The sequence below is a fragment of the Monodelphis domestica genome, chromosome Y (genome assembly GCF_027887165.1).
Source record: "Monodelphis domestica isolate mMonDom1 chromosome Y, mMonDom1.pri, whole genome shotgun sequence".
NCBI lineage: Eukaryota > Metazoa > Chordata > Mammalia > Didelphimorphia > Didelphidae > Monodelphis > Monodelphis domestica.
Window position 1 is genome coordinate 415,544 of NC_077236.1, and position 64,533 is coordinate 480,076.

Below are 64,533 nucleotides of genomic sequence, written 5' to 3' on the forward strand. Positions count from 1 at the left end.
CAGAGCGTTCCTAGAGAGGCAGAGGATAGGATTTTGGAGGGTGCCGGGAGTGTCTCTTTGCAGGATAACTGGAAACCACTTCTTCCATGGCGCCCGGACCACAGAAGGAGGAGAGAAGAAGCCCGATTCTTTCCGCACCCTCTGGGGAAAAACAAAAACAAAGAAAAACCAGCGGGAAAGGAAGAGGAGATCCAAGAGAGTCTCGTTGAACAGTCCGTGTGCAAGAAAAACTCAAACCCACTCCAGGAGGAGTGATGTAAGCATCATTCAAATACAAGTTCCCCTTTCGTGGAATAAGGACCTGCCGTAGTTATCAGGGATCTGTCAGAAGTGTCCGAGATGATTGGCAGGCCTTTGGGTGCGGGCAAAAATCTCAAGGAGGACACTGGGACCCATAGTGGCCAAGTTGGCAGGGACTCCACGTGGGGCTTGGGAGATAGATACAGCGCACGTGTTCGAGTGGAGCTTAAGAATGCAACTGCCTGAGGTTTGCAATCGGAGCATTCCTCCAAGATGCTGGCGTTGGCTCGTTAGGCGGCAAATTCTCCACGTCCCAGGGTCAACACTGTTCTCCCAAGGTGCCAGGGCGATTGGAGCCAGCTATGGCTTTCCGATGAGAATCCAAGAGAGCCGGCTATCTCCAGCAAACCCTCCCAATCCTGGTTGCCGGACCACGGAAGGTCAACGTGCTTCGAGATCGGTATGGCCCCTCCTGTGATTGTTTTCCAACGTCGGTAGGAAAAAAGTTCTGTTGCCACGTGGTTGATCCTGGCGCTGGAAATCTCCCAGCGTAGCTCTGGGGTTTCCGGGTTTCGTGGCGTACTTCCAGGGGAGGAAGAAGGGAGTTTCCAGACCTGGGATTTCAGGATATGGCCTCTCCTGGAGCATTCAGATTGCAATGTGGAGCCTGACGTGGTGGGGGCTTGGTTCCCATTGGTGTCAATGGGCGTTCGTGCTGGGGACCCCATCGTGGCATAGAAGGTTCTTTTGAAAGGCACCGAAGGTACCACCAGGCTGAACGTAAGAGGCGGGGCGTTCCTAGGAATGCCAAGGTTAGGATTTGCGGGTGTGCCAGGAGGGTGTCTTTGCAGCATGGTGGGAAACAACGTGTTTCCCATCGTCCCCCTGAAGAACGAGGGGCGAAGCCAGAACCATTTGAGGATGGTCCCAATGTGGGGCGATTTCAGCGAGGACTCGACCTAAGGCTTGGAGATTCGCAGCTGCGCGTGCTTGGCGGCGGAATCCGGCAGCGTGGTTTGGAACCTGGGTGTTCCTGGAGAGGACCAAATGGTGGGACCTCATGTTCCTTTCCAAAGACACGAAAGGGATCCATGGCGAAAGAAGAGGGAGCGTCGGTAGCAATGCCAACGATGAGGCTGGGGAGGCGCCCGAAGGGTTTCTTGGCAGGAGACTTGGAAACATCGGGTCGCCGAAGAAGCAGAGAAGGAGGGCGATGCTTTGCGCAACATTTGGGCAACCTTTAACGGAAGAGGTGGGCCAAGAGAATGGCACTGGGCATTGCAGCGATAAGCCAAAAAGTCAGAACGGTGGCAGGGATGAATTTTCTCGGCGATTCCAAGAGAAGTTCCAGGGCCACGTTGACAAGCACAGCTCCGCTCCTGATAAACGATCTCGAAAGGGTCCGCTATGACTGGCAGCTGCAAGAGGACGAGGGGGGACCGATGGGCCCATTTCGGGAGAACCGAACTCATGGCTTGGAGATGCACGGCAGGCATCTTCCAGCGTACCTTGGGAATGCAACTGCCATGGGTTTCACAGGCAAGCTTTCCTCCCGCACACGGGGGAATGGCTTCCTTGCAGCAGCTTCTCCACCATCCAGGCTCCGCAAGGTTCAGCCTTGCTTCCGACGTCCAACAGAGACGGGGGCCCACGTGTGGCTTCAGGAGGAGAATCTGAAACATTGGGTTTCCCGAGTGGTGGGCCAGGAAAGGGCCCCCAGCTTTGAGAAGGGTCTCGCACAGCATGGGATTGTTTCCAAATGTCTCCGTTCAAAGTGGTGCCGGCAAGGGGCTGCTCCTTGAGATGGCCATGCCCCAGGGTGGCTCTGGGGTTTCCTGGCCTACTGCCCCGGGAGGAAGGAGGGAGTTTCCAGACTCGGGATTTCGTGACCCGGCCTCTCTTGGATCGCTCTGACTGCGAGGATATTGGTGGTGCTTAGTTCCCAATTTGAGCACATTGGTGTCAATGGGCGTCCGAAGGGGAGGGGACCGAATCGTGCGATCGAATGTTCTTTCGAAAGACACCAAAGGTGTCCGGGGTGAATGCCGAGGGAGCTAGGAACTAGCAATGCCAAGGACAGGATTTCGGAGGGTGCCAGAAGCGTGTCTGTGCAGGATGGGTTGGAAACAACTTGTTCCACGCGTCGAAGAACGAGGGACGAAGGCAGAACCATTTGAAGAACGCTACGAGGAACGGGAAGGTTCCAAGAGAGTTGCATTGGGCACGCCGGATGAACTATTTCGCCAATTGAAGTAGTTGTTCCAGGGCTGCTGGAAGCAACAAGAGCGACCCTAGGGACGAACGCTCTCCAAAGTGGCCGCTCTGATCGCCAGGCCAAATGGTTAGCAGTGGTCCACATGGTAGGCGGTTTCGGTGCGGACTCGGCTTCAGGCTCGAGGATTCCCAGGTGCCTGTGCTTGGTGGCGGAATTCGGCACCATGGGTTCAATGGGTGTTCCTGGAGAGGACCAAATGGTGGCCTAGCGCGTTCTTTTCAAAGGACGCGATGCCAAGGCTGGGATGGGGGAGTGTGCCCGAAGGGTTTCTTTGCCGGACGGGCTGGAAACAACTTGCTCCACATGGTATCGCTGAAGAAGGGGCAAGGGGTGTTCCGTCCCCCACCTTGGCATAGCGTTGGCGGAAGGGCAGTGCCAAAGGGAATGGCACTCAGCATTCCACGTGAAAGGAGAAAGGTAGAAACGAGGTGACGGATGCATCTCCTCCCCGATTGGAAGAGAAGTTCCAGAGCCATGTTCAATTCAACAGCTACACTCCTGATACGGATCTCCAATGCGTCCCATAGGATTGCCGGGCCAGGGATGGTCGAAAGCTGCAAGAGTTCAAGTGTGGACATAAATGGGCCCATTTTGCGACAACCGAACTCATGGCTGCGAGAAACGGCACACGGGTGGCAGCGTACCTTGGGAATGCATCTGCCATGGGATTCCAGTCCAAGCCTGCCTCCAGAATACTGGTGATGGCTTCTTTTCAGCCAATTCTCCAAGTGCCAGCTTCAGCAGGGTTCACCCTTCCTTCCAGGATGCAGCAGGGATTGGGGGGCCAATCTCTCGGCTCTCGGGGGTGGGGGGGAGGATCCCCAACACTGAATGCCCTGAGCGCAGGAGCAGGAAAGATCAAGCAGCTTTGAGAACAGCATTGCACAGGCCGTGATTGTTTACAAGTGTCTCTCTTCAGAGTTGTGTGGGGAGGTGGATGATCCTTGAGGTGCAAATCCGCCCAGTGTCGCTCTGGGCTTGTTGTGGCATATTTGCAGGGGAGGAAGACAGGGAGTTCTGCCGCGCTGCAGGTATTGCCTCTCCTGGATCCCTCTCATTGCAAAATGTGGAGCAAGATGCTGCGTGTGCTCGGTGGAGGAATTCAGCACCACGGTTTTCAGGTATCTACGGGGTGAAAGAAGACAGAGCGTTCCTAGAGAGGCAGAGGATAGGATTTTGGAGGGTGCCGGGAGTGTCTCTTTGCAGGATAACTGGAAACCACTTCTTCCATGGCGCCCGGACCACAGAAGGAGGAGAGAAGAAGCCCGATTCTTTCCGCACCCTCTGGGGAAAAAAAAACAAAAACAAAGAAAAACCAGCGGGAAAGGAAGAGGAGATCCAAGAGAGTCTCGTTGAACAGTCCGTGTGCAAGAAAAACTCAAACCCACTCCAGGAGGAGTGATGTAAGCATCATTCAAATACAAGTTCCCCTTTCGTGGAATAAGGACCTGCCGTAGTTATCAGGGATCTGTCAGAAGTGTCCGAGATGATTGGCAGGCCTTTGGGTGCGGGCAAAAATCTCAAGGAGGACACTGGGACCCATAGTGGCCAAGTTGGCAGGGACTCCACGTGGGGCTTGGGAGATAGATACAGCGCACGTGTTCGAGTGGAGCTTAAGAATGCAACTGCCTGTTCTCAGATAAAGAAATCAAAACTATTAACAAGCACATGAAGAAGTGTTCTACATCTCTCATAATCAGAGAGATGCAAATCAAAACAACTCTGAGGTATCACCTCACACCTAGCAGATTGGCTAACATTACAGCAAAGGAAAGTAATGAATGCTGGAGGGGATGTGGCAAAATAGGGACATTAATTCATTGCTGGTGGAGCTGTGAAATGATCCAACCATTCTGGAGAGCAATTTGGAACTATGCCCAAAGGGTGCTAAAAGAATATCTACCCTTTGACCCAGCCATAGCACTGCTGGGTCTGTACCCCAAAGAGATAATGGACACAAAGACTTGTACAAAAATATTCATAGCTGCGCTCTTTGTGGTGGCCCAAAACTGGAAAACGAGGGGATGCCCATCAATTGGGGAATGGCTGAACAAACTGTGGTATATGTTGGTGATGGAATACTATTGTGCTAAAAGGAATAATAAAGTGGAGAAGTTCCATGGAGACTGGAACAACCTCCAGGAAGTGATGCAGAGCGAGAGGAGCAGAACCAGGAGAACATTGTACAAAGAGACTAATATACTGTGGTATAATCGAACATAATGGACTTCTCCATTAGTGGCGGTGTAATGTCCCTGAACAACTTGCAGGGATCCAGGAGAAAAAACACTATTCATAAGGAAAGGATAAACTATGGGAGTGGAAACGCCGAGAAAAAGCAACTGCCTGAATACAGAGGTTGAGGGGACATGACAGAGGATGGACTCTAAATGAACACTCTAATGCAAATACTATCAACAAAGCAATGGGTTCAAATCAAGAAAACATCTAATGCCCAGTGGACTTACGCATTGGCTATGGGGGGTGGGGGGGGGAGGAAAAGAAAATTATGGAAATGATCAAATAAAATATATTTAAAAAAAAAAAAGAATGCAACTGCCTGAGGTTTGCAATCGGAGCATTCCTCCAAGATGCTGGCGTTGGCTCGTTAGGCGGCAAATTCTCCACGTCCCAGGGTCAACACTGTTCTCCCAAGGTGCCAGGGCGATTGGAGCCAGCTATGGCTTTCCGATGAGAATCCAAGAGAGCCGGCTATCTCCAGCAAACACTCCCAATCCTGGTTGCCGGACCACGGAAGGTCAACGTGCTTCGAGATCGGTATGGCCCCTCCTGTGATTGTTTTCCAACGTCGGTATGAAAAAAGTTCTGTTGCCACGTGGTTGATCCTGGCGCTGGAAATCTCCCAGCGTAGCTCTGGGGTTTCCGGGTTTCGTGGCGTACTTCCAGGGGAGGAAGAAGGGAGTTTCCAGACCTGGGATTTCAGGATATGGCCTCTCCTGGAGCATTCAGATTGCAATGTGGAGCCTGACGTGGTGGGGGCTTGGTTCCCATTGGTGTCAATGGGCGTTCGTGCTGGGGACCCCATCGTGGCATAGAAGGTTCTTTTGAAAGGCACCGAAGGTACCACCAGGCTGAACGTAAGAGGCGGGGCGTTCCTAGGAATGCCAAGGTTAGGATTAGCGGGTGTGCCAGGAGGGTGTCTTTGCAGCATGGTGGGAAACAACGTGTTTCCCATCGTCCCCCTGAAGAACGAGGGGCGAAGCCAGAACCATTTGAGGATGGTCCCAATGTGGGGCGATTTCAGCGAGGACTCGACCTAAGGCTTGGAGATTCGCAGCTGCGCGTGCTTGGCGGCGGAATCCGGCAGCGTGGTTTGGAACCTGGGTGTTCCTGGAGAGGACCAAATGGTGGGACCTCATGTTCCTTTCCAAAGACACGAAAGGGATCCATGGCGAAAGAAGAGGGAGCGTCGGTAGCAATGCCAACGATGAGGCTGGGGAGGCGCCCGAAGGGTTTCTTGGCAGGAGACTTGGAAACATCGGGTCGCCGAAGAAGCAGAGAAGGAGGGCGATGCTTTGCGCAACATTTGGGCAACCTTTAACGGAAGAGGTGGGCCAAGAGAATGGCACTGGGCATTGCAGCGATAAGCCAAAAAGTCAGAACGATGGCAGGGATGAATCTTCTCGGCGATTCCAAGAGAAGTTCCAGGGCCACGTTGACAAGCACAGCTCCGCTCCTGATAAACGATCTCGAAAGGGTCCGCTATGACTGGCAGCTGCAAGAGGACGAGGGGGGACCGATGGGCCCATTTCGGGAGAACCGAACTCATGGCTTGGAGATGCACGGCAGGCATCTTCCAGCGTACCTTTGGAATGCAACTGCCATGGGTTTCACAGGCAAGCTTTCCTCCCGCACACGGGGGAATGGCTTCCTTGCAGCAGCTTCTCCACCATCCAGGCTCCGCAAGGTTCAGCCTTGCTTCCGACGTCCAACAGAGACGGGGGCCCACGTGTGGCTTCAGGAGGAGAATCCGAAACATTGGGTTTCCCGAGTGGTGGGCCAGGAAAGGGCCCCCAGCTTTGAGAAGGGTCTCGCACAGCATGGGATTGTTTCCAAATGTCTCCGTTCAAAGTGGTGCCGGCAAGGGGCTGCTCCTTGAGATGGCCATGCCCCAGGGTGGCTCTGGGGTTTCCTGGCCTACTGCCCCGGGAGGAAGGAGGGAGTTTCCAGACTCGGGATTTCGTGACCCGGCCTCTCTTGGATCGCTCTGACTGCGAGGATATTGGTGGTGCTTAGTTCCCAATTTGAGCACATTGGTGTCAATGGGCGTCCGAAGGGGAGGGGACCGAATCGTTCGATCGAATGTTCTTTCGAAAGACACCAAAGGTGTCCGGGGTGAATGCCGAGGGAGCTAGGAACTAGCAATGCCAAGGACAGGATTTCGGAGGGTGCCAGAAGCGTGTCTGTGCAGGATGGGTTGGAAACAACTTGTTCCACGCGTCGAAGAACGAGGGACGAAGGCAGAACCATTTGAAGAACGCTACGAGGAACGGGAAGGTTCCAAGAGAGTTGCATTGGGCACGCCGGATGAACTATTTCGCCAATTGAAGTAGTTGTTCCAGGGCTGCTGGAAGCAACAAGAGCGACCCTAGGGACGAACGCTCTCCAAAGTGGCCGCTCTGATCGCCAGGCCAAATGGTTAGCAGTGGTCCACATGGTAGGCGGTTTCGGTGCGGACTCGGCTTCAGGCTCGAGGATTCCCAGGTGCCTGTGCTTGGTGGCGGAATTCGGCACCATGGGTTCAATGGGTGTTCCTGGAGAGGACCAAATGGTGGCCTAGCGCGTTCTTTTCAAAGGACGCGATGCCAAGGCTGGGATGGGGGAGTGTGCCCGAAGGGTTTCTTTGCCGGACGGGCTGGAAACAACTTGCTCCACATGGTATCGCTGAAGAAGGGGCAAGGGGTGTTCCGTCCCCCACCTTGGCATAGCGTTGGCGGAAGGGCAGTGCCAAAGGGAATGGCACTCAGCATTCCACGTGAAAGGAGAAAGGTAGAAACGAGGTGACGGATGCATCTCCTCCCCGATTGGAAGAGAAGTTCCAGAGCCATGTTCAATTCAACAGCTACACTCCTGATACGGATCTCCAATGCGTCCCATAGGATTGCCGGGCCAGGGATGGTCGAAAGCTGCAAGAGTTCAAGTGTGGACATAAATGGGCCCATTTTGCGACAACCGAACTCATGGCTGCGAGAAACGGCACACGGGTGGCAGCGTACCTTGGGAATGCATCTGCCATGGGATTCCAGTCCAAGCCTGCCTCCAGAATACTGGTGATGGCTTCTTTTCAGCCAATTCTCCAAGTGCCAGCTTCATCAGGGTTCACCCTTCCTTCCAGGATGCAGCAGGGATTGGGGGGCCAATCTCTCGGCTCTCGGGGGTGGGGGGAGGATCCCCAACACTGAATGCCCTGAGCGCAGGAGCAGGAAAGATCAAGCAGCTTTGAGAACAGCATTGCACAGGCCGTGATTGTTTACAAGTGTCTCTCTTCAGAGTTGTGTGGGGAGGTGGATGATCCTTGAGGTGGAAATCCGCCCAGTGTCGCTCTGGGCTTGTTGTGGCATATTTGCAGGGGAGGAAGACAGGGAGTTCTGCCGCGCTGCAGGTATTGCCTCTCCTGTATCCCTCTCATTGCAAAATGTGGAGCAAGATGCTGCGTGTGCTCGGTGGAGGAATTCAGCACCACGGTTTTCAGGTATCTACGGGGTGAAAGAAGACAGAGCGTTCCTAGAGAGGCAGAGGATAGGATTTTGGAGGGTGCCGGGAGTGTCTCTTTGCAGGATAACTGGAAACCACTTCTTCCATGGCGCCCGGACCACAGAAGGAGGAGAGAAGAAGCCCGATTCTTTCCGCACCCTCTGGGGAAAAACAAAAACAAAGAAAAACCAGCGGGAAAGGAAGAGGAGATCCAAGAGAGTCTCGTTGAACAGTCCGTGTGCAAGAAAAACTCAAACCCACTCCAGGAGGAGTGATGTAAGCATCATTCAAATACAAGTTCCCCTTTCGTGGAATAAGGACCTGCCGTAGTTATCAGGGATCTGTCAGAAGTGTCCGAGATGATTGGCAGGCCTTTGGGTGCGGGCAAAAATCTCAAGGAGGACACTGGGACCCATAGTGGCCAAGTTGGCAGGGACTCCACGTGGGGCTTGGGAGATAGATACAGCGCACGTGTTCGAGTGGAGCTTAAGAATGCAACTGCCTGTTCTCAGATAAAGAAATCAAAACTATTAACAAGCACATGAAGAAGTGTTCTACATCTCTTATAATCAGAGAGATGCAAATCAAAACAACTCTGAGGTATCACCTCACACCTAGCAGATTGGCTAACATTACAGCAAAGGAAAGTAATGAATGCTGGAGGGGATGTGGCAAAATAGGGACATTAATTCATTGCTGGTGGAGCTGTGAAATGATCCAACCATTCTGGAGAGCAATTTGGAACTATGCCCAAAGGGTGCTAAAAGAATATCTACCCTTTGACCCAGCCATAGCACTGCTGGGTCTGTACCCCAAAGAGATAATGGACACAAAGACTTGTACAAAAATATTCATAGCTGCGCTCTTTGTGGTGGCCCAAAACTGGAAAACGAGGGGATGCCCATCAATTGGGGAATGGCTGAACAAACTGTGGTATATGTTGGTGATGGAATACTATTGTGCTAAAAGGAATAATAAAGTGGAGAAGTTCCATGGAGACTGGAACAACCTCCAGGAAGTGATGCAAGCATCATTCAAATACAAGTTCCCCTTTCGTGGAATAAGGACCTGCCGTAGTTATCAGGGATCTGTCAGAAGTGTCCGAGATGATTGGCAGGCCTTTGGGTGCGGGCAAAAATCTCAAGGAGGACACTGGGACCCATAGTGGCCAAGTTGGCAGGGACTCCACGTGGGGCTTGGGAGATAGATACAGCGCACGTGTTCGAGTGGAGCTTAAGAATGCAACTGCCTGAGGTTTGCAATCGGAGCATTCCTCCAAGATGCTGGCGTTGGCTCGTTAGGCGGCAAATTCTCCACGTCCCAGGGTCAACACTGTTCTCCCAAGGTGCCAGGGCGATTGGAGCCAGCTATGGCTTTCCGATGAGAATCCAAGAGAGCCGGCTATCTCCAGCAAACACTCCCAATCCTGGTTGCCGGACCACGGAAGGTCAACGTGCTTCGAGATCGGTATGGCCCCTCCTGTGATTGTTTTCCAACGTCGGTATGAAAAAAGTTCTGTTGCCACGTGGTTGATCCTGGCGCTGGAAATCTCCCAGCGTAGCTCTGGGGTTTCCGGGTTTCGTGGCGTACTTCCAGGGGAGGAAGAAGGGAGTTTCCAGACCTGGGATTTCAGGATATGGCCTCTCCTGGAGCATTCAGATTGCAATGTGGAGCCTGACGTGGTGGGGGCTTGGTTCCCATTGGTGTCAATGGGCGTTCGTGCTGGGGACCCCATCGTGGCATAGAAGGTTCTTTTGAAAGGCACCGAAGGTACCACCAGGCTGAACGTAAGAGGCGGGGCGTTCCTAGGAATGCCAAGGTTAGGATTTGCGGGTGTGCCAGGAGGGTGTCTTTGCAGCATGGTGGGAAACAACGTGTTTCCCATCGTCCCCCTGAAGAACGAGGGGCGAAGCCAGAACCATTTGAGGATGGTCCCAATGTGGGGCGATTTCAGCGAGGACTCGACCTAAGGCTTGGAGATTCGCAGCTGCGCGTGCTTGGCGGCGGAATCCGGCAGCGTGGTTTGGAACCTGGGTGTTCCTGGAGAGGACCAAATGGTGGGACCTCATGTTCCTTTCCAAAGACACGAAAGGGATCCATGGCGAAAGAAGAGGGAGCGTCGGTAGCAATGCCAACGATGAGGCTGGGGAGGCGCCCGAAGGGTTTCTTGGCAGGAGACTTGGAAACATCGGGTCGCCGAAGAAGCAGAGAAGGAGGGCGATGCTTTGCGCAACATTTGGGCAACCTTTAACGGAAGAGGTGGGCCAAGAGAATGGCACTGGGCATTGCAGCGATAAGCCAAAAAGTCAGAACGATGGCAGGGATGAATTTTCTCGGCGATTCCAAGAGAAGTTCCAGGGCCACGTTGACAAGCACAGCTCCGCTCCTGATAAACGATCTCGAAAGGGTCCGCTATGACTGGCAGCTGCAAGAGGACGAGGGGGGACCGATGGGCCCATTTCGGGAGAACCGAACTCATGGCTTGGAGATGCACGGCAGGCATCTTCCAGCGTACCTTGGGAATGCAACTGCCATGGGTTTCACAGGCAAGCTTTCCTCCCGCACACGGGGGAATGGCTTCCTTGCAGCAGCTTCTCCACCATCCAGGCTCCGCAAGGTTCAGCCTTGCTTCCGACGTCCAACAGAGACGGGGGCCCACGTGTGGCTTCAGGAGGAGAATCTGAAACATTGGGTTTCCCGAGTGGTGGGCCAGGAAAGGGCCCCCAGCTTTGAGAAGGGTCTCACACAGCATGGGATTGTTTCCAAATGTCTCCGTTCAAAGTGGTGCCGGCAAGGGGCTGCTCCTTGAGATGGCCATGCCCCAGGGTGGCTCTGGGGTTTCCTGGCCTACTGCCCCGGGAGGAAGGAGGGAGTTTCCAGACTCGGGATTTCGTGACCCGGCCTCTCTTGGATCGCTCTGACTGCGAGGATATTGGTGGTGCTTAGTTCCCAATTTGAGCACATTGGTGTCAATGGGCGTCCGAAGGGGAGGGGACCGAATCGTGCGATCGAATGTTCTTTCGAAAGACACCAAAGGTGTCCGGGGTGAATGCCGAGGGAGCTAGGAACTAGCAATGCCAAGGACAGGATTTCGGAGGGTGCCAGAAGCGTGTCTGTGCAGGATGGGTTGGAAACAACTTGTTCCACGCGTCGAAGAACGAGGGACGAAGGCAGAACCATTTGAAGAACGCTACGAGGAACGGGAAGGTTCCAAGAGAGTTGCATTGGGCACGCCGGATGAACTATTTCGCCAATTGAAGTAGTTGTTCCAGGGCTGCTGGAAGCAACAAGAGCGACCCTAGGGACGAACGCTCTCCAAAGTGGCCGCTCTGATCGCCAGGCCAAATGGTTAGCAGTGGTCCACATGGTAGGCGGTTTCGGTGCGGACTCGGCTTCAGGCTCGAGGATTCCCAGGTGCCTGTGCTTGGTGGCGGAATTCGGCACCATGGGTTCAATGGGTGTTCCTGGAGAGGACCAAATGGTGGCCTAGCGCGTTCTTTTCAAAGGACGCGATGCCAAGGCTGGGATGGGGGAGTGTGCCCGAAGGGTTTCTTTGCCGGACGGGCTGGAAACAACTTGCTCCACATGGTATCGCTGAAGAAGGGGCAAGGGGTGTTCCGTCCCCCACCTTGGCATAGCGTTGGCGGAAGGGCAGTGCCAAAGGGAATGGCACTCAGCATTCCACGTGAAAGGAGAAAGGTAGAAACGAGGTGACGGATGCATCTCCTCCCCGATTGGAAGAGAAGTTCCAGAGCCATGTTCAATTCAACAGCTACACTCCTGATACGGATCTCCAATGCGTCCCATAGGATTGCCGGGCCAGGGATGGTCGAAAGCTGCAAGAGTTCAAGTGTGGACATAAATGGGCCCATTTTGCGACAACCGAACTCATGGCTGCGAGAAACGGCACACGGGTGGCAGCGTACCTTGGGAATGCATCTGCCATGGGATTCCAGTCCAAGCCTGCCTCCAGAATACTGGTGATGGCTTCTTTTCAGCCAATTCTCCAAGTGCCAGCTTCAGCAGGGTTCACCCTTCCTTCCAGGATGCAGCAGGGATTGGGGGGCCAATCTCTCGGCTCTCGGGGGTGGGGGGGAGGATCCCCAACACTGAATGCCCTGAGCGCAGGAGCAGGAAAGATCAAGCAGCTTTGAGAACAGCATTGCACAGGCCGTGATTGTTTACAAGTGTCTCTCTTCAGAGTTGTGTGGGGAGGTGGATGATCCTTGAGGTGGAAATCCGCCCAGTGTCGCTCTGGGCTTGTTGTGGCATATTTGCAGGGGAGGAAGACAGGGAGTTCTGCCGCGCTGTAGGTATTGCCTGTCCTGGATCCCTCTCATTGCAAAATGTGGAGCAAGATGCTGCGTGTGCTCGGTGGAGGAATTCAGCACCACGGTTTTCAGGTATCTACGGGGTGAAAGAAGACAGAGCGTTCCTAGAGAGGCAGAGGATAGGATTTTGGAGGGTGCCGGGAGTGTCTCTTTGCAGGATAACTGGAAACCACTTCTTCCATGGCGCCCGGACCACAGAAGGAGGAGAGAAGAAGCCCGATTCTTTCCGCACCCTCTGGGGAAAAATAAAAACAAAGAAAAACCAGCGGGAAAGGAAGAGGAGATCCAAGAGAGTCTCGTTGAACAGTCCGTGTGCAAGAAAAACTCAAACCCACTCCAGGAGGAGTGATGTAAGCATCATTCAAATACAAGTTCCCCTTTCGTGGAATAAGGACCTGCCGTAGTTATCAGGGATCTGTCAGAAGTGTCCGAGATGATTGGCAGGCCTTTGGGTGCGGGCAAAAATCTCAAGGAGGACACTGGGACCCATAGTGGCCAAGTTGGCAGGGACTCCACGTGGGGCTTGGGAGATAGATACAGCGCACGTGTTCGAGTGGAGCTTAAGAATGCAACTGCCTGAGGTTTGCAATCGGAGCATTCCTCCAAGATGCTGGCGTTGGCTCGTTAGGCGGCAAATTCTCCACGTCCCAGGGTCAACACTGTTCTCCCAAGGTGCCAGGGCGATTGGAGCCAGCTATGGCTTTCCGATGAGAATCCAAGAGAGCCGGCTATCTCCAGCAAACACTCCCAATCCTGGTTGCCGGACCACGGAAGGTCAACGTGCTTCGAGATCGGTATGGCCCCTCCTGTGATTGTTTTCCAACGTCGGTATGAAAAAAGTTCTGTTGCCACGTGGTTGATCCTGGCGCTGGAAATCTCCCAGCGTAGCTCTGGGGTTTCCGGGTTTCGTGGCGTACTTCCAGGGGAGGAAGAAGGGAGTTTCCAGACCTGGGATTTCAGGATATGGCCTCTCCTGGAGCATTCAGATTGCAATGTGGAGCCTGACGTGGTGGGGGCTTGGTTCCCATTGGTGTCAATGGGCGTTCGTGCTGGGGACCCCATCGTGGCATAGAAGGTTCTTTTGAAAGGCACCGAAGGTACCACCAGGCTGAACGTAAGAGGCGGGGCGTTCCTAGGAATGCCAAGGTTAGGATTTGCGGGTGTGCCAGGAGGGTGTCTTTGCAGCATGGTGGGAAACAACGTGTTTCCCATCGTCCCCCTGAAGAACGAGGGGCGAAGCCAGAACCATTTGAGGATGGTCCCAATGTGGGGCGATTTCAGCGAGGACTCGACCTAAGGCTTGGAGATTCGCAGCTGCGCGTGCTTGGCGGCGGAATCCGGCAGCGTGGTTTGGAACCTGGGTGTTCCTGGAGAGGACCAAATGGTGGGACCTCATGTTCCTTTCCAAAGACACGAAAGGGATCCATGGCGAAAGAAGAGGGAGCGTCGGTAGCAATGCCAACGATGAGGCTGGGGAGGCGCCCGAAGGGTTTCTTGGCAGGAGACTTGGAAACATCGGGTCGCCGAAGAAGCAGAGAAGGAGGGCGATGCTTTGCGCAACATTTGGGCAACCTTTAACGGAAGAGGTGGGCCAAGAGAATGGCACTGGGCATTGCAGCGATAAGCCAAAAAGTCAGAACGATGGCAGGGATGAATTTTCTCGGCGATTCCAAGAGAAGTTCCAGGGCCACGTTGACAAGCACAGCTCCGCTCCTGATAAACGATCTCGAAAGGGTCCGCTATGACTGGCAGCTGCAAGAGGACGAGGGGGGACCGATGGGCCCATTTCGGGAGAACCGAACTCATGGCTTGGAGATGCACGGCAGGCATCTTCCAGCGTACCTTGGGAATGCAACTGCCATGGGTTTCACAGGCAAGCTTTCCTCCCGCACACGGGGGAATGGCTTCCTTGCAGCAGCTTCTCCACCATCCAGGCTCCGCAAGGTTCAGCCTTGCTTCCGACGTCCAACAGAGACGGGGGCCCACGTGTGGCTTCAGGAGGAGAATCCGAAACATTGGGTTTCCCGAGTGGTGGGCCAGGAAAGGGCCCCCAGCTTTGAGAAGGGTCTCGCACAGCATGGGATTGTTTCCAAATGTCTCCGTTCAAAGTGGTGCCGGCAAGGGGCTGCTCCTTGAGATGGCCATGCCCCAGGGTGGCTCTGGGGTTTCCTGGCCTACTGCCCCGGGAGGAAGGAGGGAGTTTCCAGACTCGGGATTTCGTGACCCGGCCTCTCTTGGATCGCTCTGACTGCGAGGATATTGGTGGTGCTTAGTTCCCAATTTGAGCACATTGGTGTCAATGGGCGTCCGAAGGGGAGGGGACCGAATCGTGCGACCGAATGTTCTTTCGAAAGACACCAAAGGTGTCCGGGGTGAATGCCGAGGGAGCTAGGAACTAGCAATGCCAAGGACAGGATTTCGGAGGGTGCCAGAAGCGTGTCTGTGCAGGATGGGTTGGAAACAACTTGTTCCACGCGTCGAAGAACGAGGGACGAAGGCAGAACCATTTGAAGAACGCTACGAGGAACGGGAAGGTTCCAAGAGAGTTGCATTGGGCACGCCGGATGAACTATTTCGCCAATTGAAGTAGTTGTTCCAGGGCTGCTGGAAGCAACAAGAGCGACCCTAGGGACGAACGCTCTCCAAAGTGGCCGCTCTGATCGCCAGGCCAAATGGTTAGCAGTGGTCCACATGGTAGGCGGTTTCGGTGCGGACTCGGCTTCAGGCTCGAGGATTCCCAGGTGCCTGTGCTTGGTGGCGGAATTCGGCACCATGGGTTCAATGGGTGTTCCTGGAGAGGACCAAATGGTGGCCTAGCGCGTTCTTTTCAAAGGACGCGATGCCAAGGCTGGGATGGGGGAGTGTGCCCGAAGGGTTTCTTTGCCGGACGGGCTGGAAACAACTTGCTCCACATGGTATCGCTGAAGAAGGGGCAAGGGGTGTTCCGTCCCCCACCTTGGCATAGCGTTGGCGGAAGGGCAGTGCCAAAGGGAATGGCACTCAGCATTCCACGTGAAAGGAGAAAGGTAGAAACGAGGTGACGGATGCATCTCCTCCCCGATTGGAAGAGAAGTTCCAGAGCCATGTTCAATTCAACAGCTACACTCCTGATACGGATCTCCAATGCGTCCCATAGGATTGCCGGGCCAGGGATGGTCGAAAGCTGCAAGAGTTCAAGTGTGGACATAAATGGGCCCATTTTGCGACAACCGAACTCATGGCTGCGAGAAACGGCACACGGGTGGCAGCGTACCTTGGGAATGCATCTGCCATGGGATTCCAGTCCAAGCCTGCCTCCAGAATACTGGTGATGGCTTCTTTTCAGCCAATTCTCCAAGTGCCAGCTTCAGCAGGGTTCACCCTTCCTTCCAGGATGCAGCAGGGATTGGGGGGCCAATCTCTCGGCTCTCGGGGGTGGGGGGGAGGATCCCCAACACTGAATGCCCTGAGCGCAGGAGCAGGAAAGATCAAGCAGCTTTGAGAACAGCATTGCACAGGCCGTGATTGTTTACAAGTGTCTCTCTTCAGAGTTGTGTGGGGAGGTGGATGATCCTTGAGGTGGAAATCCACCCAGTGTCGCTCTGGGCTTGTTGTGGCATATTTGCAGGGGAGGAAGACAGGGAGTTCTGCCGCGCTGCAGGTATTGCCTCTCCTGGATCCCTCTCATTGCAAAATGTGGAGCAAGATGCTGCGTGTGCTCGGTGGAGGAATTCAGCACCACGGTTTTCAGGTATCTACGGGGTGAAAGAAGACAGAGCGTTCCTAGAGAGGCAGAGGATAGGATTTTGGAGGGTGCCGGGAGTGTCTCTTTGCAGGATAACTGGAAACCACTTCTTCCATGGCGCCCGGACCACAGAAGGAGGAGAGAAGAAGCCCGATTCTTTCCGCACCCTCTGGGGAAAAACAAAAACAAAGAAAAACCAGCGGGAAAGGAAGAGGAGATCCAAGAGAGTCTCGTTGAACAGTCCGTGTGCAAGAAAAACTCAAACCCACTCCAGGAGGAGTGATGTAAGCATCATTCAAATACAAGTTCCCCTTTCGTGGAATAAGGACCTGCCGTAGTTATCAGGGATCTGTCAGAAGTGTCCGAGATGATTGGCAGGCCTTTGGGTGCGGGCAAAAATCTCAAGGAGGACACTGGGACCCATAGTGGCCAAGTTGGCAGGGACTCCACGTGGGGCTTGGGAGATAGATACAGCGCACGTGTTCGAGTGGAGCTTAAGAATGCAACTGCCTGAGGTTTGCAATCGGAGCATTCCTCCAAGATGCTGGCGTTGGCTCGTTAGGCGGCAAATTCTCCACGTCCCAGGGTCAACACTGTTCTCCCAAGGTGCCAGGGCGATTGGAGCCAGCTATGGCTTTCCGATGAGAATCCAAGAGAGCCGGCTATCTCCAGCAAACACTCCCAATCCTGGTTGCCGGACCACGGAAGGTCAACGTGCTTCGAGATCGGTATGGCCCCTCCTGTGATTGTTTTCCAACGTCGGTAGGAAAAAAGTTCTGTTGCCACGTGGTTGATCCTGGCGCTGGAAATCTCCCAGCGTAGCTCTGGGGTTTCCGGGTTTCGTGGCGTACTTCCAGGGGAGGAAGAAGGGAGTTTCCAGACCTGGGATTTCAGGATATGGCCTCTCCTGGAGCATTCAGATTGCAATGTGGAGCCTGACGTGGTGGGGGCTTGGTTCCCATTGGTGTCAATGGGCGTTCGTGCTGGGGACCCCATCGTGGCATAGAAGGTTCTTTTGAAAGGCACCGAAGGTACCACCAGGCTGAACTTAAGAGGCGGGGCGTTCCTAGGAATGCCAAGGTTAGGATTTGCGGGTGTGCCAGGAGGGTGTCTTTGCAGCATGGTGGGAAACAACGTGTTTCCCATCGTCCCCCTGAAGAACGAGGGGCGAAGCCAGAACCATTTGAGGATGGTCCCAATGTGGGGCGATTTCAGCGAGGACTCGACCTAAGGCTTGGAGATTCGCAGCTGCGCGTGCTTGGCGGCGGAATCCGGCAGCGTGGTTTGGGACCTGGGTGTTCCTGGAGAGGACCAAATGGTGGGACCTCATGTTCCTTTCCAAAGACACGAAAGGGATCCATGGCGAAAGAAGAGGGAGCGTCGGTAGCAATGCCAACGATGAGGCTGGGGAGGCGCCCGAAGGGTTTCTTGGCAGGAGACTTGGAAACATCGGGTCGCCGAAGAAGCAGAGAAGGAGGGCGATGCTTTGCGCAACATTTGGGCAACCTTTAACGGAAGAGGTGGGCCAAGAGAATGGCACTGGGCATTGCAGCGATAAGCCAAAAAGTCAGAACGATGGCAGGGATGAATTTTCTCGGCGATTCCAAGAGAAGTTCCAGGGCCACGTTGACAAGCACAGCTCCGCTCCTGATAAACGATCTCGAAAGGGTCCGCTATGACTGGCAGCTGCAAGAGGACGAGGGGGGACCGATGGGCCCATTTCGGGAGAACCGAACTCATGGCTTGGAGATGCACGGCAGGCATCTTCCAGCGTACCTTGGGAATGCAACTGCCATGGGTTTCACAGGCAAGCTTTCCTCCCGCACACGGGGGAATGGCTTCCTTGCAGCAGCTTCTCCACCATCCAGGCTCCGCAAGGTTCAGCCTTGCTTCCGACGTCCAACAGAGACGGGGGCCCACGTGTGGCTTCAGGAGGAGAATCTGAAACATTGGGTTTCCCGAGTGGTGGGCCAGGAAAGGGCCCCCAGCTTTGAGAAGGGTCTCGCACAGCATGGGATTGTTTCCAAATGTCTCCGTTCAAAGTGGTGCCGGCAAGGGGCTGCTCCTTGAGATGGCCATGCCCCAGGGTGGCTCTGGGGTTTCCTGGCCTACTGCCCCGGGAGGAAGGAGGGAGTTTCCAGACTCGGGATTTCGTGACCCGGCCTCTCTTGGATCGCTCTGACTGCGAGGATATTGGTGGTGCTTAGTTCCCAATTTGAGCACATTGGTGTCAATGGGCGTCCGAAGGGGAGGGGACCGAATCGTGCGATCGAATGTTCTTTCGAAAGACACCAAAGGTGTCCGGGGTGAATGCCGAGGGAGCTAGGAACTAGCAATGCCAAGGACAGGATTTCGGAGGGTGCCAGAAGTGTGTCTGTGCAGGATGGGTTGGAAACAACTTGTTCCACGCGTCGAAGAACGAGGGACGAAGGCAGAACCATTTGAAGAACGCTACGAGGAACGGGAAGGTTCCAAGAGAGTTGCATTGGGCACGCCGGATGAACTATTTCGCCAATTGAAGTAGTTGTTCCAGGGCTGCTGGAAGCAACAAGAGCGACCCTAGGGACGAACGCTCTCCAAAGTGGCCGCTCTGATCGCCAGGCCAAATGGTTAGCAGTGGTCCACATGGTAGGCGGTTTCGGTGCGGACTCGGCTTCAGGCTCGAGGATTCCCAGGTGCCTGTGCTTGGTGGCGGAATTCGGCACCATGGGTTCAATGGGTGTTCCTGGAGAGGACCAAAAGGTGGCATAGCACGTTCTTTTCAAAGGACGCGATGCCAAGGCTGGGATGGGGGAGTGTGCCCGAAGGGTTTCTTTGCCGGACGGGCTGGAAACAACTTGCTCCACATGGTATCGCTGAAGAAGGGGCAAGGGGTGTTCCGTCCCCCACCTTGGCATAGCGTTGGCGGAAGGGCAGTGCCAAAGGGAATGGCACTCAGCATTCCACGTGAAAGGAGAAAGGTAGAAACGAGGTGACGGATGCATCTCCTCCCCGATTGGAAGAGAAGTTCCAGAGCCATGTTCAATTCAACAGCTACACTCCTGATACGGATCTCCAATGCGTCCCATAGGATTGCCGGGCCAGGGATGGTCGAAAGCTGCAAGAGTTCAAGTGTGGACATAAATGGGCCCATTTTGCGACAACCGAACTCATGGCTGCGAGAAACGGCACACGGGTGGCAGCGTACCTTGGGAATGCATCTGCCATGGGATTCAAGTCCAAGCCTGCCTCCAGAATACTGGTGATGGCTTCTTTTCAGCCAATTCTCCAAGTGCCAGCTTCAGCAGGGTTCACCCTTCCTTCCAGGATGCAGCAGGGATTGGGGGGCCAATCTCTCGGCTCTCGGGGGTGGGGGGGAGGATCCCCAACACTGAATGCCCTGAGCGCAGGAGCAGGAAAGATCAAGCAGCTTTGAGAACAGCATTGCACAGGCCGTGATTGTTTACAAGTGTCTCTCTTCAGAGTTGTGTGGGGAGGTGGATGATCCTTGAGGTGCAAATCCGCCCAGTGTCGCTCTGGGCTTGTTGTGGCATATTTGCAGGGGAGGAAGACAGGGAGTTCTGCCGCGCTGCAGGTATTGCCTCTCCTGGATCCCTCTCATTGCAAAATGTGGAACAAGATGCTGCGTGTGCTCGGTGGAGGAATTCAGCACCACGGTTTTCAGGTATCTACGGGGTGAAAGAAGACAGAGCGTTCCTAGAGAGGCAGAGGATAGGATTTTGGAGGGTGCCGGGAGTGTCTCTTTGCAGGATAACTGGAAACCACTTCTTCCATGGCGCCCGGACCACAGAAGGAGGAGAGAAGAAGCCCGATTCTTTCCGCACCCTCTGGGGAAAAACAAAAACAAAGAAAAACCAGCGGGAAAGGAAGAGGAGATCCAAGAGAGTCTCGTTGAACAGTCCGTGTGCAAGAAAAACTCAAACCCACTCCAGGAGGAGTGATGTAAGCATCATTCAAATACAAGTTCCCCTTTCGTGGAATAAGGACCTGCCGTAGTTATCAGGGATCTGTCAGAAGTGTCCGAGATGATTGGCAGGCCTTTGGGTGCGGGCAAAAATCTCAAGAAGGACACTGGGACCCATAGTGGCCAAGTTGGCAGGGACTCCACGTGGGGCTTGGGAGATAGATACAGCGCACGTGTTCGAGTGGAGCTTAAGAATGCAACTGCCTGAGGTTTGCAATCGGAGCATTCCTCCAAGATGCTGGCGTTGGCTCGTTAGGCGGCAAATTCTCCACGTCCCAGGGTCAACACTGTTCTCCCAAGGTGCCAGGGCGATTGGAGCCAGCTATGGCTTTCCGATGAGAATCCAAGAGAGCCGGCTATCTCCAGCAAACACTCCCAATCCTGGTTGCCGGACCACGGAAGGTCAACGTGCTTCGAGATCGGTATGGCCCCTCCTGTGATTGTTTTCCAACGTCGGTATGAAAAAAGTTCTGTTGCCACGTGGTTGATCCTGGCGCTGGAAATCTCCCAGCGTAGCTCTGGGGTTTCCGGGTTTCGTGGCGTACTTCCAGGGGAGGAAGAAGGGAGTTTCCAGACCTGGGATTTCAGGATATGGCCTCTCCTGGAGCATTCAGATTGCAATGTGGAGCCTGACGTGGTGGGGGCTTGGTTCCCATTGGTGTCAATGGGCGTTCGTGCTGGGGACCCCATCGTGGCATAGAAGGTTCTTTTGAAAGGCACCGAAGGTACCACCAGGCTGAACGTAAGAGGCGGGGCGTTCCTAGGAATGCCAAGGTTAGGATTTGCGGGTGTGCCAGGAGGGTGTCTTTGCAGCATGGTGGGAAACAACGTGTTTCCCATCGTCCCCCTGAAGAACGAGGGGCGAAGCCAGAACCATTTGAGGATGGTCCCAATGTGGGGCGATTTCAGCGAGGACTCGACCTAAGGCTTGGAGATTCGCAGCTGCGCGTGCTTGGCGGCGGAATCCGGCAGCGTGGTTTGGGACCTGGGTGTTCCTGGAGAGGACCAAATGGTGGGACCTCATGTTCCTTTCCAAAGACACGAAAGGGATCCATGGCGAAAGAAGAGGGAGCGTCGGTAGCAATGCCAACGATGAGGCTGGGGAGGCGCCCGAAGGGTTTCTTGGCAGGAGACTTGGAAACATCGGGTCGCCGAAGAAGCAGAGAAGGAGGGCGATGCTTTGCGCAACATTTGGGCAACCTTTAACGGAAGAGGTGGGCCAAGAGAATGGCACTGGGCATTGCAGCTATAAGCAAAAATGTCAGAATGATGGCAGGGATGAATTTTCTCAGCGATTCCACAAGTGACAGTCATAACTTTGAACATGAATGTGATGAACTCCCCCGTAAAACGTAGACGAATCGAGGAATGGATTAGAATCCAAAACACATGAGGCGGGTACGCACCCACAAGTCAGAATTAAAGAATGGAGTAAGACCTTCTGGGGCTCAACTGACAGAAAGAAGGCAGGAGTGGCAATCATGATATCTGATAAAGCCAAAGCAAAAATAGATCTAATCAAAAGGGATAGGGAAGGTTATTATATTTTGTTAAAAGGGACTTTAGATAATGAGGAAATATCACTAATCAACATGTATGCACCAAATAATATAGCACCCAAATTTCTAATGGAGAATCTAGGAGAATTGAAGGAAGAAATAGACAGTAAAACCATATTAGTGAGAGACTTGAACCAACCATTATCAAATTTAGATAAATCAAATCAAAAAATAAATAAGAAAGAGGTAAAAGAAGTGAATGAAATCTTAGAAAAATTAGAATTAATAGACATATGGAGAAAAATAAATAGGGATAAAAAGGAATACACCTTCTTCTCGGCACCACACGGCACATTGACCATACATTAGGTCACAGAAACATGGCACACAAATGCAGAAAAGCAGAAATAATGAATGCAGCCATTTCAGACCAAAAGGCAATAAAAATAACGATCAGCAATGGAACATGGAAAACTAAATAAAAAACTAATTGGAAACTAAACAATAAACTCCAAAATCGTTTAGTTAGAGAAGAAATCATAGAAACAATTAAAATTTCATCTAGGAAAATGACAATGGCGAGACATCCTTTCAAACCATTTGGGATGCTGCCAAACCCGTAATCAGAGGTAAATTCATATCCCTGAGTGCATATATTAACAAACTAGGGAGAGCAGAGATCAATCAATTGGAAATGCAAATAAAAAAACTAAAAAGTGACCAAATTAAAACCCCCCAGCAGAAAACCAAACTAGAAATCCTAAAAATTAAGGGAAAAATTAATAAACTCGAAAGTGATAGAACTATTGATTTAATAAATAAGACAAGAAGCTGGTACTTTGAAAAAAAAAACAAACCAAATAGACAAAGTACTGGTCAATCTAATTTAAAAAAAGGAAAGAAGAAAAGCAAATTAACAGCATCAAAGATGAAAAGGGGAACATCACGACTGATGGAAAGGAAATTAAGGCAATTATTAAAAATTAATTTGCCCAATTATATGGCAATAAATACACCAATTTAAGTGATATGGATGAATAAATTTAAAAAAACTGCCTAGACTAACAGAAGAAGAAATAGAATTCTTAAATGAGCCCATATCAGAAAATGAAATCCAACAGGCCATCAAAGAAATTCCTAAGAAAAAATCCCAAGGGCCTGATGGATTCACCAGTGAATTCTATCAAATATTCAGAGAACAGTTAATCCCAATACTATACAAACTATTTGACATAATAAGCAAAGAGGGGGTTCTACCAAACTCCTTTTGTGACACAAACATGGTACTGATTCCAAAACCAGGCAGGTCAAAAACAGAGAAAGAAAACTATAGACCAATCTCCCTAATGAATATAGATGCAAAAATCTTAAATAGGATACTAGAAAAAGACTCCAGCAAGTGATCAGAAGGGTCATCCACCATGATCAAGTAGGATTTATACCAGGGATGCAGGGCTGGTTCAAAATTAGGAAAACCATCCACATAATTGACCACATCAACAAGCAAACCAACAAGAACCACATGATTATCTCAATAGACACAGAAAAAGCCTTTGATAAAATACAACACCCATTCCTATTAAAAACACTAGAAAGCATAGGAATAGAATGGTCGTTCCTAAAAATAATGAACAGTATCTATTTAAAGCCACCAGCTAATATCATCTGCAATGGGGATAAACTAGATGCATTCCCAATAAGATCAGGAGTGAACCAAGGATGCCCATTATCACCTCTATTATTTGACATTGTACTAGAAACACTAGCAGTAGCAATTGGAGAAGAAAAACAAATTGAAGGCATCAAAATAGGCAAGGAGGAGACCAAGTTATCTCTCTTTGCAGATGACATGATGGTGTACTTAAAGAATCTAAGAGATTCAACCAAAAAGCTAATTGAAATAATCAACAACTTTAGCAAAGTTGCAGGATACAAAATAAACCCACATAAGTCATCAAGCTTTTCTATATATCTCCAACACAGCTCAGCAGCAAAAACTAGAAAGAGAAATCCCATTCAAAATCACCTTAGACAAAATAAATACCTAGGAATCTATCTCCCGAGACAAACACAGGAACTATATGAACACAGCTACAAAACACTCTCCACACAACTAAAGCTAAACTTGAGCAATTGGGAAAACATTAACTGCTCATGGATATGACGAGCCAATATAATAAAAATGACCATCCTACCCAAACTTATTTATCTATTTAATGCCATACCCATGGAACTCCCCAAAAATTTCTTTACTGATTTAGAAAAAACCATAACAAAGTTCATTTGGAATAAGAAAAGATCAAGGATATCCAGGGAAATATGAGGGGGGCCTTGCAGTCCCAGACCTCAAACTATATTACAAAGCAGCAGTCATCAAAACAATTTGGTACTGGCTAAGAGACAGAAAGGAGGATCAGTGGAATAGACTGGGGGCAAGTGACTTCAGCAAGACAGTATATGATAAACCCAAATATCCCAGGTTCTGGGACAAAAATCCACTATTCAATAAAAACTGCTGGGAAAATTGGAAGACAGTGAGGGAGAGATTAGAAATTGATCAACACCTCACACCCTACACCAAGATAAATTCAAAATGGGTGAATGACTTAAGCATAAAGAAGGAAACCATAAGTAAATTGGGTAAACACAGAATAGTATACATGTCAGACCTTTGGGAGGGGAAAGACTTTAAAACCAAGCAAGACATAGAAAGAATCACAAAATGTAAAATAAATAATTTCGACTACATCAAATTAAAAAGCTTTTGTACAAATAAAACCAATGTAACTAAAATCAGAAGGAAAACAACAAATTGGGAAAAAATCTTCATAAAAACCACTGACAAAGTTTTAATTACTCAAATTTATAAAGAGCTAAATCAATTGTACAAAAAATCAAGCCATTCTCCAATTGATAAATGGGCAAGGGACTTGGATAGGCAGTTTTCAGTTAAAGAAATCAAAACTATTAATAAGCACATGAAGAAGTGTTCTACATCTCTTATGATCAAAGAGATGCAATTATGGTATCACCTCACACCTAGCAGATTGGCTAACATGACAGCTATGGAAAGTAATGAATGCTGGAGGGGAGGTGGCCAAGTAGGGACATTAATTCATTGCTTGTGGAGTTGTGAACTGATTCAACCATTCTGGAGGGCAATTTGGAACTATGCACAAAGGGCGATAAAAGAATGTCTACCCATTGATCCAGCCATAGCACTGCTGGGTCTGTACCCCAAAGAGATAATGGACAAAGTCTTGTTCAGAAATATTCATAGCTGTGCTCTTTGTGGTGTCCAAAAATTGGAAAACGAGGGGATGCCCATCAATTGGGGAATGGCTGAACAAATTGTGGTATATGTTGGTGATGGAATATTATTGTGCAATAAGGAATAATAAAGTGGAGGAATTCCATGGAGACTGGAACGACCTCCAGGAAGTGATGCAGAGCGAGAGGAGCAGAACCAGGAGAACATTGTACACAGAGACAAACACACTGTGGTATAATCAAACATAATGGACTTCTCCATTAGTGGCGGTGTAATGTTCCTGAACAATCTGCAGTGATCTAGGACAAAAAGCACTATCCATAAGCAAAGGACAAACCGTGGGAGTAGAAACACCGAGGAAAAGCAACTGCCTGACTACAGCAGTTGAGGGGACATGACAGAGACGAGACTCTAAACCAACACTCTAATGCAAACATTAACATGGCAATGGGTTCGAATCAAGAACACACGTGATACCCAGTGGAATCACGCGTCGGCTATGGGGTTTGGGGGAGGAAAAGAAAATGATCTTTGTCTTTAATGAATAATGCATGGAAACGATCAAATAAAATACTATAAAATTAAAAAAAAACTTCAGACAAAGTCTAATCCCTCATATTTATAAAGATCTAAACCAATTGTACAAAAATCAAGCCATTCTCCAATTGATTAATGGACAAGGGACATGAATAGGCAATTTTCAGTTAAAGAAATCAAAGCTATTACAAAGCACATGAAAAAGTGTTCTATATCTCTTACAATAAGAGAGATGCAAATCAAAACAACTCTGAGGTATCACCTCACACCTATGAGATTGACTAACATGACAGCAAAACATGACAAAAAAATGACAGTATTGAATGCTGGAGGGGATGTGGCAAAGTAGGGACATTAATTCCTTGCTCTTGGAGTTGTGAATTGATCCAACCATTCTGGAGGGTAATTTGGAGCTCTGCCGAAAGGGCACTAAAAGATTTTCTGCCCTTGATGCAGCCAGAGCACTGCTCGGTTTGTATGCCATAGAAATAATAAGAAAAACACATGTACAAGAATATTCATAGCTGCGCTCTTTGTGGTGGCAAAAAAAATATGAAAATTAGGAGATGCCCTTTAATTGGGGAATGGCCGAACAAATTGTGGTATATGTTGGTGATGGAATACGATTGTGCTCACAGGAATAATAAATTGGAGGAATTCCAATTCATTGGAATTTATTGGGAAATTTATTGGGGACTGGAACTCCAGGAAGTGATGCAGAGTGAAAAGAGCAGAACCAGGAGAACATTGTACACAGAGACTGTGTTACAATCGAACATAATGGACTTCTCCATTAGTGTCAATGCAATGTCCCTGAACAATCTGCAGGGATCTATGAGAAAAACACTATCCATAAGCTGAGAACAAACTGTGGGAGTAAAAATGCTGAGGAAAGGCAACTGCTTGACTTCAGGGGCCAAGTGGATATAATTGGGGATGTGGACTCTGAATGAACATCCCAGTATAACATGAAAATGGGTTCGGATCAAGGACACATGTAATAGCCAGTGGAATTGCGCTTTGGCCAAGGGGAAGGGGTGGGGTTGGTGGGAGGATGAAGGAGGAAAAGAAAATTGTTTTTTAATCCAATGAATAATGTTTGAAATTGACCAAATAAAATAATGTTTATTGAAAAAAATATTTACTAGATACTGATGTCAAATTAACCTGAAGAAATGGTATTAAAAGAAGCTCTAAAGGTTTTTTATTCTAGAGTTTAGGAGAAAGTTGAATGTGAAAGTAAAAATTTTCTCCATTAAAAAAAAAAAACCTTACAAATTACATGACTTTTATGAAAGTCGTAATGAAATGTTCTGCATAGGACAAAAGATATTCCTCAACATACATGGACAAGTCTACTGAATGTCATGGGCATTAGTAACAGATGAAAACCCGTATGTCTATGGCTATCTGAGTTAAAATATCCAATTTGGTATTCTCTAAGTCCAACATGGCAAACAGCTCTTTCCTATACAAAAGTTCTAATTCTAGAGCTTGAAGTGTGAACTCTTGTGCTTCTGCTTGGCACATCTGCTATTTAAAAGTGTGAAATTAATGCAGGCATTTGCAAGAGGTTGTGCAAAGTATTATATTTACAAAAATGGCACAAAAGTAAAAAATGTCTATGCACATGCATATGTCATTCACATCTTCAAAAGAAAAGATATTTTAACACTATAGAACTGAAGGGAAAAAACTTTCAATGGGCAGCTGCTAATAAGCACTAAACTCACAAAACGTTACATCTGTATGGCCAAATATTGCCCAAGTAAAATTCTACTGTTAAAGGTGAAACGGGTTTATGGTCATTCAAATTTAACAGCAGAGATAGAAATCTTTTAGCATGTGTGTGCATGCAAGTGTGTGTATGTGTTGTATGTCTTATTCATTTAAAATACATGCTCTAACAACTTGGGGTCTTAAAACTCTGTTTTACAAAACCAAACAGAAAAATACAGGAAAAAATCAACACAATAGATTATATTTAATAACACAAACATATAAAGCTGCAATTAAGATGAATAAAGAAAGTCAAAACAACGAAACTGTAAAACTTGCTCCTTATTTGCTGGAACCAGTTCTTTACTGAGGGACAGGCAATATATACATTTATTTTCTAGTAGATTACTTTACATTGCTCTGACATGTCAGTGCATTGTTCAACTAGTCCAAACTTCTACAGTTTATTATTAAAAGTTTATTCCCTTAACAATAGAAGCACAAACTTCCACTATTTTCAAAGCTGTCAGTCTCAATAACTTAGTGTATGGAAGGGGGAAATGCCTGTTTGAAAGAAATAACAAGAATGAAGTGATTCATGAAGTTCAGCTTTTAATCAGCCAGCCAGCTTGCTAGCAACAAGGGATGGTTTCCGCTGTGGAAGATCCTGCGGTGTAGGAATGTGGTCACCAGTGACCTCTGTTTTATCAGGAGCTGCTGCAGTAGAAAGCTGCTTGTTCTTTAGCTTTGCTTTAGCCATGTTGTAATCCCCAGAGTCAAAATATTTTTGTCCCTTTTGCAGTTGCTTCCTCAAGAAATCTGACCCCCCAGATTTTTGTCCCAGATGAGGATACCTTGCTTTTAACTTTGCTTCTTCTGCTTTCTCTGGGCTGGTTACTTTATCTTCAATTTCCTTTTGATCCTCAGCAGAGGTCGCCTGGGGGATCTCCGCCGACATTGCGCCCTTTCAGTCAAATGGGAGGACCCTGAAGGAAAGGAGATACAAACGAGCAGGGTAGAGGAAGCCCTTACAGCAGCCAACAATGTTCCCCAGAAGCCACCAACCGAGCCGGGTTCAGTCCCCTCTGCCTCCTGCTCCCACCCTCCAGCCCGCTCTCTCTGAGCACCAACCGCTGTCCACAAATTATACTTTAAAAGATATAGGATAGCATATATCTAGATATGATAAAAATTGTTACATTTTAATAAGAATTTTATATACACATAAGGCATCAGACAGTTTATTTTTACTCAATAGTTAAATGTTATATGGTTTGAAATAGGAATAAGCATTGTACTTATGGTTACAAATTTAATTAATGGCTAGAATTGTTCCCTTGTACAAACCTTTTGATACCTGTTGCTCTAACTTTCCTTCTCACAACTCAGTCCTTAGCATAATTGAAGATATTAGTGTAGCAGATAGATTAAGATTTGTGATTCTTGGAAGGGAAAGTGGTAAATAGAATAGATAGATTATGTTAGGTACATAGATTACATTTAAGGTAAGTCACCTGGGATCAGGTTGACACCACACTAAGAAGACAAAATCTTTGAATGGCAGAGACTGGAGGAAATGCAAAGGTTTCCATTCACGATGGGGGATGATTTTGAAGGTTTAGAATCTTGAGGAAAGAGGTGATTCCAAGAAAAGGCAGTTGATCTCTTTCTCTGAGTTGAGACAGCAAAGGCCAAGGTCTGATCAGAGAATGTATCTTGAGCTATACAAAATCTCATTGAACTTAATCACCATTTCCCCCCAAGATACCAAGAAGTGTGGCAGAAACCTGAGAAAAATAAGAAACAGCCTAACAAGATCTCACACAGCTCCTGTGACACCCTGGATCTGGACATTGGCATTGCTATGACAAAGACCAGAGGTCACAAACTCGACTCTCAACTGTGGAGAGAGAAAAAGGAAGATTTAGACAGATAGGAACTTTCTTTATCCTCTTTCCTCTAGACCCTAACTTTCAGACATCTTCCTGTTTACCCCTGACCAGAATTGTTAGAATAAAGCTTTGTCATTTATCCTAAATTGATTTTCCTTGTGAGTAAAGAGAATAGTTACAGTGGAAGAGGGAAAGAACTGATTTCTCCCTCATTTATAATATCAGTTATTAGAGGGTAGTAAAGGCAGGGGATATACTTGAAGAAGACTGAAGGGGGAAAGCCATCTCACCCTCCTCCTACCTTTTGAGCATCAATTCTTACTCTATAACACCAAAACCAACCTTCTAATACAGAACCCTTCACATTTCAATTAGAATGATACTTTAGAAAAAATCCTTCTTCATATAGTGAAAAAGGCATTCAAACCCCAGATGCACCCCAAGTGGATTTCAATTTCAAAGATCATTAGGTTTGGATCAGAACTTCTCACTAGAATATTAGTAAATACCAATGTTGCCCTCTTGACAAATTCTCAAAATTCTCAAAAACATATAATATGAAATACTATGAAATGCAGTTGTGCCTTTCCTGGTTCTGCATTCAGGAAGTTAAATCATTTTAGTTCTTCCTAGTGAATACATACTTGTCCTTAATCCTTGTTTTTCCTTTGAAGGTGCTCAGCACAATGTTGATGCTCTGACTTGTTCACTGTAGTCTCCTGTTTGTTGCAAAATTGTCATGGGATTAGGCTTTCAAATTTGCCCCAGACAAAAGGATGAAATCATCATTGGATTTATTCTGTTTCCTTAGTAATGTTGCTGACAATTTCCTCTTGCAAGTCCCAAAAAAGCATCAAAGTATTCTTGAGAAATGATTGATTTTTTAAATTTAAATTAGTTTATTTACTCAATTTAGAACATTATTCCTTGATTACAATAATCACATTATTTCCCTTCCACCCCTCCATCCACCCTTACCAAAGCCTATGCACAATTTCACTGGGTATTGCTTGTGTCCCTGATCAGAACCTATTTCCATGTTGTTGATGTTTGTACTAGGGTGTCCTTTTGTTTGTATAATATTGGGATTAGTTGTTCTTTGAATGTTTGATAAAATTCATTTGTGAATCCAAAAGACCCTGTGGATTTTTTTCTTAGGGAGTTCTTTGATGACTTGTTCAATTTCTTTTTCTGATATGGGGTTGTTTACGTAAACTATTTCTTGCTCTAGTAGTCATGGCAATTTATGTTTTTGTAATATTCATCTATATCACCTAGATTGCCATATTTGTTGCCATATAATTGGGGATAATAGTTTTTAATGATTGCCTTAATTTCCTCTTCATTGGAGGTGAGATCTCCCTTTTCATCTTGAATACTGTCAATTCAGTTTTCTTATTTCCTCTTTTTAATTAGACTGAGCAGTGCTTTGTCTATTTTATTTGTTTTTACAAAGTACAAGCTTCTAGCATTATTTGTTAAATCAATAGTTTTTTAATTTTGAACTTTATTAATTTCTCCTTTGATTTTTAGGTTCTCTAATTTAGTTTTCATGTGAGGATTTTTAATTTGTTCACTTTCTAGTCTTTTAATTTGAATGCTCAGTTCATTGACCTCTCCCCTCCCTATTTTGTTAATAAGGATATAAATTCCGCCTCCCCACCCCCAAGTACTGCTTTGGCTGCATCCCATAGGTTTTGAAAGGATGTCTCATCATTGTAATTTTCTTCAGTTCTTTAACTAGCCAGTTTTGGAAAAATCTTATCGTTTAATTTCCAATTAATTTTTATTTACCTTTCATGTACCCTAACTAATTGTTATTTTAATTGCATTGTGATCTGAGAAGTTTGTATTTATTATTCCTGTTCTTTTGCACTTGTTTGCAATATTTTTATGCCCTAATACATGGTCAATTTTTTTGAATGTACCATGTGCTGCTGAAAAGGTGTATATATATTTTTGTCCCTATTTATTTTTCTCCCCATGTCCACTAACTCTAATTTTCTAAAATTTCATTCACTTATTTTATCTTTCTTATTTATTTTTTGGTTTGATTTATCTAGTTCAGATAGAGGAAGGTTCAAGTCTCCCATTAGTATAATTTTTCTATTTTATCCTTGAGCACCCCTAGTTTCTCCTTTAGAAATTTGGATGCTCTGCCATTTGGTGCATACATATTGAGTACGGATATTTCCTCATTGTCTATACTGCCTTTTATCAGGATGTAATTACCTTCCCTATCTCTTTTAACTAGATTTAATTTTACTTTGCCTTTGTCAGATATCATGATTACGACTCCTGCCTTCTTTTTGTCAGTTGATGCCCAATAGAAGTGGCTCCATCCTCTTACTTTCACCCTATGCATATTTACCTTCCTCGTGTGTGTGTGTTTCTTGTAGACATCATATGGTAGAGTTTTGGATTCTAATTCACTCTGCTACTCACTTGCATTTTATGGGTGAGTTCATTCCATTCACATTCAGTCATGATTACTATCTGTGTATTTCCCAGCATTTCGATTTCTACTCCTTTTCCTGCCTTTTCTTCTTTCACTATTTCCTTCTACACTAATGTTTGTTTTCAGTCAATTTCCCTAGTTCCCACCTTTATTTTACTTCCATTTTTACCCACTCCTTTCTTATTGCCCCCTTATTTGCTTTGCAGTCTTTGTAAAGCTACCCCCCATCTTTGCCCTCCCTTGTACTACTTCCTTCCCCACCAGGCCTTTTCTACTGCCCTTTAAGGCACAAATATATTCTCTGCCCCAATTGATTGGATTGTTCTTCACTATATTGGTCAATTTCAATGCACATAAAAGCTGAGTATTCCCTATCTCCAACCTATTTATCCTTCCAATATATTAATATTCCCCCCCTCCTGCCATGAGCTTCTTTGTGACATAAATTTACTCCCTTTTGTTTCTTTCCCCATTTCTGTTAGTATTAACCTGTTAAGTATACACTTGTATATGTAGTTATGCATACATATGTCTATATACCTATTTATTTCTTGTCATTTCATTCTATAGAGTTTGTCACTGTTCCCTCTAAGTGTAATTCTTCTGGCTGCCCAGTTGAAAAGAACAATTTTTAAGAGTTACCAATATGGAAATAGGTTCAAATCAAGAAAGCATGTGATACCCAGTGAAAATCACTCATTGGCTATGGGAGAGGTAAGGGGGGGGGGGGAGAAAAGAAAATGATCTTTGTTTCCAATGAATAATGTTTGGAAATAACCAAATAAAATAATGTTTAAAAACTTAAAGACTGAATTTCATCCTTGGCTTTTTGGTCATTCCTTTCCTTTGGGTCTGATTTTCTTTGGAGGTCATCTTTCATCTCTGCCTCATTTTCAAGCTGGATGATTTTGGCTTTCAGAACACTATCTTCTGTTTCCACATGACTTATCTTAGTTTCTAAATTCTTTTCCCAATTGTCTTCAGCCTCTTAATTGTGTTTTGAATTGCATTTTGAGTTTTTCCAAAGTCTGTATCCAATTCCCTAGGATTTCTATTTAATTACTTGCCTCCTCCTGTGTATTGTTTGTTCTTGCTTCATTGCCTGTGCAGAAGCTGACAATTGTAATTTCTTTCTTTTTCTGTTGTTTGCTCATTTTTATCCCTTCTTTGCTTCCCGTATTTGTCTATGCTCTTTTTGGGTTTTCTGTCAATTTCCCCTCTTGGAGCTTTGTCAGATCTCTCAGGGCAGTCTCTGAGCTAATTGTGTTGAAGGCTTTTGATTGGATTAAAGTCCAGCAGTCACTGAGGGAGCAGTGTAGGAACTTGGGCTTCCCTGAGCTGTGAAGATTTTTGATGGGATTATGTTTATCTGGGTTGGGTTGTATATTCCCTAAGGCCAAATCCTCCTGGAAGGCTCTTTGCTCCCTCTCCAGCTGCTTCCCCACCTGTGTTTGATGCTCTGAGCCTTGCACAACCCTGCCCACAAGGTACAGCCTCTAGACAAGCACCTTTGCTCACTCAGAGGTTCCCACTGCCACTGGAGTCTTATTTCTATGGGTGGGGACAGACAGGTTCTGCCTTCCCTGAGCTCTGAAGACTTTTGATGGGATTGAGTTCAGCTGGGTTGGACTGGATGTGCTCAGAGGCTAAAACCTCCTGGAAGGCTAGAGCAATATGCCTTTGCCCCCCCCCCCCAAGGTTTCCACTGCTGCTGGGGGGAATGGGTCCTGGGACCTTCTCTCTGCCTTTTCCCAAGCCCAAGTGTTCTCAGATTTCAGCTTTGGAGCGGGGGGACATACCTTTTGAATTGAGTCCAACAGGAGGGTTCTCCAGCTTTGTCTTGTTGTTAGGTTTGATTTTTCAGTCCCCTAGGAGCATTTAGTTTGTGGTTGGTAAGGAAGGGCTTTCAGAGGTCTGAGCTATTGCTGCTCCTAAGCCACCATCTTGACTCCCTTCAGAAATCCTTGATTTTTAATCACATGGGTGATGCATTTGTAAAATACAGTGGGAAAAGGTGCATTCAAATACACATTTTGTTATTGGCTCTGTAACTCCAAGCCATAAATTGAAGTCTCTGTATATTGGCCTAAATTTCTCCACTTTTCCTCTTTGACCTTTTAACAACCTAAGAATCATAAAGGGCAGTTTTGAAATGATTAATCCCTTGGTCTTATATTTTTAACAACATGGCTCTGGAATTTAAATCGGAATTTATTAGATATTATATTCCTGGTGTGGTTTTGATTTTTTTTCTTAGACTAGGCAAACTCCATGGGATTATGTTTGAACTCCTGTGATATCTTTTTCAAAATTTTCAGAAATATTTTGGGTTTTATTTCCTTTCTTCAGAGGGATGATTTTCAAATGGCACTTCAAATAATAGGTTTTTCCAGAGACATTTTGAGAATACACCAAAATCTTATCCTTTGCATTTCTATGTCAGTGTGATGCATCTTCTTTCACCAATGATATCATGTGTGTTTTTTGAAGGAATATTAAATCTCAAAATAAGGTCCTCTCCAATGTGCTGAATTTGGAGATAAGAATCCTCAGTTTATATCTGCTCATTGCAGTTAGAAAAATCCATTACAGGCAACATTTTCAAGCCAGGAAGAAAAAACCTTGCTTTTTCCTGCACTGGAAAAAAGGCAATCCAAATCCAGCAGCACTCAGAAAGGATTTCAATTTCAACGATCAGCATATTTGGATCAGAACTTCTCATCAGATAATTAAAAAAAATTGTACCACAATGTATCAGTCTCTGTGTACAATGTTTTCCTGGTTCTGCTCCTCTCGCTCTGCATCACTTCCTGGAGGTTGTTCCAGTCTCCATGGAATTCCTCCACTTTAGTATTCCTTTTAGCACAATAGTATTCCATCACCAATTGAAGGGCATCCCCTCATTTTCCAATTTTTGGCCACCACAAAGAGTGCAGCTATGAATATTCTTGTACAAGTGTTTTTCCTTATTATCTCTTTGGGGTATAATCAGATAATTTTTAAATGCCAATGTTATCATCCGAATTTCAAATTCCACAATCACATAATGTGAAGTACCATGAAATGTGATTTTGTTTTTCTTGCTTCTGCATTTTAGGAAGCTAAATATAATAGGGGATGGAGAAATTGTTGCATGTTGCTTTTTCCTAGTGAATTCAGATTTCTCCCTAATCCTTTTTGTTACTTTGAAATTCAGGTAGCTACCTGTATTGATAATCTTATTGTTGGATTGGAAACTCTGATGCTCTGTCATCCAATTCTATTGGGATAAGGCTTTCAAATCAGTCCCAGACAAAAGGAGGGATTTTGGATTGACAGTATTTACTCAGTAATAGAGGTGACATTTGAATCCCAAATTCTATTCCCTTTCCTTCAGAGAGACAATTTACAAAATGACACTTCAAATAGGCTTCCCCAGAGACATTTCGAAAACACACCAAAATCTTATCCTTTGCATTTCTATGTCAGTGTGATGCATCTTCTTTCACCAGTGATATCATGCGTGGTTTTTTTTTAAACCCTTACCTTCCATCTTGGAGTCAATACTGTGTATTGGCTCCAAGGCAGAAGAGTGGTAAGGGCTAGGCAATGGGTGTCAAGTAACTTGCCCAGGGTCACACAGCTGGGAAGTGTCTGAGGCCAGATTTGAACCTAGGACCTCCCGTCTCTAGGCCTGGCTCTCAATCCACTGAGCTACCCAGCTGCCCCCATGCATATTTTTTGAAGGAATAACCTCAAAATAAGGTCCTCTCCATAACAACCATTGATATAAATGTGTTGAATTGTGTAGCTAAGAACCCTCAATTTATACCTGCTCAGTGCAATGAGGATCCATTACATGCAATATTTTCAAGACAGGAGCCAGAAATCATCATTATTCCTTCACTGGAAAAAGGCAATCCAAACCCAGCAACATTCCAAAAACATTTCAATGAATCAGAACTATTCTGGTGAGATATATGCAAATACTGCTGTTGACCTCTGGATTTCAGTTTCCCACAATCACATAATTTTAAATGCCATGAAATGCAGTTTTCCCTTTCTTGCTTCTGCATTCAGGAAGATAAATGTAATTGGGGAAATTGCTGCATGTTTGTCACTGATTTGGGGCCTGCCCTGTTCATTTTTGATTTTTAAAATTTATCATTGTTTGTCCTTGAATGTGCAATGAAGTATTTGAAATTTCTCTTTTCTTATTTCTTGCACTTAAGATTCATGTAATCAATATTAATATTTTTTATGTTGCGATAATGTAAGTTTAACATATATATTTACTCTAATACCCAAAAGCTTTAGACTTTGGAAGCTTTCATTTATTGACAAATATTATGGGAATGGGATTAATATTTTGTCTGCATTCTACATTCTGCCATTCTACATGTGTTCTTTAGGAGGATGATTTGCAACATGTTGCTTCCAACTGGCCTCCTAAGAGACAGATTAAGCACAGACTAAAATCCTGTTCTTCACATCAGGGATTTAAGAGAAAGAACATATTTCTATGTCTGAGTGCTCCCTCTTCTTTCAGCTGTGATATCATTTGTCTTTTGAATTAATATTATGTGCCAATTTATGGTCCTCTCCAGTTGGATTTACTAGGAGATGTAGGAATAGGAAGATTTCTCCAAAATCCTTCCCTAATTACATTGATAATCCTGAATGCAAAACAAGGAAAGGCAGAATTGCATTTCATGATATTTCACCTTACATTGTGGGTGCTTAGCATAAAATTCACCATCTACATTTGATCAGGGGATCATGGAGAAGACCATATTTAAGGATATAATGTTCATTCAAAAGACACAAATATCCCAAATGAAAGAATTATTAAAAAGTAGAAAGAAAATTCTGATTGGTGAGGTAATCAAATACCTGGCATTGTTTTGATGTTTCCTTTGACTAAGAACACTCATTGCCATTTTGTTTTAACTTCTCTTCAAACCTATTTTTTTGAAATTGTACAGAAAAAATTCTACTTGTTCTCCCTTCAGAGTGATAATGTGTAACTTGCTTCTTCTAATTGCCTTCCTGTGAGAACAGGGGTAATTGTTTATCAGTTAGATATGAAATTTTGCTGGGAGCCATCAAAGACCAAGCTGTTTGATGCAGTCACATGTGGATGGAAACACCACTGAAACCCACTAATAACTTTCCTTATTAACACTCCCTTATTATTGGAATTGCTATTATTATTACTCTTACTTATCCCCAGAAAAAATAGATGAAAGCAATATGCTTGCAGGGTTATTACAGGTGTCCCACTCTGTTCCTCCAAGATATCCCACTTACAAAATTAAATCTATACCCATTTAGATAGGCCCCTCTTTACTATACATAAAAACTTCTGGCAAATATGTGCTCTGAATTCTCCAGCCTATAAAAGGGTCATGTTGATTCTACCCTCTGATCCTAAACATAGCAACAATGTTTCATTGATTATCTCACTAGGCTTCCTATTTATTGTTAGGTTCCATGGAAACATGAATTATGAGAATGAAACTGTGTGCCAAGTAGAATGATCAAGAGGGTATAAAATAAAACCAGACCTCAGCCAAGGTGCAGCAGTTTATCCTGTGAAACCTGGGCTGCAGATCCCACCTCCAAGACCCCTATGGGAGGCTGCCCCACTCCACAGCAAAATTGTAGCTAAATTTACTTTTGCATGAAGCTTTTAATTAGAGGGTTGTTTATTCTTATTTCATCTTGCAAATTCTCTTTGAGTCACCAGCATCTATGATTAAATCTGGTCTCACACTAGCTGTGTGACCCTAAGCAATTAATTTATTCTCATTTCCCTCAGTTCCTCAACTGCAAAATGAGTTTTAGAATCAAATATAAGTATTTAGGTACCCTTACCAAGAAATCTTCATGAAGAGTTATGAAGAATTGAAGATGACTAACTAAATAACAATCATAAAAGAACAGAAATTTAGAATTTGTGGACATCTCCAACCCAGACTCTTGCACCTTTTTTTCAGAGAGATGCTGCTTCTAGCAGTTAATGGAAAAGACAAGGTTTAAGGTCTTCCCTCTACATTTCATTCCAACACTGAACAAGTCTTCAAATGAAAGCATAATACTGTAAGAGCAGGTTACCTTGATTTTAGGAAAGCATTTAACAAAAATCTCGACTTATTCTTGTAGAATATGCATTGCTTTCAGTTTAGACTATATTGTGCCTTCCCCTTCGCCTACTTAAAAAAAACAAAACTTATTCTTCTACGTGACATCCCTCTTGCTTATATCTCATCCTACTATTTTCCTCTGTGAAACTAAACTCCCCTGCCTGGGTTGAGCCAGGGGTCAGAGATAAGGTACTAAGTGCTTAGGCTAGATATTTTACCTTATACTCACTCTGATTTCTTATTCTTTCTTTCAACATTTTGTAAATAAGTAAATAAATCTCTTTGGAATAATATAAATTTGTGGCAACCACACTCTTAAATAATCAAGTCCAATCCTTTAAAAAATAACCCCTCACCCCTTACACACCACTAAAAACAGTATCAGGAAGAATGCTTAAATTGGAAGAACTTGTCATCTCCATCTCTTTTTTTCTAAATATCCTAGGGAAGGCAAACTAGGAAGCACCTTCAATTTATTTAGAGTTTTAAAGAACCATTTACCATTTCTAAAAGGTAAAGTGACTGCTGGATGACTTCAGTAACACTAATTAAAGACCAAATAAATCGACAAGACTGTGGTAAAAGTAAATCTATTTAAGTAACTTAAATTTGTAATAACACTAACAATATTGACTTACCTTATATGGAATAATATTAATTTCTATATAATATTTCTACATAATCTAATAAATATAATTTCCTTGTAATACAATTTCTATGTAATATATCTGATATTAAATGAATATATCTATGTAATCAATTTAAAAATAGCCACATAGAAAATAAAATAAGTGGAATACTGTGGTATCTTACCAGCTATGAGAAAGTTGAAAATATATAGTCACCAACACTTTTCACCTCTGCTCTCAAAAAAACCACAACTGAAATGTCTGCCCACACTTTGAACTGGACGCTGAAACAGAAGTAACTTTGGGAAAGCACAGAGAAAATTCTCTTTCAGAACTTAGAATACTGGGCATTCCACTATGTAATAGGTGCTATTGTTGAGCAAAGTATCTTCTCTCTGTAGTCAATAGTTACCCAAGAAATAGAACTTTTGATAATGCGCTGGAAATTTAAAATAACTATAGAAGTTATAGGAAACTGTCTAAAATAAACTAGAGGAAATTCAACAAATCCTCCCTAGAAAACATTTGATATGCACAAATAACACTTAATATTGCTTTATAAATTTTGGTATCATTTTCAAAACAGAAACTAAAAGATTAAACCTAATTATATGATGAAAATATAATCCCTATGATATTGATCTCTTCCTAATTCCTATAGGAGTCTTCACTTAATTAGTATAATTCCATTACCAGCAATATTAGAACTTTTAAAATCCCAATATTACTCCACATTTTAGATAACCTAGTTCAGTATATGTTAATGACTACTTAGTAAAGACAATTGTTATGACAGTTTTTGAATATAAAATAGATTTCTGTTCATTCTTTTTGAATTGGAAAGAACAAATTCTACATTCATTTACATGTGGAAAATAAAAAAAATTGAAAATTCAAGAGGATGAAATAAAATGGAAATTCATCAGTTACTTCGTTTATCCTTTTTCCTTTAACGTGGAATGCTGAGTGCCATTCCCTTGGCACTGCTCTTCCGCTAACGCTATGCCAATGTGGGGGACAGAACACCCTTTCTTCAGCGATATGATTTAGAACAAGTTGTTTCCAGCCATCCGGCAAAGAAACCCTTGGGGCACACTCCCCCATCCCATCCTTGGCATTGCGTCTTTTGAAAAGAACACGCTATCCCACAATTTGGTCCTCTCCAGGAACACCCATTGAACCCATGGGGCCGAATTCCTCCGCCAAGCAGGTGCAGCTGGGAATCTCCAAGCCTTAGGTCGAGTCCTCGCTGAAATCGCCCCACATTGGGACCATTTTTGACCTTTCCGCCTAGCCAGCAGAGCCGCCTCTTTTGAGAGGTTCATCCCTAGAGTTGACGGGGCCGTAGATCCAAAGGCCCCGGAACAACTACGTGAATTGGACAGAGAGTGTGTCCTTGGCGTAGATTTCGCACAGGGCATGCACGATGAATCTCTCTGGGAACGTGCTCATCCTTGGCCTCAAATGGTTCTGGCTTCGCCCCTCGTTCTTCAGTGGGACGGCGGGGAACACGTTGTTTCCCACCATGCTGCAAAGACACCCTCCTGGCACACCCGCAAATCCCAACCTTGGCATTTCTAGGAACGCCCCGCCTCTTACGTTCAGCCTGGTGGTACCTTCGGTGCCTTTCAAAAGAACCTTCTATGCCACGATGGGGTCCCCAGCACGAACGCCCATTGACACCAATGGGAACCAAGCCCCCACCACGTCAGGCTCCACATTGCAATCTGAATGCTCCAGGAGAGGCCATATCCTGAAATCCCAGGTCTGGAAACTCCCTTCTTCCTCCCCTGGAAGTACGCCACGAAACCCGGAAACCCCAGAGCTACGCTGGGAGATTTCCAGCGCCAGGATCAACCACGTGGCAACAGAACTTTTTTCCTACCGACGTTGGAAAACAATCACAGGAGGGGCCATACCGATCTCGAAGCACGTTGACCTTCCGTGGTCCGGCAACCAGGATTGGGAGTGTTTGCTGGAGATAGCCGGCTCTCTTGGATTCTCATCGGAAAGGCATAGCTGGCTCCAATCGCCCTGGCACCTTGGGAGAACAGTGTTGACCCTGGGACGTGGAGAATTTGCCGCCTAACGAGCCAACGCCAGCATCTTGGAGGAATACTCCAATTGCAAACCTCAGGCAGTTGCATTCTTAAGCTCCACTCGAACCCGTGCGCTGTATCTATCTCCCAAGCCCCACGTGGAGTCCCTGCCAACTTGGCCTCTATGGGTCCCAGTGTCCTCCTTGAGATTTTTGCCCACACCCAAAGCCCTGCCAATCATCTCGGACACTTCTGACAGATCCCTGATAACTACGGCAGGTCCTTATTCCATGAAAGGGGAACTTGTATTTGAATGATGCTTACATCACTCCTCCTGGAGTGGGTTTGAGTTTTTCTTGCACACTGACTGTTCAACGAGACTCTCTTGGATCTCCTCTTCCTTTCCCGCTGGTTTTTCTTTGTTTTTTTTTTTTTCCCCAGAGGGTGCGGAAAGAATCGGGCTTCTTCTCTCCTCCTTCTGTGGTCCGGGCGCCATGGAAGAAGTGGTTTCCAGTAATCCTGGAAAGAGACACTCCCGGCACCCTCCAAAATCCTATCCTCTGCCTCTCTAGGAACGCTCTGTCTTCTTTCACCCCGTAGATACCTGAAAACCGTGGTGCTGAATTCCTCCACCGAGCACACGCAGCATCTTGCTCCACATTTTGCAATGAGAGGGATCCAGGAGAGGCAATACCTGCAGCGCGGCAGAACTCCCTGTCTTCCTCCCCTGCAAATATGCCACAACAAGCCCAGAGCGACACTGGGCGGATTTCCACCTCAAGGATCATCCACCTTCCCACACAACTCTGAAGAGAGACACTTGTAAACAATCACGGCCTGTGCAATGCTGTTCTCAAAGCTGCTTGATCTTTCCTGCTCCTGCGCTCAGGGCATTCAGTGTTGGGGATCCTCCCCCCCACCCCCGAGAGCCGAGAGATTGGCCCCCCAATCCCTGCTGCATCCTGGAAGGAAGGGTGAACCCTGCTGAAGCTGGCAGTAATGTAACTAAAATCAGAAGGGAAGGGACAAATTGGGAAACAATCTTCATAAAAATCTCTGAGAAATGTTCAATTACTCAAATTTACAAAAAGTGAAAGCAATTGTACAAAAAAATCAAGCCATTATCCAATTGATAAATTGGCAAGGGACATGAACAGGCAGTTCTCAGCCAAAGAAATCAAAACTATTAATAAGCACATGAAAAAGTGTTCTAAATCTCTTATAATCAGAGAGATGCAAGTCAAAATAACTCTGAGGTATCACCTCACACCTAGCAGATTGGCTAACATGACAGCAGAGGAAAGTAGTGAATGCTGGAGAGAATGTGGCAAAGTAGGGACATTAATTCATTGCTGATGGAGTTGTGAATCAATGGAACCATTCTGGAGGGTAATTTGGGACTATGCCCAAAGAGTGATAAAAGAGTGTCTGCCCTTTTATTCAGTCATAGCACTGCTGGGTGTGTATCCCAAAGAGATCATAAGGAAAAAGACTTGCTAGTCTTGTAAATATGCATCCATATCTCCTAGATTGGCATATTTATTTCCATATAATTGTGCAAAATAGTTTTTAATGATTGCCTTAATATCCTCTTCATTGGAGGTGAGTTCTCCCTTTCCATCCATGATACTGTTAATTTGGTTTTCTTCTTACCTCTTTTTTTATTAGATTGACCAATACTTTGTCTATTTTGTTTGTTTGTTTTTTTAAAGTGCCAGCTCCTAGTCTTATTTATTAGTTCAATGGCTTCGTCACTTTCAATTTTATTAATTTCTCCCTTAATTTTTAGGATCTAGAATTTGGTTTTCTTCTGGGGGGGGTTAACTTGCTCATTTTCAAGTTTTTTGATTTGCATGTCCAATTCATTGAACTCTGCCCTCCCTAATTTGTTAGCATATGAACTCAGGTATATAAATTTTCACCTGAGTACTGTTTTGGCTGCATCCCATAGAGGTCGAAAGGATGCCTCATCATTGTCATTTTCTTCAATGAAATTATTAATTATTTCTGGGACTTGTTCTCTAGCCAATTTTGGAGAATCATATTATTTAATTTCCAATTAATTTTTGATTTGACTGTCCATGTGCCCCTATTGATCATTATTTTCATTGCCTTGTGATCTGAGGTTGCATTTAATTTTTCTGGTTTTCTGCATTTGTATGCCATGTTTTTATGACCTATTTTGAGGTCAATCTTTGTGAATGAACCATGTGCTGCTGAAAAGGTGTGTCTCTATTTTTCTCCATATATCTATTAACTTCAAATTTTTCTAGGATTTCATTAACCTCTTTTACCTCATTCTTATTTATTTTTCATTTGGTTTATCTGAATCTGATAGTGATTGATTCAGATCTCTCACTAGTATAGTTTAACATATATTTCCTCCTTCAGTTCTCCTAGTTTCTCCATTACAAATTTGGATTCAATGCCATTTGGCCATACATGTTGATTAGTGTTATTTCCTGGTTATCAATACTCACTTTTATCAGGATGTATTTACCTTCCCTATCCCTTAAAAAATTTTTTTTTATTTGAGCATTTCCAAACATTATTCACTTGAGACAAAGATCATTTCTTTTCCTCCCGCCCCCGAACTCTCCCATACCTGATGTGGGATTCCATTGGGTATTACATGTGTTCTTGAATCAAACCCATTTCCATGTTGTTGGTATTTACATTAGAGTGTTCATTTAGAGTCTCTCCTCAGACATCTTATCCTCAGTGTTTTTACTCCCACAGTTTTTCCTCTACTTGTGGATACTGTTTTTCTCCTAGATCCCTGCAGATTTTCAGGGACATTGCATTGTCAATAATGGAGAAGTCCATTACGTTCGATTGTATCACAGTGTATCAGTCTCTGTGCACAATGCTTTCCTGGTTCTGCTAGTCTCGCTCTGCATCACTTCCTGGAGGTTGTTCCAGTCTCCATGGAATTCCTCCACTTTATTATTCCTTTTAGCACAGTAGTATTCCATCACCAGCATATACCACAATTTGTTCAGACATTCCCCAATTGAAAGGCATTTCCTCATTTTCCAATTTTTGGCCACCACAAAGAGCGCAGCTATGAATATTCTTGAACAAGTCTTTTTCCTTATGATCTCTTTGGGATACAAACCCAGCAGTGCTATGGCTGGATCAAAGAACAGACAGTTTTTTATCACCCTTTGGGCATAGTTCCAAATTGCCCTCCAGAATGGTTGGCTGAATTCACAACTCTACCAACAATGAATTCATACCCTTCAGCATTCATTATTTTCCTTTGCTGTCATATTAGCCAATCTGCTGGGTGTGAGGTGATACCTCAGAGTTGTTTTGATTTGCAACTCTCTGATTTTAAGAGATTTAGAGCACTTTTTCATGTGCTTATTAATAGTTTTGATTTCTTTGGCTGAAAACTGCCTGTTCATGTCCCTTGCCCATTTTTCAATTGGAGAATGGCTTGATTTTTTGTTCAATTGATTTAACTCTTTATAGTTTGAGTAATTAGATCTTTGTCTGAGGTTTTTGTTATAAAGATTGTTTCCCACTTTGTTGCTTTCCTTCTCATTTTGATTACATTGGTTTTGTTTGAACAGAATCTTTTTAATTTGATGTAATCAAAATTGTTTATTTTCATTTTGTGAATCTTTCTATGTCTTGCTTGGTTTTAAAGTCTTTCTCTTCCCACAGGTCTGATATGTATACTATTCTGTGTTCAACTAATTTGCTTACAGTTTCTTTTTTATGTTCAAGTCATTCACACATTCTGAGTTCATCTTGGTGTAGGGTATGAGGTGTTGATCCAAACCTAATCTCTCCCATGCCGTCTTCCATTTTTCCCAGCTGTTTTTATGAATTTGTGGATTTTTGTCCCAGAAGCTGGGGTCTTTGGGTTTGTCATATACTATCATGCTAATGTCACCTACCCCAAGTCTATTCCACTGATTCTCCTTTCTGTCTCTTAGCCAGTACGAAATTGTTTTGAGGACCACTGCTTTATAATAGAGTATGAGATCTGTGACTACAAGGCCACCTTTCTTTGTATTTTTTTCATTATTTCCTTGGATATCCTTGATCCTTTATTCTTCCAAATGAACTTTGTTACAGTTTTTTTTTCTAAATCAGTAAAAAAAATTAGTAAGTTCAATGGGTATGGCACTAAATAGATGAATAAGTTTGGGTAGGATAGTCATTTTTATTATATTGGCTTGTCCTACCCATGAGCAGTTCATGTTTTTCCAATTGCTCAGGTCTAGTTTTAATTGTGAGCAGAATGTTCAAGATTCCTAAGAATTTTATTTTGTCTAAGGTGATTTTGAATGGGATTTCTCTTTCTAATTCTTGCTGCTGAGCTCTGTTGGAAATATAGAGAAATGCTGATGACTTATGCGGGTTTATTTTGTATCCTGCAATTATGCTAAAGTTGTTGATTACTGTGTGGCGAAAACTGGGTAAGCCTCCTCCCCTTTGCCCTCCTTAAAGTCCTGTGCACAACATATGTATGGGAATTACCCCATTTGAAATTCTGTTCGGTCGACCACCTCCCCTCTTTCCTAAATTGGGACTAGAAAATTTGACTGAATTTGATAACCAATATCTGTTCTCTTCCCTAAAGTCTTTGGATGAGATCTGGAAAACTATCAGTCAAACTGTCTGAGCTGCCCATCCCTCACCCCCCCAAACGTGACCTGCCCCCTTTTACAGGTGAATCAGGAGATCTTGTGAGGGTTCAGAAGATTCCCGCAGGGGCTCTCGAACCACGGTGGCCTGGACCTTAGATGAAAAAACAGACCACCCCCAGAGCTATAAAGGTGGCAGGAATGAAAAGCTGGATCCATGTGTCTTAAGTGAAACCTGTTAAACCAAGGGCAGCAGGGCAACGAGCAGAGCAGTGGAAGACCACCAAAACCTCAGATCCCTATTGAGCACTATGGGAAAGGGAGAATGGGGTGGCGTTATGCTTGGACTTGGACTTTGGGGATTTTTGGAAATTAGTCTACACCTCCAGGTAGTTCAATACTGATGGGTAGTCCATAGGACAGGGGATGGGAAGCAAGTAGTTAGTGCCAGACCAACACAGGAGGGAAAAGTCCCTCAAATTCTTATTGGTTTTTGGTATTTACTTGGGATTAAGTGGATAGATCCCTCACATACCCTTTTGTGCACAGCTCCAGCTGGGACTCTGGATCTAGCAGAAACCCCTGTCTCGCCAATGTACCCCACCCACTGCAAGTGTCTCCCTGAGCTTGCCCTCTTTTGCTACTCTCTCCCTCTTCTCCCTCATACCTTCCCTCTTCTCTCCCACTCTCTTTCCCTCCCTCTAGCCATATTTCTCTCTCCTCTCCCCACCTCTCTTTCTATCCTGTCCTTCACAACTTTCATTCCTTTCTCCTTTTCTATCCCCTCTCTTTCTGTGGGCCTCCCCACCTCCTCTGCTTACCTCACTCATACTTTTTCTACTCTGTATCCATTCTACATCTCTTCATCCCTCATTCTTCTCCACCCCCCCACTTTCCTTTGACTATGTTTCAATTCTTTATTTTATTTATACTCTTAGAGAACACAAATCGCGCATCCATGATCAGCAAAAGGAAACAAATGCTGAAAAAAGCTTCCCAATGGACAGGGTTGCTTGAAAAGACATTGGCCTGCTGCTAAGTAGGATGGCCTTCACCCAGAATGTTCCTCACTGGAGCAAATATGTATCCATCCAGAGATATTCTTCAGAACAGAAAAGGGTGTTCAAGCCTCATTTACAGAAGGGATCAGGGAGACACTAGGTCAAAAGTCATTAAAAATTTCAAGTCAACAACAGAGAAGGCACTGAGGCTAAGCTAAGGCTAAGATTAATTGTTTCTACAATTTGTTCTTTATCGAACTGGTTTTGGAGAATTGTATTTTTTAATTTCCAATTAATTTTTGATTGACCGCTCCATGTACCCTTACTAATTATTATTTTCATCGCATGGTGATCTGAGAAGGTCGCATTTATTATTTCTGCTCTTTTGCACTTGTTTGCAATGTTTTATGCCCTAATACATAGCCAACTTTTGTGAATGTACCATATGCTGCTAAAAAGAAGGCGTATTCCTCTTTGTCCCTATTTATTTTTCTCCACATATCTACTAACTCTAATTTTTCTAAGATTTCATTCACTTCTCTTACCTCTTTCTCATTTATTTTTTGGTTTAATTTGCCTAGTTCCGATAGAGGAAGGTTCAGGTCTCCCACTAGTATAGTTTTTCTATCTATTTCATCCTTGAGCTCCTCTACTTTGTCCTTTAGAAATTTTGATGCTATGTCATTTGGTGCATACATGTTGAGTACAGATATTTCCTCCTTGTTTCTATTGCCTTCTATCAGGATGTAATTACCTTCCCTATCTCTTTTAACTAGATTTATTTTTACTTTGGCTTTGTCATGTATCCTGATTGGGACTCCTGCCTTCTTATTATCAGTTGATGCCCAATAAATTTGGCTCCATGAACTACTTGGAGGAACCTATGAGAAAAGCCACTATCCCCATCCAGAGGAAACACTGTAAGAGTAAAAAGACCAAAGAAAAACAACTGCTTGAATACATGGGTCAAAGGGATGTGGTTGAGGATGTAGTCTCTAAGTGAACATCCCAGTGCAAACAGCAATATGGAAATAAGCTCTAATCAAGGACACAAGTAATACCCAATGAAATTGAGTATTGACTATGGGGAGGGTGGGTGGTTGAGAGGGAGGGAAACAATGTGATTATTGTAACCAAGGCATAATATTCTAAATTGATAAAATAAACTAATTCAAATTTTAAAAAAAGAAAAGAAAGTAGGTCTCTGGCTTTTGTTGATACAAGCTGATGAGAAGAATCTTCTGAACTAGCTGCTGGCAGCTAGAATAGAGGACTGAAGACACACTTCTCCACTGCAACTTTTTTGGACAGTTTTCATCTGAAGATCCTTGCCCATTTGATTGGACTCCACTTGTTAGATTTGGTTATTGGGGAAATTTATTGTTTTAGCTTGGATGAGATGGGTTAACATAGATTTATTCAAATTAGGGTTTAAGATTAGTTGTCATAATTCTCCTTACACATTTTCTTTCTTCCCTTTTCCAAAAAATAAACCTGATATTTATGTTTCCTTCCTGTTCATTGGGGTGTATGGGGTGTTCAGGGAGGGGTAGTATCTGTGGTATGGAGGGCTTTTGTCGTGCCCTCCTAGGGCAGCTCTCCAGCCTCTGACCCTCACCTGTCACCCAGCTCTCACTTGTGGCTCCCAGGAGCTGCTAGCATGTGGCAGCGGCCACACCCTGGGCAACAGCTTTGACAGGCTGGCTAAACCTTGTGAGGGTAGCCATCGGGTCATTGACCCCTGGTGAACCAGGGCTTTGCTCACTCAGCATGTGAAGACTGCTTCGGTGGAACGGGCGGAATAAACCAATAAGAAGTTTCAACAGCTGAGATGGCGACGCAGCAAAGCATTGTGGAGTGCTTAGGGCAAGTTGGAGCACAAAAGACAACACGGCCATCCGATGCAGCTTATGAAGTCCCCAGGTGTAACGACTTTTCGTACCACTGGACCCAGGCTTCCAACACCAAGAGAGTGGGACTGTCTCTGTGCATCAACTTTTCCACTTAAATCTCTTTCATGCACAAGTATCTTTGTGCACGCTCATTTATCCTAACCTCGTCGACCCTCTTCAAGACCTGGGGCAATGGGGGAGTGACGATGCAACAGGTGGAGGTGACCACTGGCAGTTGTAGTCATGATCCTGCACGTAGGCGGCCCATGGACCAGTGGTCACTCGGCCCTGTGGGCAGCAGGGACTTTGGCAGCATCCTGGGCGACTGAGCAGCCCTCTCTAGGACAGCACTGCTCACCCTAATCAAGGGAGGGGACTAGAAAAGGTGTCCAAAACATTGCCTGCCCCCTCCCTTGTGATGCTTCCCTTTCTGGCCCACACTTTTTGTTCCCTTCTTGTTTTTGTGTGGGGGCGGGGTCACATTGCTTATATAGTCAATTATGTGGATTGTTTTCCTAATATTGAACCATCCTGGTATAAATTCCTGGTATAAATTCCTGGTATAAATCCTACTTGACCATAGTGAATGACCCTCCTGATCACTTGCTAGAGTCTCTTTGGTAATATCCAGTTTAAGATCATTGCATCTATGTTTATTAAGGAGATTAGTCTGTAGTTTTCTTTTTCCTTTTTTTGACCTGGGTGGCTTTGGAATCAGTATCATATTTTTGGCATTAAAGGAATTTGGTTGAACTCCCTCTTTGCTTATTATCCAAATAGTTTGTATAATACTGGGATTAACTGTTCTTTGAAAGTTTGATAGTATTCACTTGTGAATCCATCAGGCCCTGGGGATTTTTTCTGGGGCAGTTCTTTGATGGCCTTTTGGATTTCTTTTTCTTATATGGGATTATTTAAGAATTTTATTTCTTCTTCTGTTAGTCTGGGCAATTTATATTTTTGTAAATATTCATCGATATTGCCTAGATTGGCATATTTATTGCCATATAATTGGGCAAGGAAATTTTATAATGATTGCCTTAATTTCCTCTTCATTGGAGGTGTGGTCCCCCTTTTCATCTATGATATTGTTAATTTCCTTTTCTTCTTTCCTTATTTTAATTAGATTGATGAGTACTTTGTCTATTTTGTTTAATTGTTTCAAAGTATTGGCTTCTAGTCTTATTTATTGCTTTCTAATTTGATTTTCTTCTGGGGGGTTTTAATTTCTGCGATTTCAAATTTTTTGATTTGCATGTCCAATTCATTGATCTCTACCCTTCCTAATTTGTTAATATATGCACTCAAGGATATGAATTTTCCTCTGAGTATTGCTTTGGCTGCATCCCATAAGGTTTGAAAGGATGTCTCACCATTGTCTTTTCCTTCAATAAAATTATTAATTGTTTCTATGATTTGTGACTTTGGAGTAACATATTATTTAATATCCAATTAATTTTTGATTTGGCTCTCCATGTATCCTCACTGAACACTATTTTTATTGTCTCATGATCTGAAAAGGTTTCATTCATGATTTCTGCTTTTGTGCATTTGTATGCCAAGTTTTTATGATATAGTGTATAGTTAATCTTTGTGAATGTGCCATATGCTGCAGAAAAGAAGGTGTATTCCTTTTTGTTCCTATTTCTTTTTCTCCATGTAACTAAGATTTCACTCACATCTTTTATCTCTCTCTTATTTATTTTTGATTTGTTTTAGCTAAATTTGATCGTGGTTGGTTCAGGTCTCCCACTAATATTGTTTCACTATTTCCTCCTTCAGTTCTCTTAGTTTCTCCATTAGAAATTTGGATGCTATACCATTTGGTGCATGCATGTTGATTAGTGATATTTTCTCATTGTGTATACTCCCTTTTATCAGGATGTATTTACCTTCCCTATCCCTTTAAGCCATGTCTATTTTTGCTTTGGCTTTGTCAGATATCATGATTGCAACTCCTACCTTCTTTATATCAGCTGAAGCCCAATAGGTCTTACTCCAACCTTTAATTCTGACCTTGTGAGTATCTACCTGCCTCATGTGTGTTTCTACAAGACAACATATGGTAGGGGTACATTCACAAAAATTGACCATGTATTATCGCATGAAAACATTGCAAACAAGTGCAAAGAGCAGAAATTATAAATGCAACTTTCTCAGATCACAATGCAATGAAAATAATAATTAATAAGGGAACATGTAGATGTAAATACAAATTAATTGGAAATTAAACAATATGATTCTCCAAAACCAGTAAGTTAAAGAACAAATCACAGAAACAATTAATAACTTCATTGAAGAAAATTACAATGATGAGACATTCTTTCAAAACCTATGGGATGCAGCCAAAGCAGTACTAAGGAGGAAATTTATATCCTTGAGTTCATATATAAACAAATTAAGAAGGGCAGAGGTCAACATATTGGAGCTTGCAAATTAAAAAATTAGAAAGCAAACAAATTAAAAATCCTCAGATGAAGATTAAATTAGAGATCCTAAAACTTAAAGAAATTAATAAAATTGAAAGTCAAAGGGCGATTGATTTAATAAATAAGACTAAAAAATAAATAAAATAGACAAAGTACTAGTCAGTCAAATTTAAAAAAGGAAAGAAGAAAACCAAATTGACAATATCCAAGATGAAAAAGGAGACCTCACCTCTAATGAAGAGGAAATTAAGGCAATCATTAAAAACTATTATCCCCAATTATATGGCAACAAATATGGCAATCTAGGTGATATGGATGAATACTTACAAAAATATAAGTTGCCTAGACTAAAAGAGGAAGAAATAAATTACCCAAACAACCCCATATCAGAAAAAGAAATTGAACAAGTCGTCAAAGAACTCCCTAAGAAAAAACCCCCAGGACCTGATGGTTTCACAAATGAATTCTATCAAACATTCAAAGAACAATTAATCCCAATATTAAACAAACTATTTGACATAATAAGCCAAGGAGTTCTACCAAATTCATATTACGACACAAACATAGTACTGATCCCAAAGCCAGGTAGGTCAAAAACAGAGAAAGAAAACTACAGACCAATCTCCTTAATGAATGTAAAAATCTTAAACAGGATACTAGCAAAAAGACTCCAGCAAGTCATCATTAGGGTTATTCACTATGATCAGGCAGGATTCATACCAGGAATGCAAGAAGGGTTCAATATCAGGAAAACCATCCACAAAATTGACCACATAAACAAGCAAACCAACAAAAATCACATGATTATCTCAATAGGCACAGAAAAAGCATTTGACAAAATACAACAGCCATTTCAATTGAAAACACTAGAAGTATAGGAATAGAAGGGCCTTTCCTAGAAATAATAAACAGTATCTATCTAAAACTATCAGCAAACATCATATGCAATGGGGATAAAGTAGAAATCTTCCCAATAGAATCAGGAGTGAAACAAGGATACCCATTATCACCTCTATTATTCAACATTGTACTAGAAACCCTAGCAGTAGCAATTAGAGAAGAAAAAGAAATTGAAAGTATTAAAATTGGCAATGATGAGACCAAGGTATCACTTTTTGTGGATGACATGATGGTCTACTTAAAGAATCCTTCAGAATCAACTAAAAAGCTAGTAAAAATAACCAACAACTTCAACAAAGTTGCAGGATACAAAATAAATCCACAAAAGTCATCAGCAATTCTATATGTCTCCAATGCATCTTGGCAGCAAAAATTAGAAAGAGAAATTCCATTTAAAATCATCCTGGACAATATAAAATTCTTAGGAATCTCTCTGCTGAGACAAATTCAGTAACTATATGAACAAACTACAAAATACTCCTCACAAAATTAAAACTAGATCTAAATAATTGAAAAAACATTGATTGCTCATGGGTGGGATGAGCTAATATAATAAAAATGACAATCCTACCCAACGTAATTTACTTTTTTAGTGTTATACCCATTGAACTACCAAAAAACTTTTTTTACTGAGTTAGAAAAAAAAATATAACAAAGTTCATTAGGAAGAACAAAAGATCAATGATATCCAAGGAAATCATGAAAAAAAAATGCAAAGGAAAGAGAACTTGCAGTTCCAGATCTCAAACTAGACTATAAAGCAATGGACATCAAAACCATTTGGTACTGGCTAAGAGACAGAAAGGAGGATCAGTGGAATTGACTTGGGTTAAGGGACCTCAGCAAAACAGTCTATAACAAACACAAAGACTCCAGCTTTTGGGACAAAAATCCACTATTTGATAAAAACTGTTGGGAAAATTGAAAGACAGTGTGGGAGAGATTAGGTTTGGATCAATACCTCACACCCTACACCAAGATAAACTCAGAATGGTTGAATGACCTGAATATAAAAAAGGAAATTATAAGCAAATTAGGCAAACACAGAATAGTATACTTGTCAGATCTATGGGAAAGGAAAGACTTTAAAATCAATCAAGACTTTGAAAAAATCACAAAATATAAAATAAATAATTTTGATTACATGAAATTAAAAGAATTTGTACAAACAAAATGAATGCATCCAAAATTAAAAAGGAAGCAACAAATTGGGAACCAATCTTCATTAAAAAACCTCTGGGCTGCGAGGAGCTTGAGCAGAGAGGAGGCCCGCAGACAGCTTCTTTCAGATCTGTCACAGCCAAAGTCAAGATTACATAGGATCTAGAAGCTTCAACATTAAAAGGATCAGAAAGTCTGGAATATGGTCATCTGAAATGCAAAGGAGTTCATTGATAGGGGAACTTCCGGTCAAGATGGCGGTGTAGAAGTAGCAAAAGTTCAGACCTCAGAAACCCTTCCTTACCAATCGCAAACAGAGTGCTCCTAGGTCACCGAACAACAACAGGATAGACCTGGGGAAACCTCCTCCTGGACCTGGATCAAAAGGTACCGCACCCCAAAAGCCAGAACCCTAGATCACTCGGATCTAAGGGGTAGACAGAACGAAGGTCCCAGGACCCATCCCCCTGAACCCAGAGTGCTGAGCCCACAGCAGCAGCAGGAACCTCAGGGCTCTGAGGACTCACCTTGAAAGCAACCTGAGCCAGTCTCCGGGGCGCCCAACACAGACAGCAGGGAAACATAGAGAGAATGTAGTCCCCTGGCTGGGTCCTTCCATCTGAGTCTCAAGGGAGGTCCCAGCTTTAGGGTACCAGCTGAACCCAATCCCATCAGGAGCCCTCAGAGCTACTGAAAGGACAGAAAACTCATGGCTGGCAAAGGGGTTGCTCCGAAGAGCTTACCTGGGCGTTTCTGGGCATTCAACACAGACTGTGGAAGAAGAGGTTGCTGCTTTTTTTTTCTTCCTTTTTTTGGCTCCGGGATCATTCAGCCCACACCACCTGAACCTAATCCCATCAGGACCCTTCAGAGCTTCTGAAAGAATAAAAACCTCAGGGCTAGTGAAGGGCTTACCTTGAAAACAACCTGGGCCAGTCTCCAGGCATTCAACACAGACTGTGGAGGAGGAGGCTTATTGCATCACGGCTCATTCAGCCCAAACCAGGTGAACCTAATCCCATCAGGAGCCCTCAGAGCCCAGGCAAGCCACAGACCCTTCCCCCCTTAGAGAGCAGGGTTAGGAGCCTTCAGAGCCCAGAGAGGACATGCATCTCCCACCTTAGAGAGCAGGGTCTTCTGAAAAAACAGAAACCAAGAGGCAAAGTCAAGATGGCAGCCTAGAAGGAGCATAGACCTGGCAGCCTGGCCAGAGCTTTGGAGATCCTCCATATCTGCTCCAGCCGTCCAGGAAGTTTAAAACTCAGAGTAAACCCAGCCCAACTAAGCTGAACTCAATCCCATCAAAAGTCTCCAGAACACAGGGAAGCCCAGGCTCCCCATCCATCCTCATCGACTGCTGGACTTTAAGCCAATCAAAAGGCTCCAGAGGACAGGAAAGCTCAAACCCCCAACAACCATCCCCCAGAGATTACACCAAGAGGTCCTCTGTTAAAGCTCCAAGAGGGGAGACTGATAGAAGTCCCCAAAAAACAAAAAAATGAGAGGAGCAAGAGCACAGACAAATACAGGGAGGAAAGAAGGGGTGAATTTGAACAAACAACAGAAACAGACAAAACTACAATAGACAGCTACTACTCACCAAATGGAACAGAGGGGGAGAGATCAGCAAACGATAAACCAGAAATCCCAGCGAATTGGATACAGGCTGTGGAAGAACTCAAAACACAACTAAGAGAGGCTGAAGACAATTGGGAAAAGAAATTAAAAATTAAGATAAGTCATCTGGAAACAGAGGCACTTGAACTAAAACAAGAAAATAGTGTCCTGAAAGCCAAAATCATCCAGCTGGAAAATGAGGCAAAGGAGATGAAAGATGAGGCAAAGGACATGAAAGACAAGATAAAGAGGATGAAAGACGATCTTCAAAGAAAATCAAACCAGAAGGAAAAAGATGACCAAAAAGCCAGAGATGAAATCCAATCTTTTAGAACCAGAGTAAAACAACAAGAATCAAGTGACCTCACAAGGCAGCAGGACACTATAAAACAAAACAAAAAGAATGAAAAAATTGAGGAAAATGTGAAGCATCTCATTCACAAAACAGACGATTTAGAAAAGCATTCAAGAAGAGACAATTTAAGAATAATTGGACTACCGACAAAAGAAAAAGCCTGGACATAATACTAGAGGAAATTATCCAGAAAAACTGTCCCGAGATCCTAGAACAAGAGGGGAAAGTGGAGATTGAAAGAATCCACAGATCACCCCCTGTATTTAATCCCCAACTGACAACACCAAGAAATGTTATAGCCAAATTCAAAAACAATTAGATGAAAGAACAGGTATTACAAGCTGCCAAGAAGAAGCCATTCAGATACCATGGAAACACGGTGAGGATAACACAGGATCTGTCTGCATCCAAACTGAAGGACTGAAAGGCATGGAATATGATATTCTGCAAACCAAGGGAACTAGGTCTACAGCCAAGAATAAAATACCCATCAAAACTGACTATATTCTTACAGGGGAAAGTATGGTCATTTAACCCAACAGAAGAGTTCCAAGCATTCACAAATAAAAGACCAGACCTGAAGAGAAAATTTTAAGTCCAACCACAGAACTCAAGAGAATCATCAAAAGGTAATTAAAAAAGAGGGGAAAAACAACAACAACAACAAAAATTTTTAAAGAGACTCAATAAGTAAAAATGATATGTATCCCTATAAGAAAAGAGGTCATTGCAGCAAAAAGAAGTACACTCAGAGGGAACAGTGATGAACTGTATAGGATGAAAGGACAAGACATAAATAGGTATATAGATATATTCATGCATAAATACATATACATGTATATGTATATATATATACACATGACTAAAGCAAAAAAAAAAGAGGTTATGACTAAAAGAAATGGGAAAAGAAACAAATGGGGGTAAATTTATATGTCACAAAGAAGCTCATGGCGGGAGGGGGGAGAACATCGATACACTGGAAGGGTTAAGAGGTTGGAGATAGGAAATACTCAACTCCTACGTACTTTGAAACTGACCCAAAGAGGGAAGAACAATCCAATCCATTGGGGAAGAGAATAGATTTGCACCCTATAGGGGAGTAGAAGGGTAAAAAACAGACTGGTGGGGAGGGAAGCAGTACAAGGGAGAGAGAGGGTGAGGGGGACGAATTTTAAAAAGACTACAGGGGAAAATAAGGGAGGGAATAAGAATGGAGGGGGGTAGAAAGGGAAGTACAATGGGGACTGATTTAAAGTAAATCACTGGACTAAAAGGTAGAGCTGAAGAAGAAAGGTTAGAATTAGGGAAGGATATCAAAATGCCAGGGAGTCCACAAGTGACAGTCATAATATTGAACGTGAATGGGATGAACTCACCCATAAAACGAAGACGAATAGAAAGATGGATTAGAATCCCAAACCCTACCATATGTTTACTCCAAGAAACACACATGAGGCGGGTAGACACCCACAAGGTCAGTATTAAAGGATGGAGGGAGTAAGACCTTCTGGGCCTCAACTGACAGAAAGAAGGCAGGAGTGGCAATCATGATATCTGATAAAGCCAATGCAAAAATAGACCTGATCAAAAGGGATAGGGAAGGTAAATATATTTTGTTAAAAGGGACTTTAGATAATGAGGAAATATCACTAATCAACATGTATGCACCAAATAATATAGCACCCAAATTTCTAATGGAGAATCTAGGAGAATTGAAGGAAGAAAAAGTGGGAGACTTGAACCAACCATTATCAAATTTAGATAAATCAAATCAAAAAATAAATAAGAAAGAGGGAAAAGAAGTGAATGAAATCTTAGAAAAATTAGAATTAATAGACATATGGAGAAAAATAAATAGGGATAAAAAGGAATACACCTTCTTCTCAGCACCACACGGCACATTGACCATACATTAGGTCACAGAAACATGGCACACAAAAGCAGAAATAATAAATGCAGCCATTTCAGACCACAAGGCAATAAAAATAACGATCAGCAATGGTACATGGAAAACCAAATCAAAAACTAATTGGAAACTAAACAATATGATACTCCAAAATATTTCAGTTAGAGTAGAAATCATAGAAACAATTAAAATTTCATCGAGGAAAACGACAATGGCGAGACATCCTTTCAAACCTTTTGGGATGCAGCCAAAGCAGTAATCAGAGGTGAATTCATTTCCCTGAGTGCATATATTAACAAACTAGGGATATATTAACATATATTAACATATATATTATAACATATATTAACATAATATATGGGGATATATTAATAAACAAAACAGAGATCAATCAATTGGAAATGCAAATAAAAAAACTTGAAAGTGACCAAATTAAACCCCCCCAGGAGAAAACCAAACTAGAAATCCTAAAAATTAAGGGAGAAATTAATAAAATCGAAACTGATAGAACTATTGATTTAATAAATAAGACAAGAAGCTGGTACTTTGAAAAAACAAACCAAATAGGCAAAGTACTGGTCAATCTAATTTTAAAAAAGGAAGGAAGAAAAGCAAATTAACAGCATCAAAGATGAAAAGGGGGACATCACCTCTGATGGAAAGGAAATTAAGGCAATTATTAAAAATTAATTTCCCCAATTATATGGCAATAAATACACCAATTTAAGTGATATGGATGAATATATACAAAAAAAACTGCCTAGACTAAAAAGAAGAAATAGAATTCTTAAATAATCCCATATAAGAAAATGAAATCCAACAGGCCATCAAAGAACTTCCTAAGAAAAAATCCCCAGGGCCTGATGGATTCGCCAGTGAATTCTATCAAACATTCAGAGAAAAGTTAATCCCAACACTAGACAAACTATTTGGCATAATGAGCAAAGAGGGAGTTTTACAAAACTCCTTTCATGACACAAACATGGTACTGATTCCAAAACCAGGCAGGTCAAAAACGGAGAAAGAAAACTAATCACCAATCTCCCTAATGAATATAGATGCAAAAATCTTAAATAGGATACTAGCAAAAAGACTCCAGCAAGTGATCAGAAGGGTCAACCACCATGATCAAGTACGATTTATACCAGGGATGCAGGGCTCGTTCAAAATTAGGAAAACCATCCACATAATTGACCACATCAACAAGCAAACCAACAAGAACCACATGATTATCTCAATAGATGCAGAAAAAGGCTTTGATAAAATACAACACCCATTCCTATTAAAAACACTCATTCCTAAAAATAATAAACAGTATATATCTAAAACCATCAGCTAATATCATCTGCAATGGGGATAAACTAGTTGCATTCCCAATAAGATCAGGAGTGAATCAAGGATGCCCATTATCACCTCTTCTATTTGACATTGTACTAGAAACACTAGCAGTAGCAATTAGAGAAGAAAAAAAATTGAAGGCATTAAAATTGCCAATGAGGAGACCAAGTTATCACTCTTTGCAGACGACATGATGGTCTACTTAAAGAATCCTAGAGATTCAACCAAAAAGCTAATTGAAATAATCAACAACTTTAGCAAAGTTGCAGGATACAAAATAAACCCACATAAATCATCAGCTTTTCTATATATCTCCAAAACAGCTCAGCAGCAAGAACTAGAAAGAGAAATCCCATTCAAAATCACCTTAGACAAAATAAAATACCTAGGAATCTATCTCCCAAGACAAACACAGGAACTATATGAACACAGATACAAAACTCTCCACACAACTAAAACTAAACTTGAGCACTTGGGAAAACATTAACTGCTCATGGATAGGACGAGCCAATATAATAAAAATGACCATCCTACCCAAACTTATTTATCTATTTAGTGCCATACCCATGGAACTCCCCAAAAATGTCTTTACTGATTTAGAAAAAATCATAACAAAGTTCATTTGGAATAAGAAAAGATCAAGATATCCAAGGAAATAATGAAAAAAAAAATACAAATGAGGGGGACCTTGCAGTCCCAGACCTCAAACTAAATTACAAAGCAGCAGTCATCAAAACAATTTGGTACTGGCTAAGAGACAGAAAGGAGGATCACTGGAATAGACTGGGGGCAAGTGACCTCAGCAAGACAGTATACGATAAACCCAAAGATCCCAGGTTCTGGGACAAAAATCCAGTATTCGATAAAAACTGCTGGGAAAATTGGAAGACAGTGTGGGAGAGATTAGAAATAGATCAACACCTCACACCCTACACCAAGATAAATTCAAAATGGGTGAATGACTTAAACATAAAGAAGGAAACCATAAGTAAATTGGGTAAACACAGAATAGTATACATGTCAGACCTTTGGGAAGGGAAAGACTTTAAAACCAAGCAAGACATAGAAAGAATCACAAAATGTAAAATAAATAATTTCGACTACATCAAATTAAAAAGCTTTTGTACAAATAAAACCAATGTAACTAAAATCAGAAAGGGATAGGGAAGGTTATTATATTTTGTTAAAAGGGACTTTAGATAATGAGGAAATATCACTAATCAACATGTATGCACCAAATAATATAGCACCCAAATTTCTAATGGAGAAATTAGGAGAATTGAAGGAAGAAATAGACAGTAAAACCATATTAGTGGGAGACTTGAACCAACCATTATCAAATTTAGATAAATCAAATCAAAAAATAAATAAGAAAGAGGTAAAAGAAGTGAACGAAACCTTAGAAAAATTAGAATTAATAGACATATGGAGAAAAATAAATAGGGATAAAAAGGAATACACCTTCTTCTCAGCACCACACGGCACATTCACAAAGATTGACCATACATTAGGTCGCAGAAACATGGCACACAAATGCAGAAAAGCAGAAATAATAAATGCAGTCTTTTCAGACCACAAGGCAATAAAAATAACGATCAGTAATGGTACATGGAAAACCAAATCAAAAACTAATTGGAAACTAAACAATATGATACTCCAAAATCGTTTAGTTAGAGAAGAAATCATAGAAACAATTAATAATTTCATCGAGGAAAATGACAATGGCGAGACATCCTTTCAAAACTTTTGGGATGCAGCCAAAGCAGTAATCAGAGGTAAATTCATATCCCTGAGTGCATATATTAACAAACTAGGGAGAGCAGAGATCAATCAATTGGAAATGGGAATAAAAAAACTCGAAAGTGACCAAATTAAAAACCCGCAGCAGAAAACCAAACTAGAAATCCTAAAAATTAAGGGAGAAATTAATAAAATTGAAAGTGATAGAACTATTGATTTAATAAATAAGACAAGAAGCTGGTACTTTGAAAAAACAAACAAAATAGACAAAGTACTGGTCAATCTAATTTAAAAAAGGAAGGAAGAAAAGCAAATTAACAGCATCAAAGATGAAAAGGGGGACATCACCTCTGAGAAAGAGGAAATTAAGGCAATCATTAGAAATTACTTTGCCCAATTATATGGCAATAAATATACCAATTTAAGTGATATGGATGAATATATACAAAAATACAAACTGCCTAGACTAACAGAAGAGGAAATAGAATTCTTAAGTAATCCCATATCAGAAAATGAAATCCACCAAGCCATCAAAGAACTTCCTAAGAAAAAATCCGCAGGGCCTGATGGATTCACCAGTGAATTCTATCAAACATTCAGAAAACAGTTAATCCCAATTCTATATAAACTATTTGACATAATAAGCAAAGAGGGAGTTCTACCAAACTCCTTTTATGACACAAACATGGTACTGATTCCAAAACCAGGCAGGTCAAAAACAGAGAAAGAAAACTATAGACCAATCTCCCTAATGAATATAGATGCAAAAATCTTAAATAGGATACTAGCAAAAAGACTCCAGCAAGTGATCAGAAGGGTCATCCACCATGATCAAGTAGGATTTATACCAGGGATGCAGGGCTGGTTCAACATTAGGAAAACCATCCACATAATTGACCACATTAACAAGCAAACCAACAAGAACCACATGATTATCTCAATAGATGCAGAAAAAGCCTTTGATAAAATACAACACCCATTCCTATTAAAAACACTAGAAAGCATAGGAATAGAAGGGTCATTCCTAAAAATAATAAACAGTATATATCTAAAACCATCAGCTAATATCATTTGCAATGGGGATAAACTAGATGCATTCCCAATAAGATCAGGAGTGAACCAAGGATGCCCATTATCACCTCTATTATTTGACATCGTACTAGAAACACTAGCAGTAGCAATTAGAGAAGAAAAAGAAATTGAAGGCATCAAAATAGGCAAGGAGGAGACCAAGTTATCACTTTTTGCAGATGACATGATGGTCTACTTAAAGAATCCTAGAGATTCAACCAAAAAGCTAATTGAAATAATCAACAACTTTAGCAAAGTTGCAGGATACAAAATAAACCCACATAAGTCATCAGCTTTTCTATATATCTCCAACACAGCTCAGCAGCAAAAACTAGAAAGAGAAATCCCATTCAAAATCACCTTAGACAAAATAAAATACCTAGGAATCTACCTCCCAAGACAAACAGAGGAACTATATGAACACAACTACAAAACACTCGCCACACAACTAAAACTAGACTTGAGCAATTGGAAAAACATTAACTGCTCATGGGTAGGACGAGCCAACATAATAAAAATGACTATCCTGCCCAAACTTATTTATCTATTTAGTGCCATACCCATGGAACTCCCAAAAAATTTCTTTACTGATTTGGAAAAAATCATAACAAAGTTCATTTGGAATAACAAAAGATCAAGGATATCCAGGGAAATAATGAAAAAAAAACACAAATGATGGGGGCCCTGCAGTCCCGGACCTCAAACTATATTACAAAGCAGCAGTCATCAAAACAATTTGGTACTGGCTAAGAGACAGAAAGGAGGATCAGTGGAATAGACTGGGGGAAAGCGACCTCAGCCAGATAGTATACGATAAACCCAAAGATCCCAGGTCTTGGGACAAAAATTCACTATTTGATAAGAACTGCTGGGAAAATTGGAAGACAGTGTGGGAGAGATTAGGAATTGATCAACACCTCACAACCTACCCCAAGATAAATTCAAAATGGGTGAGTGACTTAAACATAAAGAAGGAAACCATAAGTAAATTGGGTAAACACAGAATAGTATACATGTCAGACCTTTGGGAAGGGAAAGACTTTAAAACCAAGCAAGACATAGAGAGAATCACAAAATGTAAAATAAATAATTTCGACTACATCAAATTAAAAGGCTTTTGTACAAACAAAAGCAATGTAACTAAAATCAGAAGGAAAACAACAAATTGGGCAAAAATCTTCATAAAAACCTCTGACAAAGGTTTAATTACTCAAATTTATAAAGAGCTAAATCAATTGTACAAAAAAATCAAGCCATTCCCCAATTGATAAATGGGCAAGGGACATGGATAGACAGTTTTCAGATAAAGAAATCAAAACTATTAATAAGCACATCAAGAAGTGCTCCACATCTCTTATAATCAGAGAGATGCAAATCAAAACAACTCTGAGGTATCACCTCACACCTAGCAGATTGGCTAACATGACAGTTATGGAAAGTAATGAATGCTGGAGGGGATGTGGCAAAGTAGGGACATTAATTCATTGCTGGTGGAGTTGTGAACTGATCCAGCCATTGTGGAGGGCAATTTGGAACTATGCACAAAGGGCGATAAAAGAATGTCTACCCTTTGATCTAGCCATAGCACTGCTGGGTTTGTACCCCAAAGAGATAATGGACAAAAAGACTTGTACAAAAATATTCATAGCTGCGCTCTTTGTGGTGGCCAAAAATTGGAAAATAAGGGGATGCCCATCAATTGGGGAATGGCTGAACAAATTGTGGTATATGTTGGTGATGGAATACTATTGTGCTCAAAGGAACAATAAAGTGGAGGAATTCCATGTGAACTGGAACAACCTCCAGGAAGTGATGCAGAGCGAGAGGAGCAGAACCAGGAGAACATTGTACACAGAGACAAACACACTGTGGTATAATCGAATATAATGGACTTCTCCATTAGTGGCGGTGTAATGTCCCTGCACAATCTGCAGGGATCAAGGAGAAAAAAAACACTATCCAAAAGCAGAGGACAAACTGAGGGAGTAGAAACACCAAGGAAAAGCAACTGCCTGACTACAATGGCTGAGGGGACATGACAGAGAAAAGACTCTGATCGAACACTCTGATGCAAATACTAACAACATGGCAATGGGTTCAAGTCAAGAACACATATGATACCAGTGGAATCACGCGTCGGCCACGGGGGGTGGGAGGGAGGAAAAGAAAATGATCTTTGTCTTTAATGAAAAATGCATGGAAATGATCAAATAAAATACTATAATATTAAAAATATATATATAAAAAAAAGAAAAAAAAGAACTTAGAGGATAAATGCTGGGAACAAGGTTTTCCCATGAATAAATCACTTAACCTCCTGAAAAAAAAATAAAAAAAATAAAATCAGAAGGAAAACAACAAATTGGGAAAAAATCTTCATAGAAACCTCTGACAAAGGTTTAATTACTCCAATTTATAAAGAGCTAAATCAATTGTACAAAAAATCAAGCCATTCCCCAATTGAAAAATGGGCAAGGGACATGGATAGGCAGTTATCAGATAAAGAAATCAAAAGAAGTGTTCTACATCTCTTATGATCAGAGAGCTGCAAATCAAAACAACTCTGAGGTATCACCTCACACCAGTAGATTGGCTAACATGACAGCAAAGGAAAGTAATGAATGCTGGAGGGGATGTGGCAAAGTTGGGACATTAATTCATTGCTTGTGGAGTTGTGAACTGATCCAACCATTCTGGAGGGCAATTTGGAATTATGCCTAAAGGGCGAGAAAAGACTGTCTGTCCTTTGATCCAGTCATAGCACTGCTGGGTCTGTACCCCAAAGAGATAATGGACAAAAAGACTTGTACAGAAATATTCATTCTTTGTGGTGGCCAAAAATTGGAAAACGAGGGGATGCCCTTCAATTGGGGAATGGCTGAGCAAATTGTGGTATATGTTGGTGATGGAATACTATTGTGCTAAAAGGAATCATAAAGTGGTGAAATTCCAACGACCTCCAGGAAGTGATGCAGAGAGAGAGGAGCAGAACCAGGAGAACATTGTACACAGAGATAAACACACTGTGGTATAATCGAAGGTAATGGACTTTTCCATCAGTGGCGGTGTAATGTCCCTGAACAATCTGCAGGGATCTAGGTGAAAAAACACTATTGATGAGCAAAGGACAAACTGTGGGAGTAGAAACACCGAGGAAAAGCAACTACAGAGGTTGAGGAGACATGACAGAGGAGAGACTCTAAACGAACACTCTAATGCAAATATTAACATGCCAATGGTTTCGAAGCAAGAAAACATGTTATACCCAGTGGAATCACACATCGCCTACAGGGAGTGGGGGGGGGGGGGAGAAAATGATCTTTGTCTTTAATGAATAATGCATGGAAATGATCAAATAAAATACTATAAAATTAAAAAAAAAACTTCTGACAAAGTCTAATCACTCATATTTATAAAGAGCTAAACCAATTGTACAAAAATCAAGCCATTCTCCAATTGATTAATGGGCAAGGGACATGGATAGGCAATTTTCAGTTAAAGAAATCAAACCTATTACGAAGCACATGAAAAAGTATTCTATATCTCTTATAATCAGAGAGATGCAAATCAAAACAACTCTGAGGTATCGCCTCTCACCTATGAGATTGACTAACATGACAGCAAAGGAATGTAATGAATGCTGGAGGGGATGTGGCAAAGTAGGGACATTAATTCATTGCTGTTGGAGTTGTGAATTGATCCAACAATTCTGGAGGGTAATTTGGGAGACTTTCTGCCTTTGATGCAGCCAGAGCACTGCTCGGTTTGTATGCCATAGAAATAATAAGAAAAAGACATGCACAAGAATATTCATAGCTGCACTCTTTGTGGTGGCAAAAAAATATGAAAATGAGGATATGCCCTTTAATTGGGGAATGGCCGAACCAATTGTGGTATATGTTGTTGATGGAATACTATTGTGTTCACAGGAATAATAAATTGGAGGAATTCCAATTCATTGGAATTTATTGGGAAATTTATTGGGGACTGGAACAACCTCCAGGAAGTGATGCAGAGTGAAAAGAGCAGGACCAGGAGAACATTGTACACAGAGACTGTGTTACAATCGAACATAATGGACTTCTCCATTAGTGTCAATGCAAT

At 43.3% G+C, this 64,533-nt stretch overlaps 1 protein-coding gene across 1 annotated transcript; it reads right to left on the bottom strand.

The window, feature by feature from the left end:
* Positions 1 to 27,870: 27,870 nt before the first annotated feature.
* On the bottom strand, positions 27,871 to 38,679 carry LOC130456223 (cAMP-regulated phosphoprotein 19-like). The gene is made up of 2 exons (XM_056809895.1): positions 38,564 to 38,679; positions 27,871 to 28,261 (listed from the first exon to the last, which is right to left on the bottom strand). The coding sequence occupies exon 2, from the start codon at positions 28,231 to 28,233 to the stop codon at positions 27,892 to 27,894; it is 342 nt and encodes a 113-aa protein (XP_056665873.1). The 5' UTR covers positions 28,234 to 28,261; positions 38,564 to 38,679; the 3' UTR covers positions 27,871 to 27,891.
* Between the last annotated feature and the right edge of the window lie 25,854 nt (positions 38,680 to 64,533).

Coding starts and splice junctions, on each gene's coding strand:
- LOC130456223 (XM_056809895.1), bottom strand. CDS start 28,233: ATGTCGGCGGAGATCCCCCAGGCGACCTCTGCTGAGGATCAAAAGGAA.